At 31.0% G+C, this 69,774-nt stretch overlaps 8 protein-coding genes across 8 annotated transcripts; 4 read left to right on the plus strand and 4 right to left on the minus strand.

Annotated features, from left to right (window-relative positions):
• The first annotated feature begins 13,753 nt into the window (after positions 1-13,753).
• Positions 13,754-14,681, plus strand: LOC119612528 (lectin subunit alpha-like). Its single transcript, XM_037968335.1, has 3 exons — positions 13,754-13,982; positions 14,045-14,157; positions 14,216-14,681. Exons 1-3 carry the CDS (start codon positions 13,854-13,856, stop codon positions 14,511-14,513), a joined length of 540 nt encoding a protein of 179 aa, XP_037824263.1. The 5' UTR covers positions 13,754-13,853; the 3' UTR covers positions 14,514-14,681.
• A 1,467-nt stretch (positions 14,682-16,148) lies between these two features.
• LOC119612527 (lectin subunit alpha-like) lies at positions 16,149-16,836 on the plus strand. The gene is made up of 3 exons (XM_037968334.1): positions 16,149-16,263; positions 16,326-16,437; positions 16,502-16,836. The coding sequence occupies exons 1-3, from the start codon at positions 16,150-16,152 to the stop codon at positions 16,819-16,821; spliced, it is 546 nt and encodes a 181-aa protein (XP_037824262.1). The 5' UTR covers position 16,149; the 3' UTR covers positions 16,822-16,836.
• Positions 16,837-18,287: 1,451 nt separating this feature from the next.
• Positions 18,288-19,126, plus strand: LOC119612523 (E-selectin-like). The gene is made up of 3 exons (XM_037968331.1): positions 18,288-18,452; positions 18,519-18,631; positions 18,688-19,126. The coding sequence occupies exons 1-3, from the start codon at positions 18,333-18,335 to the stop codon at positions 18,974-18,976; spliced, it is 522 nt and encodes a 173-aa protein (XP_037824259.1). The 5' UTR covers positions 18,288-18,332; the 3' UTR covers positions 18,977-19,126.
• LOC119612522 (lectin subunit alpha-like) lies at positions 19,113-20,275 on the minus strand. Its single transcript, XM_037968330.1, has 3 exons — positions 19,701-20,275; positions 19,539-19,650; positions 19,113-19,473 (listed from the first exon to the last, which is right to left on the minus strand). The coding sequence occupies exons 1-3, from the start codon at positions 19,845-19,847 to the stop codon at positions 19,142-19,144; spliced, it is 591 nt and encodes a 196-aa protein (XP_037824258.1). The 5' UTR covers positions 19,848-20,275; the 3' UTR covers positions 19,113-19,141.
• A 2,711-nt stretch (positions 20,276-22,986) lies between these two features.
• On the minus strand, positions 22,987-23,912 carry LOC119612524 (lectin subunit alpha-like). The gene is made up of 3 exons (XM_037968332.1): positions 23,724-23,912; positions 23,540-23,652; positions 22,987-23,475 (listed from the first exon to the last, which is right to left on the minus strand). The coding sequence occupies exons 1-3, from the start codon at positions 23,838-23,840 to the stop codon at positions 23,178-23,180; spliced, it is 528 nt and encodes a 175-aa protein (XP_037824260.1). The 5' UTR covers positions 23,841-23,912; the 3' UTR covers positions 22,987-23,177.
• A 2,528-nt stretch (positions 23,913-26,440) lies between these two features.
• Positions 26,441-27,190, minus strand: LOC119612526 (lectin subunit alpha-like). The gene is made up of 3 exons (XM_037968333.1): positions 27,021-27,190; positions 26,848-26,960; positions 26,441-26,781 (listed from the first exon to the last, which is right to left on the minus strand). The coding sequence occupies exons 1-3, from the start codon at positions 27,135-27,137 to the stop codon at positions 26,499-26,501; spliced, it is 513 nt and encodes a 170-aa protein (XP_037824261.1). The 5' UTR covers positions 27,138-27,190; the 3' UTR covers positions 26,441-26,498.
• Positions 27,191-30,588: 3,398 nt separating this feature from the next.
• On the plus strand, positions 30,589-31,334 carry LOC119612520. Its single transcript, XM_037968328.1, has 3 exons — positions 30,589-30,736; positions 30,795-30,906; positions 30,970-31,334. Exons 1-3 carry the CDS (start codon positions 30,608-30,610, stop codon positions 31,251-31,253), a joined length of 525 nt encoding a protein of 174 aa, XP_037824256.1. The 5' UTR covers positions 30,589-30,607; the 3' UTR covers positions 31,254-31,334.
• A 28,302-nt stretch (positions 31,335-59,636) lies between these two features.
• On the minus strand, positions 59,637-63,029 carry LOC119612521 (protein sly1 homolog). Its single transcript, XM_037968329.1, has 5 exons — positions 62,823-63,029; positions 62,530-62,689; positions 61,771-62,459; positions 61,000-61,709; positions 59,637-60,098 (listed from the first exon to the last, which is right to left on the minus strand). The coding sequence occupies exons 1-5, from the start codon at positions 62,848-62,850 to the stop codon at positions 59,769-59,771; spliced, it is 1,917 nt and encodes a 638-aa protein (XP_037824257.1). The 5' UTR covers positions 62,851-63,029; the 3' UTR covers positions 59,637-59,768.
• Positions 63,030-69,774: the final 6,745 nt, after the last annotated feature.

The raw sequence follows: 69,774 nt of genomic DNA on the forward strand, positions 1-69,774 counted from the left end.
CAAGGCTAGTATAGAACTTGGTTTTGCAGCTTTTTGTCGAGATACGAGTATATTAAACATAATTATAAACTTAAAATTCCTATTCGTCGTTTTCAGTTGTATGAGGTCTAGGTGAAATGATGGACCGATGTTAACCATTTTCAATAAGCTTCGTCTCCGATACCATAGAAGATCATCTGCCAAATTTCATTGAATTATCTTCAAAAATGCGACCTGTAGTTTGATTAAAAGGTTTACAAGCCCTATTCGAGGGTTCAGTTGTATGGGGGCTAGATGAGAAAATGGACCGATGTTAACCATTTCAATAGGCTTCGTCTCTGGGACAATAGAAGATTATGTGCCAAATTTCATTGAATTATCTTCAAAATTGCAACCTGTAGTTTGATTAAAAGTTTACAAGCCCTATTCGGGGGGGTTCAGTTGTATGGGGGCTAGATGAGAAAATGGACCGATGTTAACCATTTTCAATAGGCTTTGTCTCCGGTACCATAGAAGATCATGTGCCAAATTTCATTGAATTATCTTCAAAATTGCGACCTGTAGTTTGATTACAAGGTTTACAAGCCCTATTCGGGGGCTCAGTTGTATGGGGGCTAGGTGAAATAATGGACCGATATTAACCATTTTCAATAGGCTTCGTCCCTGGGCCAATAGAAGATCATGTGCCAAATTTCATTGAATTATCTTCAAAATTGCGACCTGTAGTTTGATTACAAGGTTTACATGGACGGACAGACGGACGGACGGACAGACGGACGGACATAGCTAAATCGACTCAGAAAATGATTCTAAGCCGATTGGTATACTTTAAGGTGGGTATAGGACCAATATTATTGTGCGTTACAAACATCAGCACAAATCCAATATACCCTCCCCACTAAAGTGGTGTAGGGTATAAAAATCATAAAAACAAAACGCAAACATACTCCCTTTTCATCATTGCTATCTGTTTAAATCACTACAAATATGTGTTTAAGCCCTACAAACATTAACATTCTCAACCAGAACAAAACCTTAGTCGATATAGTTAATCATAATATTTGGGTGGCCCAGAGAAACAATAAGAATTGTTTTTCAACTTCAAGCGATCACTGCTCTTTCCTCTACCAACAGAATCACCGCCAAAAAAAAACCTTAAACCAAAGAAGTTTTCACAAAATTGCAATACAAAAGCAGAAACTAAAAAAAACTTTTAAAATTGTTATACTCTTTCCAAAAAAAAGAAGCTGAAAAAAGGGTTACAGGTAACTACAAAATAATAATAAACCAATGAATTGAGAAAAAAGAAAACAACATAATATTGTATCATTGTTAGCATATCAACAAAGTCACCACAATCTTCTTCATCGTCATTGTTGTACCATCATCAGCAGTTCCAGCATTTGAATCATCGTCATCATCTTCATCAGCAGCATCAGCTTCATTATTGTGTAGCTGCTTTATAAACTCCTTATAGTCGTATACCTTTTGGTGTTGGTACAATACACACAATAATGATACAAGAATCAAAATCAGTGTGTGGTAGGCGCAGGGCAATAAAGATTCAGATCAACTGCAGCATCAGTTATAAACAGCTACAGCAATATTTGGATCTTTTCAATTTTTTGTAGGTGTATTTACAATAAACACAAAATGAATTTGGTTTCTTGGGTGAAATAAAACCCAGAAAAACATGATAAACTGTGTGTTGAGCAACAGAAATCTCAAGAAACTTCTTAAACTTAAGGTTGTAGAAGGTTATAAAATCGGTAGTAGTAGTTGTGGTAGAAGTATTGTTTAAAGACCGCGTCTGGTGTTCTTCTATGTTAATTTTAAGTTTCTGTAATAGGTTGGTAGCCCTGTTACAAAGCTTCGAAGGACCATTTTTAAACTGTAAAGTACTCATACTGTTTTGAAACAGATATTTTGTAGATTTAAAGATAAAAAGAAAAGTAATGGACTTAAAGATCATAGATATCCACTTGAACTTAAAGATCCTTTTTAACAATGAAAAGTACTAATTACATACTTTGATATTCCAAAGTCTAAAATCAACGATCTAAACAAGTTCAAGAGCCAATTTTTCTGCTCTCCCGACAAACGCTATAACAAACTTAGTATACCTTCTTGATTTAATTCTTTAACCATGAAGAGTGTATTCGAACAGCAAAGTAAGAACAAGATTTTTAGTTGGTGGTCATTATTAACATAAGCGTGCAAAGTTAATGATTGCGTAGCCTAAGTTTTATGTCTTTATTTAGTGGCCCACCAAAAGATTTAAACAAAATCAACAACAAAAATAAAAGTATTAAGTATAAAGAAAAAAAGCAACATAAAAGAAACCACAAATTCTTAGAAACTTATTTAAGAATATAAAATGGAAAAAATCTACAGAAAATTATTCTATGAAATACCGCTCTAATTTGGCAGTTTTTTTTGGCTAATTAAGTGTTGATACAGATTATTAAACAGAACCATGTATATTCATTACAGGTAATGGAGGTTAAAACATCCAATAAATAGTTCGGATTTTCAACATATCAGGTGCGAACTTATTGTTCCTTCCGCATAAAGTTTTTTTACAAATTTTATTTCATTTCTAGTTCAGTTTCTAGTTCTAGTTCAGTTCTAGTTCAGTTTATGTTCAGTTCTAGATCAGTTCTAGTTCAGTTCTAGTTCAGTTCTTAGTTCAGTTCTAGTTCAGTTCTAGTTCAGTTCTAGTTCAGTTCTAGTTCAGTTCTAGTTCAGTTCTAGTTCAGTTCTAGTAAGTTTCTAGTTCAGTTCTAGGTCGTTCTAGTTCAGTTCTAGTTCAGTTCTAGTTCAGTTCTAGTTCAGTTCTAGTTCAGTCTAGTCAGTCTAGTTCAGTTCTAGGTTCAGTTCTAGTTCAGTTCTAGTTCAGTTCTAGTTCAGTTCTCAGTTCAGTTCTAGTTCAGTTCTAGTTCAGTTCTAGTTCAGTTCTAGTTCAGTTCTAGTTCAGTTCTAGTTCAGTTCTAGTTCAGTTCTAGTTCAGTTCTAGTCAGTTCTAGTTCAGGTTCTAGTTCAGTTCTAGTTCAGTTCTAGTTCAGTTCTAGTTCAGTTCTAGTTCAGTTCTAGTTCAGTTCTAGTTCAGTTCTAGTTCAGTTCTAGTTCAGTTCTAGTTCAGTTCTAGTTCAGATCTAGTTCAGTTCTAGTTCAGTTCTAGTTCAGTTCTAGTTCAGTTCTAGTTCAGTTCTAGTTCAGTTCTAGTTCATTCTAGTTCAGTTCTAGTTCAGTTCTAGTTCAGTTCTAGTTCAGTTCTAGTTCAGTTCTAGTTCAGTTCTAGTTCAGTTCTAGTTCAGTTCTAGTTAAGTTCTAGTTCAGTTCTAGTTCAGTTCTAGTTCAGTTCTAGTTCAGTTCTAGTTCAGTTCTAGTTCAGTTCTAGTTCAGTTCTAGTTCAGTTCTAGTTCAGTTCTAGTTCAGTTCTAGTTCAGTTCTAGTTAAGTTCTAGTTCAGTTCTAGTTCAGTTCTAGATCAGTTCTAGTTCAGTTCTAGTTCAGTTCTAGTTCAGTTCTGGTTCAGTTCTAGTTCAGTTCTAGTTCAGTTCTAGTTCAGTTCTAGTTCAGTTCTAGTTCAGTTCTAGTTCAGTTCTAGTTCAGTTCCAGTTCAGTTCTAGTTCAGTTCTAGTTCAGTTCTAGTTCAGTTCTAGTTCAGTTCTAGTTCAGTTCTAGTTCAGTTCTAGTTCAGTTCTAGTTCTAGTTCTGTTCTAGTTCAGTTCTAGTTCAGTTCTAGTTCAGTTCTAGTTCAGTTCTCGTTCAGTTCTAGTTCAGTTCTAGTTCAGTTCTAGTTCAGTTCTAGTTCAGTTCTAGTTCAGTTCTAGTTCAGTTCTAGTTCAGTTCTAGTTCAGTTCTAGTTCAGTTCTAGTTCAGTTCTAGTTAAGTTCTAGTTAAGTTCTAGTTCAGTTCTAGTTCAGTTCTAGTTCAGTTCTAGTTCAGTTCTAGTTCAGTTCTAGTTCAGTTCTAGTTCAGTTCTAGTGCAGTTCTAGTGCAGTTCTAGTTCATTTCTAGTTCAGTTCTAGTTCAGTTCTAGTTCAGTTCTAGTTCAGTTCTAGTTCAGTTCTAGTTCAGTTCTAGTTCAGTTCTAGTTCAGTTCTAGTTCAGTTCTAGTTCAGTTCTAGTTCAGTTCTAGTTCAGTTCTAGTTCAGTTCTAGTTCAGTTCTAGTTCAGTTCTAGTTCAGTTCTAGTTCAGTTCTAGTTCAGTTCTAGTTCAGTTCTAGTTCAGTTCTAGTTCAGTTCTAGTTCAGTTCTAGTTCAGTTCTAGTTCAGTTCTAGTTCAGTTCTAGTTCAGTTCTAGTTCAGTTCTAGTTCAGTTCTAGTTTAGTTCTAGTTCAGTTCTAGTTCAGTTCTAGATCAGTTCTAGTTCAGTTCTAGTTCAGTTCTAGTTCAGTTCTAGTTCAGTTCTAGTTCAGTTCTAGTTCAGTTCTAGTTCTAGTTCAGTTCTAGTTCAGTTCTAGTTCAGTTCTAGTTTAGTTCTAGTTAGTTCTAGTTTAGTTCTAGTTTAGTTCTAGTTCAGTTCTAGTTCTGTTCTAGTTCAGTTAGTTCAGTTCTAGTTCAGTTCTAGTTCAGTTCTAGTTCAGTTCTAGTTCAGTTCTAGTTCAGTTCTAGTTCAGTTCTAGTTCATATCTAGTTCAGTTCTAGTTCAGATCTAGTTCAGTTCTAGTTCAGTTCTAGTTCAGTTCTAGTTCAGTTCTAGTTCAGTTCTAGTTCAGTTCTAGTTCAGTTCTAGTTCAGTTCTAGTTCAGTTCCAGTTCAGTTCTAGTTCAGTTCTAGTTCAGTTCTAGTTAAATGGAATATATAGGGTATTAATTTTTCCAAGGATGCATCGATTTCCTAAAAAAGTATGTATATAGAATAGAATTTCACACATTAATAGCTACACACAGCCACACTCATTATTTAGATCATATAATCTCACAATTTTAAAGCTTAAAAATTAAATCGCTTAATTTTATGCATCACGCCATAGAACAAATGCGATGAAATTGCGAAAAATCCAACAAATATAAGACTGTAATCGTTCTGTAAAACTGAACCAACATGTGCTAAGCCACAACATGAATGTATCCAAATAGTCTGGCAATTTTAGGCCAAAGTCAATTTCACACACAACTCAATTTACGTTGGAAAGCACAAAGCACACATTTGCAAAAAATGTACACTGTATTTCCAAAGACTCATAATAAACCTTTATAAACTTTTCATCAGTTGACTTGTGCTGTTGAAGCCCAAAAACCAAAAAACTCGCATACATACAAGAGTCACTGAGAAAGAGCAGCGTAATTTTGGTTCACTTTTATTTTATACTAGCTATACCCAGTGTGCTTCGCTACCCTCATCGTAATGGAATAAAATAAATATTATTGTAAATGTATATATATCTGCAATATCAAAAAGTCCCCTATTTAAATTTATGTTTATATATTCAATATTTTAGAAAACTCAAAAAGTACCAATGAAGTACGAAAAAGTAACAAAAGACCTCTTTTATTTAATTTCATGTTCCTAAGTTCAATATTATAGAAAATTAAAAAAGTACCAGTTGAAGAACGAAAAATTACCAAAGGGTCCCCTTTTATAGATTCTCATTAACTCCGGGCTCCACATGGTTAATTTCATGTTATAAAAAACACAAAAAGTACCTTTTGAAGAACGAAAAATTACCAAAAAGTCCTCTTTTATATGTTCTCACTTACACCGGGCTCTACGTACTTAATTTCATGTTTCTAGGTTCAATATTATAGAAAATTCAAAAAGTACCTTTTGAAGAACGAAAAAGTGCTGAAAAGTCCCCTTTTATAGGTTATCACTTAATCTTGGCTGTACTTGCTTGTTTCTAGGTTCAATATTATAGAAAATTCAAAAAGTACATTTTGAAGAACGAAAAAGTACTAAAAAGTCCCCTCTTATAGATTCTCATTTACTCCAGGCTCTTTATGCTTAATTTCATGCTTCTAGGATCAATATTATAGAAAATTCAAAAAGTACATTTTGAAGAACGAAAAAGTACCAAAAAGTCCCCTCTTATAGATTCTCATTTACTCCAGGCTCTACATGCTTAATTTCATGCTTCTAGGATCAATATTATAGAAAATTCAAAAAGTACCTTTTGAAGAACGAAAAAAGTACCAAAAAGTTCCATTTTATAGATTCTCATTTACTCCAGGCTCTACATGCTTAATTTCATGCTTCTAGGATCAATATTATAGAAAATTCAAAAAGTACCAGTCGAAAGACGAAAAAGTACCAAAAAGTCCCCTTTTATAGATTCTCATTTACTAAGGGCTCTACATGCTTAATTTCATGTTTCTAGGTTAAATTTTATAGAAAACTCAAAAAGTACCAGTCGAAAGACGAAAAAGTACCAAATAGTCCCCTTTTATAGATTCTCATTTAATAAGGGCTCTACATGCTTAATTTTATGTTTCTAGGTTAAATTTTATAGAAAACTCAAAAAGTACCAGTCAAAGGACGAAAAAGTACCAAAAAGTCCCCTTTTATAGATTCTCATTAACTAAGGCCTTAATTTCATGTTTCTAGGTTAAATTTTATAGAAAACTCAAAAAGTACCAGTCGAAGGACGAAAAAGTACCAAAAAGTCCCCTATTATAGATTCTCATTTACTCTGGGCTCTACATGCTTAATTTCATGTTTCTAGGTTAAATTTTATAGAAAACTCACAAAGTACCAGTCGAAGGACGAAAAAGTACCAAAAAGTCCCCTATTATAGATTCTCATTTACTCTGGGCTCTACATGCTTAAATTCATGTTTCTAGGTTAAATTTTATAGAAAACTCAAAAAGTACCAGTCGAAAGACGAAAAAGTTCCAAAAAGTCCCCTTTTATAGATTCTCATTTACTCCGGGCTCTACATGCTTAATTTCATGTTTCTAGGTTAAATTTTATAGAAAACTCAAAAAGTATCAGTCGAAAGACGAAAAAGTACCAAAAAGTCCCCTTTTATAGATTCTTATTTACTAAGGGCTCTACATGCTTAATTTCATGTTTCTAGGTTAAATTTTATAGAAAACTCAAAAAGTACCAGTCGAAGGACGAAAAAGTACCAAAAAGTCCCCTTTTATAGATTCTCATTTACTAAGGGCTCTACATGCTTAATTTCATGTTTCTAGGTTAAATTTTATAGAAAACTCAAAAAGTACCAGTCGAAAGAGGAAAAAGTACCAAATAAAGACGAAAAAGTACCAAAAAGTCCCCTTTTATAGATTCTCATTTACTAAGGGCTCTACATGCTTAATTTCATGTTTCTAGGTTAAATTTTATAGAAAACTCAAAAAGTACCAGTCGAAAGAGGAAAAAGTACCAAATAGTCCCCTTTTATAGATTCTCATTTAATAAGGGCTCTACATGCTTAATTTTATGTTTCTAGGTTAAATTTTATAGAAAACTCAAAAAGTATCAGTCGAAAGACGAAAAAGTACCAAAAAGTCCCCTTTTATAGATTCTCATTTACTAAGGGCTCTACATGCTTAATTTCATGTTTCTAGGTTAAATTTTATAGAAAACTCAAAAAGTACCAGTCGAAAGACGAAAAAGTACCAAATAGTCCCCTTTTATAGATTCTCATTTACTCTGGGCTCTACATGCTTAATTTCATGTTTCTAGGTTAAATTTTATTGAAAACTCAAAAAGTACCAGTCGAAGGACGAAAAAGTACCAAAAAGTCCCCTTTTATAGATTCTCATTTACTCCGGTCTCTACATGTTTAATTTCATGTTTCTAGGTTCAATATTATAGAAAATTCAAAAAGTACCTTTTGAAGAACGAAAAAGTACCAAAAAGTCCCATTTTATAGATTCTCATTTACTCCGAGCTCTACATGCTTAATTTCATGTTTCTAGGTTTAATTTTAAAGAAAACTCAAAAAAGTACCTGTGTAGAACGAAAAAGTAGCGAAAAGTCCCTTTATTATTAATTTCATGTTTCTATTTCAATATCATAGAAAACTCAAAAAGGACCAGTTGGAGAATGAAATGTACCAAAAAATATCACTTGATACCGGGGTTCAAAATAACACCCTATTAGGATATTTAGTGTTTCTAAATTTAAAAATTTTATCTAAATTGGATCATTGTGGTTGAATAAAATCAAATTTCCCTTTTTTTACCCCTTTTGGTACTTTTTTCCTCCCCATTAACGAAATAAAAATTCTATTCCAAAAAGTTGCAACATCGTAGTGGGAGCCCGTTATTATGTATTCATATGTATAAGTTAATAAACCAAAAACAATGTTTTATGAAAAAAAGTACCAAAAATAGGTACAATTTTAACCCCTTAAACGTCCGAATATCCAAAAAGTACTAAATTCATATTTTTATTTTTTCGTTAAGTTATGAAGGAGTCAAAAATATTTTTTGAATGTGCACTGGTTTAAAAGATACATGGGGTGCGAAAAAAGTACCAAAATACAGTTTTTACCCGTTTATTCCCTAAAGGGGCCGAATTTTAAAAAAGTACCAGACACCTGTCCGTTTATTTTTTAAATGAACGGCGATAAGCTTTAAACTGTTTTTGTATCTTTTCTAGTTTAGGAGATATAAGGTTACCGAATTTACCCGTTTTTACCCTTTTTTACCCCCTAAACATTCGAATTTCCAAAAATCCCGTCTTAGTGGATCTATTTTGCGGGAGACCAACCTCCTGTCCAAATTTCAGCTCTTTAGCTTCAACCGTTTAGGCTGTGCGATGATGAATCAGTCAGTGAATCAGTCAGTCAGTCAGTCAGTAACGTTAGAATTTTATATATATAGATTTCGTGTATTATAAGAAAAAAATTTAAAGCAAAAAAAGGTTTATTTCGCAAATGCAACCAAATTTAAACATGCAACGTTCAACATTTTAGAGGCCCTTGGGGGCGAAATGCCAATAAAATGTTTAGACCTACCAGAAGCACAGATAGACAGACACGCTGTACAGAAGACAGACGGTCAGGCAGGGATGTAAGTTCTTAAAGAAAAATTCATCTGTATTCCTGCACAACACATTCACTTTTTTTGGAGGCTTAAATGCTCCATTGAATCAAAAGGATGTACTGCAAACGTATGTTCATAAATAAGTCGTCCATGCCACATGATGTGTGTGTTTAATTCAATGTTATGGGATGCATTTACTTTATTTATTTATGTATACTGCACTTTTGTAAAATTGGAAAAGTATTTTGCTTTCATTTTAAAACCAAGCAAAGTTTTAATAACTTCCTCTATATTATAACGAATTGAAACAAATGTGGCTTTGAATTTTAAACTCAACTATAACTGAACTAGAACTGAACTAGATCTGAACTAGAACTGAACTAGAACTGAACTAGAACTGAACTAGAACTGAACTAGAACTGAACTAGAACTGAACTAGAACTGAACTAGAACTGAACTAGAACTGAACTAGAACTGAACTAGAACTGAACTAGAACTGAACTAGAACTGAACTAGAACTGAACTAGAACTGAACTAGAACTGAACTAGAACTGAACTAGAACTGAACTAGAACTGAACTAGAACTGAACTAGAACTGAACTAGAACTGAACTAGAACTGAACTAGAACTGAACTAGAATTGAACTAACTGAACTAGAACTGAACTAGAACTGAACTAGAACTGAACTAGAACTGAACTAGAACTGAACTAGAACTGAACTAGAACTGAACTAGAACTGAACTAGAACTGAACTAGAACTGAACTAGAACTGAACTAGAACTGAACTAGAACTGAACTAGAACTGAACTAGAACTGAACTAGAACTGAACTAGAACTGAACTAGAACTGAACTAGAACTGAACTAGAACTGAACTAGAACTGAACTAGAACTGAACTAAAACTGAACTAGAACTGAACTAGAACTGAACTAGAACTGAACTAGAACTGAACTAGAACTGAACTAGAACTGAACTAGAACTGAATTATAACTGAACTAAAACTGAATTATAACTGAACTAAAACTGAACTAGAACTGAACTAAAACTGAACTAGAACTGAACTAATTCCTTTTTAGTTTACTTAGTTCTAGGTGCAATCAATTAAATCAATACAAAATAACACAATCTTGTGCTAATCACAATGTCATCTTAATAAATAAAGGATTCAAATTGTGTTGCTCTACATTTCAAAAGGCACTATTTCATCATATTTTCCTATTGACTTGAGGCGTTCCCATTCTGAAGTGATAAGTAAGAATGTGTGTCAATATTTAATAACACTGAATGTATATTTTTTTGGCCAAACAAAGCCGACAATATTAGGACCACCATCAAACATTTAGCTCTAATTTGTTAAAATAACACAATTTTTAACAAACAAGCAAAAGGATCAATTCAAATACCAAACAGAAGCAACAATTGAAAAAAGCAAATAGGGTTTAAATTTAAGGAAATTTTTTGAACGAATTGTGTTTATATAGAAAAAATTTAGAAGATATTTGTAAAGTGGTTATTTTTGATTTGAAGTTATTTAATATGAACGTGGAAAGAGATATTTCGATCTATGTAATTTTTCCAGCTGAAAATAATTTCTCGGAAAATGTTAATCACATTAAATAGATGTATTTAAATTGAAAACTGTAAATATTCAAATTAAGTTTAATAAAAATTTTCCACTAATTTAATACTCTACATGATAGTTTTAATTTAGGGAGGGACTTTTTTTATGATTATTATTTTCTTATTTAGAAAATAAACAATTTTCGGTTGTACAACCCGTGGCGAAAACAGAAGGACTGCCTTTTTTTGAACACAGTGACACAGTGTGAGCTCCAAACAAAAATACACAAAATGTTTATAATTTAAATGTTACGATTAACAAGACCATTTTTTTGATAGACAGAACCCCTTTAAAAAAAGAAGCAATCATAAAAAAATGCCAAATTTTTTTAATAAAATCAAATTACCAACAAAACAAGAAACAATATAAATGTTAAATAAACAAGGCAACCTGGTTAACAAGCTACATTTACTCGACCTGCAACAAAGCGTTGTACAAATAAACGGACACACAAACACTTAGGAGTGTGAGTCCAAATAAAACACGTTGGTGGTCTCAGGGCAAACAAATCATAAACGAAATATAACATCTTTAAGAAAACAAAAATCGACAAAGAAAATAACTCTAACAAAAAAAATTCTTAAGTTTGTATGTTTGTATAAAATAAATCGATTATAGAGTAGTAGTTATGTACAAATTTTTAAGCAAATTCGACCAACATTTTAAGACCAATAAGAACAAAAAATGCCCTATTTTTAGTTTGATATAAGATTCTTTAAAAAAGTTTGTAGATCCCAATAACTCCTCTTGGTATTGGTAAAGATACATGATTGATTTTATTTTCGAACAAAATTGAATATTATAAAAATATGTTACAAACACCATCAGAAACATATTATAATTATTCTCCACCGATAGCAGTGTAGGGTACAATATGTAGCTGATATTGTAGCAGTTTAACACAATTACAATATGAAATAAAAATTCTATTGACTCATACCAAATTTTGTTCAACTACCATTCATTGACTCTACTATATACAGATACATAACTTAAGTGATCATAATAATCATTATGAACCAAACTGAACAGCCAGAACAAAACTCCCATGAAAAAGTAAATATTAATTATGTACACATACATACATATGTATACATTGTTAATGTATGTATCTGTTAACTTCTACATGTATTGGAATTTTGGTTATATCTCGGTTTCCATTGGTATTTTTTTTTTGTAAGTTGATGTTCTTTTCGTTTTTGTGTGAAACCCAAAATGAAGGAAAAGAAATCTTAAACACAGATTCCCACATTCCTGCTGTGTTCATAATGGCCGCCTCTCGTGTGGTTATATATCATAACAACTCTTAACAAGCCAAAACAAATTCCATAAAAAAAAGAAAAAAAAAAATTCACTCTACATTCTGACTTGTTGTTTTGGGCTCTTTTTGTATTTCAAATTTCTCAAATTATGGCTTAAAGTAAATTTGTATATAAGAAAAAAGCTCAAATGTATGTATAACACAAATTATTGCAAGGACTGATATCAGCAAAACTAGTAAAACGCTATTAACCAGTTCAGTTCTAGTTCAGTTATAGTTCAGTTCTAGTTCTAGTTCAGTTCTAGTTCAGTTCTAGTTCAGTTCTAGTTCAGTTCTAGTTCAGTTCTAGTTCAGTTCTAGTTCAGTTCTAGTTCAGTTCTAGTTCAGTTCTAGTTCAGTTCTAGTTCAGTTCTAGTTCAGTTCTAGTTCAGTTCTAGTTCAGTTCTAGTTCAGTTCTAGTTCAGTTCTAGTTCAGTTCTAGTTCAGTTCTAGTTCAGTTCTAGTTCAGTTCTAGTTCAGTTCTAGTTCAGTTCTAGTTCAGTTCTAGTTCAGTTCTAGTTCAGTTCTAGTTCAGTTCTAGTTCAGTTCTAGTTCAGTTTTAGTTCAGTTCTAGTTCAGTTCTAGTTCTAGTTCAGTTCTAGTTCAGTTCTAGTTCAGTTCTAGTTCAGTTCTAGTTCAGTTCTAATTCAGTTCTAGTTCTAGTTCAGTTCTAGTTCATTTCTAGTTCAGTTTTACTTCAGTTCTAGTTCAGTTCTAGTTCAGTTCTAGTTCAGTTCTAGTTCAGTTCTAGTTCAGTTCTAGTTCAGTTCTAGTTCAGTTCTAGTTCAGTTCTAGTTCAGTTCTAGTTCAGTTCTAGTTCAGTTCTAGTTCAGTTCTAGTTCAGTTCTAGTTCAGTTCTAGTTCAGTTCTAGTTCAGTTCTAGTTCAGTTCTAGTTCAGTTCTAGTTCAGTTCTAGTTCAGTTCTAGTTCAGTTCTAGTTCAGTTCTAGTTCAGTTCTAGTTCAGTTCTAGTTCAGTTCTAGTTCAGTTCTAGTTCAGTTCTAGTTCAGTTCTAGTTCAGTTCTAGTTCAGTTCTAGTTCAGTTCTAGTTCAGTTCTAGTTCAGTTCTAGTTCAGTTCTAGTTCAGTTCTAGTTCAGTTCTAGTTCAGTTCTAGTTCAGTTCTAGTTCAGTTCTAGTTCAGTTCTAGTTCAGTTCTAGTTAGTTCTAGTTCAGTTCTAGTTCAGTTCTAGTTCAGTTCTAGTTCAGTTCTAGTTCAGTTCTAGTTCAGTTCTAGTTCAGTTCTAGTTCAGTTTAGTTCAGTTCTAGTTCAGTTCTAGTTCAGTTCTAGTTCAGTTCTAGTTCAGTTCTAGTTCAGTTCTAGTTCAGTTCTAGTTCAGTTCTAGTTCAGTTCTAGTTCAGTTCTAGTTCAGTTCTAGTTCAGTTCTAGTTCAGTTCTAGTTCAGTTCTAGTTCAGTTCTAGTTCAGTTCTAGTTCAGTTCTAGTTCAGTTCTAGTTCAGTTCTAGTTCAGTTCTAGTTCAGTTCTAGTTCAGTTCTAGTTCAGTTCTAGTGCAGTTCTAGTTCAGTCCTAGTTCAGTTCTAGTTCAGTTCTAGTTCAGTTCTAGTTCAGTTCAAGTTTTTAGTTATAATACAAATTTTATCACTAAAAATCCAAAATTCGTAAAAGTATTGAGTTAAGGCAATATTTTTGCAAATGCGAGCAGAATTTCTAATAACAATAAAATTTCTTATCAATCACACACATGCATACATAAGAATATGCATATGTATATGTATGTATTTCATACGTTTCATACAATTTAAAAATTATTACGTTCTCTTTTTAATGACGTATTGATAAAAAAGCACATGAGTCCAATATCTACACCATTTCAAATCTTAGAACTAAACTGAATCAAAAATGATAAGAAATTGTAAAATAAAAAACTATTTTCTAAATTTAATTGGAAATAGTGTTTTGGGGTAATTTACATTTTTTTATATGCTGCAGATTAAATCCTAAAAAGTACAATAAACAAATCTACATTTAATTTAGTATAAACCTTAACATTAAAATGAAAAGACTCGTCATAAATCTGGCATTAATATGCTTCCTAATGGAAACTATTTCCACAAAATTGGTGGGAGAAAAATTGTACAAAACGGAAAATAATAAAATGTATTATATTGAAGAAAATTATAAGGTTAAACACAAAATTTTAATTAAAACATAATATAAACTACATAATAAATTAAAACTATTTAGTATTCCTGGTATGAGGCTTTACTGCAATGTTCTTTGAAGAAAATGTCTTTAGTAACATTAGAAACTCTGGAGGAGCACGATGCTATAGCGAAAATTTTAAAAGAAGACAATTTGTGAGTAAATGTTTCTATTAAATAAAAATGTATTTTAATGTTAATAATTATTATTTAGTGGCCACCAAGGTCCTCATTTGTGGATTGGTGCAGTGGGTGGCAATCGTCTGTTTTCTTGGGTCTCAAATAGCCAACCAGTCTTCACTAACAAATGGATCCCCGGTAATCCAGATAATTATCTCCAAGAAGAGAATTGTTTACATTTTTGGGAAAATACAACGGAATTAAATGATCGTAAATGTGATTATAAATATGGTTTTATATGTGAAGAAACCGTAAGTAGGGAGGAGGTGGCGATTAATCACGAAAAATATAAGAGTGTTGCATTAAGTATTGTTATTAATAATGATAAGTAAAAGTATTTGGGTTCAAGTTTGATCATTCGAAAGAGATCGAAATCTCAATAGAATTTATATGGAAATGGAAATTTCTTTCGAATGCTTTCGACTGTCCCTTCATTTCTATCCTAAAATCAAGAAGACGGAATCGCTTAATAAAGTTAGTTTCTTAAGAATTTTATAAAATTTTCTGTATGAAAGAAGTTAGATCAATGGATTCACAATAGATGTCTTACATTTGTCAACTCTGTTCAATTTTTTATCTGCCATTATCATTGGGATATTGAATGTTATAGTTGAAAAAAAAAACATTTTTTAATTGAGTTGCTTCGATTTCAACGTAGGAGACACGGTTTTTAGAAGTGGTCATGCTGACACCGAAAAAAAATCGCTCAGGTCACCAAAATAAAAGTTTAAAGTAGAAGAACTTAAGCATGAAAATTATTGTCAAACTCAACAAGATTTTTAAAATCTACTCAAGCCAAAATTTCATGAGCTTTGCGATGAATTGAAGTCGAGAGATCTTGAAAAACGAAGATCTGGTCCGAAGTTGTGCTTGCTATGAAAGAAGTTAGTTAGTTAGTTAGTTAGTTAGTTAGTTAGTTAGTTAGTTAGTTAGTTAGTTAGTTAGTTAGTTAGTTAGTTAGTTAGTTAGTTAGTTAGTTAGTTAGTTAGTTAGTTAGTTAGTTAGTTAGTTAGTTAGTTAGTTAGTTAGTTAGTTAGTTAGTTAGTTAGTTAGTTAGTTAGTTAGTAGTTAGTTAGTTAGTTAGTTAGTTAGTTAGTTAGTTAGTTAGTTAGTTAGTTAGTTAGTTAGTTAGTTAGTTAGTTAGTTAGTTAGTAGTTAGTTAGTTAGTTAGTTAGTTAGTTAGTTAGTTAGTTAGTTAGTTAGTTAGTTAGTTAGTTAGTTAGTTAGTTAGTTAGTTAGTTAGTTAGTTAGTTAGTAGTTAGTTAGTTAGTTAGTTAGTTAGTTAGTTAGTTAGTTAGTTAGTTAGTTAGTTAGTTAGTTAGTTAGTTAGTTAGTTAGTTAGTTAGTTAGTTAGTTAGTTAGTTAGTTAGTTAGTTAGTTAGTTAGTTAGTAGTTAGTTAGTTAGTTAGTTAGTTAGTTAGTTAGTAGTTAGTTAGTTAGTTAGTTAGTTAGTTAGTTAGTTAGTTAGTTAGTTAGTTAGTTAGTTAGTTAGTAGTTAGTTAGTTAGTTAGTTAGTTAGTTAGTTAGTTAGTTAGTTAGTTAGTTAGTTAGTAGTTAGTTAGTTAATACTTTTAGTCGTAAGGAAGAAGTTAAGTTCTCTGTAAAAGTGGGGTGTAAAACATTGTTGATACTCTGCGATCACCTATTGTAACAATATTTCAAGCGATCTTTCGATTTGTTGATGTTGCCATCATTGATATATTATGCAATGTTAAGGAAATATTTGGATTCATTTAAAACAGATGTTAATTTCTGTTTAAACATTGCCATTATGTTAACTTATTTCTGTATTTAAGACAATTTATTGATTATTTATTTAAGAAATAAGTTTTTCTTTTATTTAATTTTGCAGTAAAGAGGAAATTAAGTGATTTTGATAAATAACAAATAGACAATTTCAATTGTTCAAAATGCATATAAATAAAAGAAAATTACTTTATTTAATTTAAATTCATTTAGTTATTAATTATGAAATATTTCGTAAGTATTTTACTGATCATCAGTATAGCAAGCAGTGTGCCAGTTCGTAAATGGCACAGAAGTAATAACGGCAGTTTATATTTCATAGAAGCAGAAGAAAAGGTAATTTAATTTTAAATAATGCAATTACCAAAAAAAACTTTAAATGATGCTATTATTCTTAGTACAATTGGTATGAGGCTTGGAATGAATGTGCCCGTAAAAATATGTCCTTAATGGCTATAGATACCTTATACAAACACACACAAATTGATACTTTATTAAGAAGAATATTTCGTAAGTATTGGGGGATTTAATCCTTGTTTAAATTGCTTCACATTTTTTTCTAATTATTTAAAAGCTTCGAGTCCCTCTTTATGGATATCGGGTCATGATAATGCAGTCGATAGACGTTATGAATGGGCTACTAGCGGTAAAGTTTTTACCTTTACAAATTGGGGCGCTGGTCAACCGGATCGTTTGAATAATAACGAACATTGTATATTGATTTGGCACAACACCTGGCAGTGGTACGATCTACCGTGTTCACGTAAAATCGGTTTTGTATGTGAGGAAAATGTGTTTCTAAAAGAAAAGAATCGAGAGTTGGCAATGTTGAGGGCATCCTGTCGTAACTTATTATGTTCGGGTTGTAGATCTAGTGATGTTCTATTGAATTGAAAGGGAAGTTGAAAAATAAAAGGAATTTTCGAAAAAGTGTTTATAAATTATAATGAAAAATTTCTTTAAACCGGATTTTTAACCCAAGTTAAAGAGTTTTAAACTGAAAGCGTTACGATTCCCAAATAGTTAATGAGAATTTTTAAATATAGGATACGTAAGGAATTACGAACTATTGACTAGACTATAGATTAGACTATAGACTAGACTATAGACTAGACTGTAGACTAGACTATAGACTAGACTATTGACTAGACTATAGACTAGACTATAGACTAGACTATAGACTAAACTATAGACTAGACTATAGACTAGACTATAGACTAGACTATAGACTAGACTATAGACTAGACTAGACTAGACTATAGACTAGACTATAGACTAGACTATAGACTAGACTATAGACTAGACTATAGACTAGACTATAGACTAGACTATAGACTAGACTATAGACTAGACTATAGACTAGACTATAGACTAGACTATAGACTAGACTAGACTAGACTAGACTATAGACTAGACTATAGACTAGACTAGACTATAGACTAGACTATAGACTAGACTATAGACTAGACTATAGACTAGACTATAGACTAGACTATAGACTAGACTATAGACTAGACTATAGACTAGACTATAGACTAGACTATAGACTAGACTATAGACAAGACTATAGGCTAGACTATAGACTAGACTATAGTCTAGTCTATAGATTAGACTATAGACCACACTAGACTATAGACTAGACTATAGACTAGACTATAGACTAGACTATTGACTAGACTATAGACTAGACTATAGACTAGACTATTGACTAGACTATAGACTAGACTATAGACTAGACTATAGACTAGACTATAGACTAGACTATAGACTAGACTAGACTATAGACTAGACTATAGACTAGACTATAGACTAGACTATAGACTAGACTATAGACTAGACTAGACTATAGACTAGACTAGACTAGACTAGACTAGACTATAGACTAGACTATAGACTAGACTATAGACTAGACTAGACTATAGACTAGACTATAGACTAGACTATAGACTAAACTATAGACTAGACTATAGACTAAACTATAGACTAGACTATAGACTATAGACTATAGACTAGACTATAGACTTAAATCAAACCGTGTAAATTAGATTTTTCTTACTTATCGGACTTGTACCTGAATCAATTATTTTGTACTTGGTTTAAAGAAAACCGTACTTCTTAAATCGCTCCTGATTGATTTGAGTACGAATTACTTAATTTATTTTATGAATGTACACTGTACAGTTATTCCGTAGACGTTGAGAAATTCTTTGTAATTTACCCTAAATAATAAAAAATTTTTACAAAAAATCCACTTTACTATTATGTTGACTTTTGCAAACAACGATAATAAAACGATAATATGAATTTTAACCTCAACTTCCCACCACAAATTTTATCCAAATATATAACTATAAATAATTTTAAATACTCGCAGTTTTCAGCAGTCATAAATTGTAGTTCACAAAATGAATACTTCATTAATACTGCTATCGATAGTAATTGTTTTAAGCTGCTCCACAGCGAAAGCAGGAAATTTTTATACTTCTGCCAGTAATAAGGTATATTATGTGGAACCAGCCTATAATGTAAGTTTTGTTTAATTGATTTAAACAGTAATAAAATGTTAACAGTTTCAATAATTTTGTTTTTAGTACAAATGGTTTGAGGCCCATATCGAGTGTTATAATCGTAATATGACCCTATTTACCATAGAAAATGAAGATTCATTTTATGATCTCTATAATGTTTTAATAAGTGGAAAATTGTAAGGAATGTTTGTAATTATTTTTTAGTTCTACTAATGAAACTTTTTTCATACAGCAATCGCAAACCACCACATCTTTGGATAGGTGCTATTGGGGCTCAACGTAAATTTACTTGGATTTTAAATGGCAAACCTGTCATCTGGAAATATAGCAGTTTTGATAATGCTAGAAATTCAGAAAATTGTTTGCAGATGTATGAAAACACTAAAGATCTTAATGATCGAAATTGTGTGGATCAATTGGGTTTTGTGTGTGAAGAGAATCGTTATCAAAATAACAAGTGTGATCAAATGAAAATGCCGGAAAAACATATAGTCTTAAATATACATCAGCATAAGAACTAGTGTTAATTAGTGGACTTTGTATATTCAAAATTTGTATAAAATAGTTATGGTCTAAGATTTTCTTAGTATATTTAAGAAATAAAAACTCATGTGCTAGATCATGTGGGTTCCATGTCCACTTGATCTAGCTCTGATCTGTTTTAATACTAATTAAATTCTTTCCTTTTAATTTTTATTAATGTTTAACACAATATTATTAGATTTACAGCCATTACCAAAAAGATGTAAATAACTTTCTTTCAATATTGACAATTCCTTATTCTTTTCTTTTAAAAAAGTATTTTCTTCACATAAAAACCCCAGTTTATGAGAGCAGGGTAAATCATACCATTGCCAGGTATTTTGCCAAATCAATATACAATGTTCATTATTATTTAAACGATCCGGTTGTCCGGGACCCCAATTAGTAAAACTGAAAACTTCTCCGCTAGTAGCCCATTCGTAACGTTTATCAACAGCATTATCATTACCAGACAACCAAAATGAGGGAGATGTTGCTAAAGAACGAAATTATACATGTTTTAACTTAAAAACTTGTTATTTATTTTTATCACCAACTTACGAAATAGTCTTCGGATTAAAGTATCGATTTGTGTGTGTTTGTAAAAAGTATCTATGGCCATTAAGGACATATTTTTACGGGCACATTCATTCCAAGCTTCAAACCAATTGTGCTAGAATATAAATTACTATTAACTATATTATCACTTTCGTAAGTTCCTACTTTTGGATCCGTTTCAATGTAGTATAAACTCTTATCATTGCTTCTATGCCATTTTTCCACGGGCACACTGCCGCTTAGTGTGGCAATTAATAAAATACTTATGAAATGTTTCATATCCAACAAATAAATGACATTTAATTTTAACATTTGTTTAATTTTGTAAAACTTTTCTTAAACTATTTCATTTTGAGAATTTTTTTCTTTATCATCACAAACTTCCCCAGAAATATGAACTGTTTTTAAAAAGAAGAAAAAAATTCTTGACCTTGATAATTAGTTTCTGAGTAATTTTTAACGATAAGTTTCAACTTATTTTGCATTTAATATTTTGTATCAGTTACTAAACTGTACAAACTGTTTATGAATTAGAATCAAAACTCTTTCAGAAAATTTTCTTAAAAAAACAAAAATTAGAATGGAATGAATAATTACGAGGAAAAGCAAAACAATAGAAAGATAAATAGTTTAGCTCTCGTCAGCTACTAGGGAGGTACCAGAATTTTTGTTATCGAAAAAACCCGCGGTACACCCACGACTCTTTCGGTACTTTGTCTAAATTATAAGCTGTTGATAAGTAGTTCACATAGCTGGCATTCTGTAGTCTAGTCTATAGTCTAGTCTATAGTGTAGTCTACAGTCTAGTCTATAGTCTAGTCTACAGTCTAGTCTATAGTCTAGTCTATAGTCTAGTCTATAGTCTAGTCTATAGTCTAGTCTATAGTCTAGTCTATAGTCTAGTCTATAGTCTAGTCTATAGTCTAGTCTATAGTCTAGTCTATAGTCTAGTCTATAGTCTAGTCTATAGTCTAGTCTATAGTCTAGTCTATAGTCTAGTCTATAGTCTAGTCTATAGTCTAGTCTATAGTCTAGTCTATAGTCTAGTCTATAGTCTAGTCTGGTCTATAGTCTAGTCTATAGTCTAGTCTATAGTCTAGGTCTATAGTCTAGTCTATAGTCTAGTCTATAGTCTAGTTCTATAGTCTAGTCTATAGTCTAGTCTATAGTCTAGTCTATAGTCTAGTCTATAGTACTAGTTCTATAGTGTAGTCTATAGTCTAGTCTATAGTACTAGTCTATAGTGTAGTCTATAGTGTAGTCTATAGTCTAGTTATAGTTGTTAGTTCTAGTAGTGTTAGTCTAGTTAGTTAGTTAGTTAGTTAGTTAGTTAGTTAGTTAGTTAGTTAGTTAGTTAGTTAGTTAGTTAGTTAGTTAGTTAGTTAGTTAGTTAGTTAGTTAGTTAGTTAGTTAGTTAGTTAGTTAGTAGTTAGTTAGTTAGTTAGTAGTTAGTTAGTTAGTTAGTTAGTTAGTTAGTTAGTTAGTTAGTTAGTTAGTTAGTTAGTTAGTTAGTTAGTTAGTTAGTTAGTTAGTTAGTTAGTTAGTTAGTTAGTTAGTTAGTTAGTTAGTTAGTTAGTTAGTAGTTAGTTAGTTAGTTAGTTAGTTAGTTAGTTAGTTAGTTAGTAGTTAGTTAGTTAGTTAGTTAGTTAGTTAGTTAGTTAGTTAGTTAGTTAGTTAGTAGTTAGTTAGTTAGTAGTTAGTTAGTTAGTTAGTTAGTTAGTTAGTTAGTTAGTTAGTTAGTTAGTTAGTTAGTTAGTTAGTTAGTTAGTTAGTTAGTTAGTTAGTTAGTTAGTTAGTTAGTAGTTAGTTAGTTAGTTAGTTAGTTAGTTAGTAGTTAGTTAGTTAGTTAGTTAGTTAGTTAGTTAGTTAGTTAGTTAGTTAGTTAGTTAGTTAGTTAGTTAGTTAGTTAGTTAGTTAGTTAGTTAGTTAGTTAGTTAGTTAGTTAGAAGTAACCTTAATTTTAAACATTTACCCCCTTATTCACAAACAAAATTTTCATTTTATAAACAGTTTATAAATTAGATTTTGTATGGAAATTTCGTTGCTTAGAGTTGATATAATTCTTTGCTTAGAGTTTATATAATTAAACATTCTGACTTTATGTTTTTGCTCTATAAAGTAGGCATTATTTTTTAAAGTCCTATACCATTCACTTTGTATTCCATGTATAGGAAAAATCACCAATATAATGGCGTACAATTTTAAAGAATTCATCTCGACTGCTGATATACGACTAATGAGATTCGAATGCCAGAGCTGATTTTTATTTAATGCAAAATTTAGGGTTTCCAATATGAAGAATTTTGGTTATTCATTAGCATCCATTAAAAGGATTCTCTTGTAAAAAATATACTTAGTATTCAGATTTAACCTATTTCGAATTACTATATATCAAAACTTTATCTGTGATTATAGCACCTAATTCAGTCTGAAAACAATTCTAAACTTAGCTGCACTGACATTCGGAACAATGAGATCTTAGTATGCACTAGGGTTTCAAAAACAGTTACGATCACTGAATCTAGAACTGTCTAGCAAAATGATATCCATATATACATAGATATCCTCAACGATATAGAGGGAAAAAACAAGTAAGAGTGGTATGCCGAATCTTATATACCCACCATCAAACCGCTTGCCATAAAATGATTGCTCCCCTATAAACATCAGGATGATATTCGGAATATGTCAATTATAGACCGATTGTCGTAAAATTTGCTAGATAGATTTCGGGTCGTATAATTGCCACATTTAATCTCAGCAATCGAATTTATTGCCAGTAATTAGCGTTAAAGTAATTTTCCGAAGGGGCCTTATGTGGGAGGTAGTGTGAGTTACCGACCCATTCCGCATGAAATTCGGTAGGAAGATTAACGCTCTTATTAAAGTTGCTTATGTCGAATTTCATAACTGTACTCGTATATTTAAACCAGCAATGAACGTTAAAGCAATTTTCTATCGGTCAATTATGGACCGATCCTTATAAAATTTTCTAGAGTGATTTTTGCTCATATGGAACTTATTTGTCCTTTAATCGTATTTTTAAAGCAGTTATGACTATTAACTTGTAACCACTTCTATGGGGGCTATGCGAAAACATGGAACGACAACAAGCCTTACCTATAGGAAATTTTTGTTTGTAAAATTTCAACTCTCTAGCTCTTTCCATTCGGACTCTATCGTTCTTTTATCAGACAGATAGACAGACGGACGGACATAGCTAGATCGTCTTAAAATTTAATAAGGACCCAGAATATATATACTTTTGAGGATCTATGACCAATATCTCGATGTTTTGCAAACGGGATGACAAAAACAATATACCCGCATCTATTTTGATCGTAGGTATAATAGCAAATGGAGCCAAAATAAAACAATTAATTATCGGGATGCTGTTGTTTATGTTGAAACGTATTACTACAATTATCACAAATATATACGAATGTAAATATTATAGTTCATACATTAGGCTAGTAATCCCTTATTTTTGTATTTCAGATTAAAATGTTTATATTTTATGAAATTTAAAGTAGATAAAAAAGATAGTAAATTTGAATAACTCAAAATAAATTACTGTTTCCAACATTTAAAGTTAAATATTTTGGTATAATTTTCTTAAAACTAAACTCTCTTATTAAAAGTTTAGTTTTTTTGTTTCTTTTCACAATTAATAATAACTTCCGCAATTTCGAAAATAGGTCTCTCGCAATCTTTTTGTATAACACGATCCTCACAAACGAAACCAATTTTAGAACCACAATTTAAATCATTTAAACCACGCTCATCGCCCCAGAATTCTACACAATTTTCATTATTGGGATAATTATTTGGGCAAATATTGCACCAAAATGAGGGAATTATAGGTTTACCCGTTAAAATCCAGGCAAATTTCTTATTAATACCAATAGCTCCAATCCAAAGATGGGGAGGTTTATGGTAACTAAATAAAAATAAAGTTTTAATTAATGCTAACACAATCTGCCAGTGGATAGGTTTAAACTTACAATGTTCCACCGATCAATAGCTCATAAATATCATCATATTTTTCCTTACTATCAATGGTTAAAAGAGCCATATCTCTGCTGCTACATTCTAGATGGGCATCGTACCAGGTAAACTATATAGAATTATAAAAGTTTAATTTGCTAGCAAATTATCAAAAAAAAAGAGCTATAATATGAAACTTACCGCATATTGATCCTCTATATAATATGTAATATTATTTGAAGTTGTATAAACTTTACCTTGAACTTGAAAAATTGAAAAAATTACCAAGATAATGGTAGAAAATCTTAAAGAATTCATGACGATTGTTACTTTTGAACTGATCAATTACAAATCATATTTTTGATACTTAAATAAAGTATTCAATTCAATTTGGTTGGAGTTTTAAGATAAGATAAGCGTTTTTTGTCAACAAAATGTCTATAAACCAATTAATTTCATTAATATCGTATAATATTTTTCGGACACTGAAAAAAAAACTAATCCGGAGCGGTTGAATTAAATACATTTCAGTTAAGTACGAAAAATCTAATTTAAACCATTTTTGGTGGGTCAAAGTGTATTGTAAGATGACTTATTTATGCATACTTGATTAGAGATAAAAATAAGATTGATTTAAGTATTTAAAATATTGAATTGATACCAAAAGGGCTTGAATTGAGTACGATTCGTACTTGATTGCAGAAGGTTAATTACAAAAATATATAGTTAAATAACTGATACTAAAACTATAATTAGCATTTAAACACACATACATTCATATTAAATATGATATCATTTGTATAAAACTCAACTATTTATTGCAAAAATATTCTTAACTAAATGAGAATTATATTGAATTATATTGAGAATGAATGAAGTATGAAATTAAGTAAGAAATGAGATTGGAAAAGATTCAGTTAAAACTCGCTTAAAAATTGATTTTCATATTCAGTAAAATAACTTTTGCTATAGATTTGTTTAATCAATCCCGATGTGTAATTATTTTAAGAATGAGCAATGGTTTTAAGTAATAGAATTATTGTCAAATTTTTAATTACGTTTTAGTCTAAAGTTGAGAAAAATGAAGTTAAATTTAGTATACGATTTTTCTTTGTGTAGCAATCCGTTCATTCTAGAAATTTTATTTATATAAGTATATTTAATATATTTTTGTTTGCAATCTAATTAAAAATAAATTAAAAGCTGTACAAATAAAGAATACAAATGAAAACAAACCTAAATATTAATTAAGTCCATAGACTAGACAATAGGATAGTACATATAATATTCAATATATTGGTAGCTAGACAATAGTCTAGTCCATAGAATAGCCAATAGACTAGGCCATAGACTTGTTAATAGACATATCAAAAACTAGTTCCAATACTAATCCAAAGAAAATAGTACATAGACTTTACATTAGACTAGTACATAAACATATTAATAGATTAGTACATAGACTAATCAGTAGTCTAGTGTATAGAATAGTCCATTAAGTAGTCCACAGAATTGGTTAAGTTTTTACATAACCCATATTCTATTGACCCATGTATGAACTGGATCATTTAATACACTAGATTATGGGGTATTCATTAGACTAGTACATACATTAGACTAGTCCATAAACTAATCAATAGACTAGTCAGTAGTCTGGTACATAGAATAGTCTATTAAGTAGTCCATAGATATAGCCAATAGACTAGTCCATAGCCTAGCCAAGAGACTGGTCCATAAACCTATTAATAGACATATCTAAACTAGTCATAATACATTGAACATAGTCCATAAATTATACGTTAGATTAGTCCATGAACTAGTCAACATATTAGTACATATTAGTACACATAATTGCCAATAGACTAGTCCATAGATTTGTCAATAGGCATGTCTAAAAACTACTCCAAATACTAATGCCTAGTTATTATGCAATAGACTAGTCCATATATAAACGACTAATCAATAAATTTAAAACACTAGATTAGCCCATAGTCAATAGACTAGTCAGTAGTCTAGTCCATAGAATATCCAATAGACTAGTTCATTGACTTGTGAATAGACGTGTCTAAAAAGTAGTCCAAATACTAATCCATATACTCAATAGCTTAGTTATTATGCAATAGACTAGACAGGTATTTATAAAAGACTAATCAATAGACTCTTGACCCATCTATAAACTGGATCATACGGGCTAGTCAGTAGACTAGTCCATAGACTAGATTATGAACTCTTCCATAAACTAATCAATGGATTAATACATATACTAGTCAGTAGTCTAGTATATACTTAGAATAGTTCCATAAAATAATAGACTTAGACTAGATTTTATGTAGTTCATAGACTATTGACCCGTCTATGAACTGGATCACTCAACATACAAGATTATGGACTAGTCAATATACTAGTAACTAGTCAATATACTACACATTACACTACTCCATAAACTAATCAATATACTAGTACCTAGACTAGTCAGTAGTATAGTAGATAGAATAGTCCATTAAGTAGCCAATATAATAACCTATAGCCTAGTCCATATAATATTCTATAGCCTAGTCGACGTGCTATACATTATAGTCCATAAACTAGTCATTCGATTAGTTTATATACTAGACTAAAGTATTGTCATACACTGCTCAATACATATGTATAACAGTCAATAATAAAGTCCGAATAATAGTCCATAGGCAAGTGAATTGACTTATCCAAAGAACACTCCATATACTAGTTCATGTATTAGTCCATAGAATAGTCTATATACCAGTACATATACTTACCTATACACTAGTCTAAAGACTAAAGACTAGTGTTATAGTTAAATCGCAAACGTTTCAAGAACCATTAGTTTACTCGGAGACTATATTATTATTGCCCTTCACACTCTTTAAAATTTATATAAAACCATTACATTTTTATAAATTCATTTCCTATAAATATCTTTTATTATTAACATTTCAATTTTCACACTTCATAATAACTTCAATAATGTTGCATAATATTTATTATACAATTCGATTTTATTTCCTTGCAATTTTCTTGCTTTTTACGATCCTCACAAACAAAACCAATTTTTGAATCACAATTTAAATCATTCAAACCATGTTCATTGCCCCAGAATTGAACACAATTTTCATTGTGGGGATGATTATTAGGACAAATGTTGCACCATAATGAGGGGATTATAGGTTTACCCGTTAAAGTCCAGGCAAATTTCCTATTAATACCAATAGCACCAATCCAAAGATGAGGAGGTTTATCGGCACTTATTTAGAATAAAGTTTAACTTATATGCTTTTACAATCTAAATAATGGCTAGAGTTAAACTTACAATGTTCCACCGATCAATAGCTCATAAATATCATCATATTTTTCCCTGCTATCAATTGTCAAAAGAGCCATATCTCTGGTGCTACATTCTAGATGAGCATCATACCAGGTAAACTGAAATTATAACATCAATTACTGTACTTTTATAACTTTTATATCAAAAAATGAACTCACCGCATATCTATCCTCTATATAATAAGTAATATTGTTTGTGGTTGTATAAACTTTACTTTGAACATGGAATATGGGAAAAATTAGCAATAAAATGGCACAAAATCTTAAAGAATTCATATCGATTGTTACTTTTAAACTATTCAAATACAAATGCCAGTATAGAATCTTAAATACTTTTAAAATACCAAGCAAAGATGTTCAATATATTGAGATTCATTAGAATTGTTTTGAATTTTAAGAATACAATAATTTTTGTTAAAAGCTACAGATAAGAGCTTTTTTCTCTAGAACAGTGCATATGTTTAATATTTTTTTATATTAACCCGTTTATACAAAAATAAATACATATTCTGAGATTTATTTATGTGTATTTATATTTAATTTCCCTTAGATATATGTACATATATATACTAATCTTATTCAAATTATATTAAAAGCTGTACAAATATACAATTACTTAATACAAATAAATTGTTTTCAAATAACAATAGATCAACAATAATATTGAATGCGTGACATCATTCAAACCTCCAGAATTTTTAATGGTGACCAGGATCGGAGAGTTTCTATGGCATAAATCTGTATTTATTTGAATATTGTCTTAGATCTTAGTGATAATAAGGTCATCGATCACTTGTTCATAGACTAGTCAATAAATTACAAAATAGAGTAGTCAATAGACTTATCCATGGAATAGTCCGCAGACTAGATAATCGACGAGTTCATAGACCTGGCAATTGGCTAGCCAATAGAATAGTCCACTGACAAGTCAATAAACTAGTCCATAGTCTAATACACAGATTAGTCAATAGACAAGACTATACACTAGTCAACAGTCCTCAAAGTAGTGAATAGACAAACCCATAGAAGAGTCCACAAGCATGTAAATAAATTAGTCATTAAACTAGTCCACAGACTAATGAATAGACTAGCTCTTAGATTAATCAATAGAGCAGTAAATTTTGAATATTCTAGTCCGCTGACTAGTCCATATACTAGTATATGGACTAATCTAAACACTAGTCTACTGACTAGTACAGACTAGTCTATTGACTAGGTTATATACTAGTCGACATATTTGTCAGTAGACTAGTCCACAGAATAGACAATCAGAATCTAGTCTATAGTCTAGTCTATAGTCTAGTCTAAGTCTGAGGTCTATGTCTAGTCTATAGTCTAGTCTATAGTTCTAGTCTATAGTCTAGTCTATAGTCTAGTCTCTAGTCTAGTCTATAGTCTAGTCTATAGTCTTAGTCTATAGTCTAGTCTATAGTCTAGTCTATAGTCTAGTCTATAGTCTAGTCTATAGTCTAGTCTACAGTCTAGTCTTAGTCTAGTCTATAGTCTAGTCTATAGTCTAGTCTATAGTCTAGTCTATAGTCTAGTCTTAGTTCTAGTCTATAGTCTAGTCTATAGTCTAGTCTATAGTCTAGTCTATAGTCTAGTCTATAGTCTAGTCTATAGTCTAGTCTATAGTCTAGTCTATAGTCTTAGTCTATAGTCTAGTCTATAGTTAGTCTATAGTTCTAGTCTATAGTCTAGTCTATAGTATAGTATAGTCTAGTCTATAGTCTAGTCTATAGTCTAGTCTATAGTCTAGTCTATAGTCTAGTCTATAGTCTCTAGTCTTATAGTCTAGTCTATAGTCTAGTCTATAGTCTAGTCTAATAGCTAGTCTTAGTCCTATAGTCTAGTCTATAGTCTAGTCTATAGTCTAGTCTATAGTCTAGTCTATAGTCTAGTCTATAGTCTAGTCTATAGTCTAGTCTATAGTCTAGTCTATAGTCTAGTCTATAGTCTAGTCTATAGTCTAGTCTATAGTCTAGTCTATAGTCTAGTCTATAGTCTAGTCTATAGTCTAGTCTATAGTCTAGTCTATAGTCTAGTCCTATAGTCTAGTCTATAGTCTAGTCTATAGTCCTAGTCTATAGTCTAGTCTATAGTCTAGTCTATAGTCTAGTCTATAGTCTAGTCTATAGTCTAGTCTATAGTCTAGTCTATAGTCTAGTCTATAGTCTAGTCTAAGTCTAGTCTATAGTCTAGTCTATGTCGAGTCTATAGTCTAGTCTATAGTCTAGTCTATAGTCTAGTCTATAGTCTAGTCTATAGTCTAGTCTATAGTCTAGTCTATAGTCTAGTCTATAGTCTAGTCTATAGTCTAGTCTATAGTCTAGTCTATAGTCTAGTCTATAGTCTAGTCTATAGTCTAGTCTATAGTCTAGTCTATAGTCTAGTCTATAGTCTAGTCTATAGTCTAGTCTATAGTCTAGTCTATAGTCTAGTCTATAGTCTAGTCTATAGTCTAGTCTATAGTCTAGTCTATAGTCTAGTCTATAGTCTAGTCTATAGTCTAGTCTATAGTCTAGTCTATAGTCTAGTCTATAGTCTAGTCTATAGTCTAGTCTATAGTCTAGTCTATAGTCTAGTCTATAGTCTAGTCTATAGTCTAGTCTATAGTCTAGTCTATAGTCTAGTCTATAGTCTAGTCTATAGTCTAGTCTATAGTCTAGTCTATAGTCTAGTCTATAGTCTAGTCTATAGTCTAGTCTATAGTCTAGTCTATAGTCTAGTCTATAGTCTAGTCTATAGTCTAGTCTATAGTCTAGTCTATAGTCTAGTCTATAGTCTAGTCTATAGTCTAGTCTATAGTCTAGTCTATAGTCTAGTCTATAGTCTAGTCTATAGTCTAGTCTATAGTCTAGTCTATAGTCTAGTCTATAGTCTAGTCTATAGTCTATTCTATAGTCTAGTCTATAGTCTAGTCTATAGTCTAGTCTATAGTCTAGTCTATAGTCTAGTCTATAGTCTAGTCTATAGTCTAGTCTATAGTCTAGTCTATAGTCTAGTCTATAGTCTAGTCTATAGTCTAGTCTATAGTCTAGTCTATAGTCTAGTCTATAGTCTAGTCTATAGTCTAGTCTATAGTCTAGTCTATAGTCTAGTCTATAGTCTAGTCTATAGTCTAGTCTAGTCTATAGTCTATAGTCTAATCTATAGTCTAGTCTATAGTCTAGTCTATAGTCTAGTCTATAGTCTAGTCTATAGTCTAGTCTATAGTCTAGTCTATAGTCTAGTCTATAGTCTAGTCTATAGTCTAGTCTATAGTCTAGTCTATGGTCTAGTCTATAGTCTAGTCTGGCCTCAAATGCCTTGATTTGAAATAAAAATAAAATTGATTTAAGTATGTAAAAGATATAATTAATCCCAGAATGGGCTTAATTAAAGCTAATTTCATAGTCGATTTAGAATTCAGGGCAATTGGTCTTTTTATATATGTAGTTATAATTTTGTTCAAACTAAAACATTCTAATTTGTTTTTTCCAAATTATAAACATTGTAATGTTTTTATTCGAAAACCATGAGTAGTGTAGGTTTTACAATAAATAACTTGTGATAAACTAAACCCGTGTGTGTGTGTATAGTTACTGCCCTTTTATCGCCTTAAAGTTTGTTGGGATTTTTTTTTTTTTTTTTTTTTTTTGGATAAAACCACATAATTTTGATAAGAAACATTAAAACACTTTTCAAAATACTCATATTAAATGCATGGTAAATAATTTTTAAATATCATTAATGAAACAATCAGCATGAAAGTAATATGGATCTTTGTACTTGTGGCCCTAGTTGGTCTGGAATATACTGCCATTTTGGGAGCACCTCTAACGAAATGGTTTAAAACCGATAATAATACCTACTATATAGAAGAGCAGATAAATGTAAGTCTAAGCAATAAAAAAATTACAATTTCCCTTAAAAATCTATTCTTTCCTTTAGTACACCTTTCAACAATCCTATGATGAATGCCAAAAGAAAAATATGGGTTTAATAACTTTGAAAACCTATAAAGAGGATGAATTACTGTTGAAATATTTGGCTCAAACATTTGGTAAGTAAGAAAAGAGGAATTTTGGAAAATTAGTAAATATTTCCTGATTTTTTTGTTTTCTAGATCCTCAACCAGAATTTTGGCTTAATGCTGTCGAAAAAGTTGATATGCAGGATATTAATAAATTATTGGATTCTTTTAAGCTGGCCACCCTTTTAAATATCAAATTAGATGGTGTTAATGAACCACAAATTATACAATCTAATAATCCTAATAATTGTGCCGTTAACGTCGAGGGTGCTACTAAGGACTGTGATATATTACGTGGTTTTATATGTCACGAAAATAATACCAAAACTAGTGGTGGTGGTCAGAATATACAAAATATTGTGTTGAAATTTAATTGAAATAATTATATTGTATGTGGAAAATGGTTAATATTTTAAAACTACAATAAAAGTAAACAAGTGAGAAGGGGACTTACTAAATATTTCCTAAATTCCTTAAACCCTAAAACAAACAATTCGCCACTTAATTTCACAAATCTCATTGTTAAGTGATTTCAGATATTTGTGCACAATTCACATTATCATCGAGTGTATAGTTGAGACTCATGAGTCCTTAATAGCTGGTGGTATGCTTTACTAATGCTACTAATTGTTTCACTGTAATTTCCTAAAATAGTTTAAACATTGACATTGTTCGTTTTTTTTATGAAATTTTTTATTTAATTTTCCTGTCCAACAAGAAAAACATCATGTCATTACATGTTGTGACATGCTAGTGGAAACGGTGTGTTAAATAAGAAAACTAAAAAAAGTTAAACATTTTTAACACCTCATACCAATGTGTTTAAATTGTCAGTGATTATGTTTAACTCCATAAAATGAGCTGTGTACGAGTGTAGTTTTTTTTTTTTTTTTGAGATACATACTTCAAATATACACAGCGTAAAACTGAAGTGTAGATAGATAGAACCTTAAAAGGAACAATATCAAAATAGTCATTTTGCCAAGTCTACTACAGCAAATCATAGGGGACCAATGATCAGAGTGTTAAAAGAAGGAAGTGATTATGGCACCAATCTGAAAGTACTCACGGAGTTTTTATTTTAATTACATATCTTCAACACTATAGTCTATAGTCTAGTCTATAGTCTAGTCTATAGTCTAGTCTATAGTCTACTCTATAGTCTAGTCTATAGTCTAGTCTATAGTCTAGTCTATAGTCTAGTCTATAGTCTAGTCTATAGTCTAGTCTATAGTCTAGTCTATAGTCTAGTCTATAGTCTAGTCTATAGCCTAGTCTATAGTCTAGTCTATAGTCTAGTCTATAGTCTAGTCTATAGTCTAGTCTATAGTCTAGTCTATAGTCTAGTCTATAGTCTAGTCTATAGTCTAGTCTATAGTCTAGTCTATAATCTAGTCTATAGTCTAGTCTATAGTCTAGTCTATAGTCTAGTCTATAGTCTAGTCTATAGTCTAGTCTATAGTCTAGTCCTATAGTCTAGTCTAGTAGTCTAGTCATAGTCTAGTCTTAGTCTAGGCTATGTCTGTCTATAGTCTAGTCTATAATCTAGTCTATAATCTAGTCTATAGTCTAGTCTATAGTCTAGTCCTATAGTCTAGTCTATAGTCTAGTCTATAGTCTAGTCTATAGGTCTAGTCTATAGTCTAGTCTATAGTCTAGTCTATAGTCTAGTCTATAGTCTAGTCTATAGTCTAGTCTATAGTCTAGTCTATAGTCTAGTCTATAGTCTAGTCTATAGTCCTAGTCTATAGTCTAGTCTATAGTCTAGTCTATAGTCTAGTCCTATAGTCTAGTCTATAGTCTAGTCCTATAGTCTAGTCTATAGTCTAGTCTATAGTCCTAGTCTATAGTCTAGTCTATAGTCTAGTCTATAGTCTAGTCTATAGTCTAGTCTATAGTCTAGTCTATAGTCTAGTCTAGTCTTAGTCTATAGTCTAGTCCTAGTCTATAGTCTAGTCTATAGTCTAGTCTATAGTCTAGTCTATAGTCTAGTCTATAGTCTAGTCTATAGTCTAGTCTATAGTCTAGTCTATAGTCTAGTCTATAGTCTAGTCTATAGTCTAGTCTATAGTCTAGTCCTATAGTCTAGTCTATAGTCTAGTCTATAGTCTAGTCTATAGTCTAGTCTATAGTCTAGTCCTATAGTCTAGTCTATAGTCTAGTCTATATCTAGTCTATAGTCTAGTCTATAGTCTAGTCTATAGTCTAGTCCTATATTCTAGCTATAGTCTAGTCTATAGTCCTAGTCTATAGTCTATCTATAGTCTAGTCTATAGTCTAGTCTATAGTCTAGTCTATAGTCTAGTCGATAGTCTAGTCTATAGTCTAGTCTATAGTCTAGTCTATAGTCCTAGTCTATAGTCTAGTCTATAGTCTAGTCTATAGTCTAGTCTATAGTCTAGTCTTAGTCTAGTCTATAGTCTAGTCTAAGTCTAGTCTAGGTCCTAGTCTATAGTCTAGTCTATAGTCTAGTCTATAGTCTAGTCTATAGTCAGTCTAGTCTAGCTAGTCTAGTCTATAGTCTAGTCTATAGTCTAGTCTATAGTCTAGTCTATAGTCTAGTCTATAGTCTAGTCTATAGTCTAGTCTATAGTCTAGTCTATAGTCTAGTCTATAGTCTAGTCTATAGTCTAGTCTATAGTCTAGTCTATAGTCTAGTCTATAGTCTAGTCTATAGTCTAGTCTATAGTCTAGTCTATAGTCTAGTCTATAGTCTAGTCTATAGTCTAGTCTATAGTCTAGTCTATAGTCTAGTCTATAGTCTAGTCTATAGTCTAGTCTATAGTCTAGTCTATAGTCTAGTCTATATCTAGTCTATAGTCTAGTCTATAGTCTAGTCTATAGTCTAGTCTATAGTCTAGTCTATAGTCTAGTCTATAGTCTAGTCTATAGTCTAGTCTATAGTCTAGTCTATAGTCTAGTCTATAGTCTAGTCTATAGTCTAGTCTATAGTCTAGTCTATAGTCTAGTCTATAGTCTAGTCTATAGTCTAGTCTATAGTCTAGTCTATAGTCTAGTCTATAGTCTAGTCTATAGTCTAGTCTATAGTCTAGTCTATAGTCTAGTCTATAGTGCTAGTTCTATAGTCTAGTCTATAGTCCTAGTCTATAGTCTAGTCTATAGTCTAGTCCTACAGTCTAGGTCTATAGAGTCTAGTCTATAGTCCTAGTCCTATAGTCCTAGTCTATAGTCCTAGTCTATAGTCTAGTCATAAGTCTAAGTCTATAGTCTAGTCCTATAGTCTAGTCCTATAGTCTTCTATAGTCTAGTCTATAGTCTAGTCTATAGTCTAGTCTATAGTCTAGTCTATAGTCCTAGTCTATAGTCTAGTCTATAGTCTAGTCTATAGTCTAGTCTATCGTCTAGTCTATAGTCTAGTCTATAGTCTAGTCTATAGTCTAGTCTATAGTCTAGTCTATAGTCTAGTCTATAGTCTAGTCTATAGTTATCTATAGTCTAGTCTATAGTCTAGTCTATAGTCTAGTCTATATCTAGTCTAAGTCTAGTCTATAGTCTAGTCTATAGTCTAGCTAGTCTATAGTCTAGTCTAGTCTAGTCTATAGTCTTCTATAGTCTAGTCTATAGTCCTAGTCTATAGTCTAGTCTATAGTCTAGTCTATAGTCTAGTCTAGTCTAGTCTAGTCTAGTCTATAGTCTAGTCTATAGTCTAGTCTATAGTCTAGTCTATAGTCTAGTCTATAGTCTAGTCTATAGTCTAGTCTATAGTCTAGTCTATAGTCTAGTCTATAGTCTAGTCTATAGTCTAGTCCTATAGTCTAGTCTATAGTCTAGTCCTATAGTCTAGTCTATAGTCTAGTCTATAGTCTAGTCTATAGTCTAGTCTATAGTCTAGTCTATAGTCTAGTCTATAGTCTAGTCTATAGTCTAGTCTATAGTCTAGTCTATAGTCTAGTCTATAGTCTAGTCTATAGTCTAGTCTATAGTCTAGTCTATAGTCTAGTCTATAGTCTAGTCTATAGTCTAGTCTATAGTCTAGTCTATAGTCTAGTCTATAGTCTAGTCTATAGTCTAGTCTATAGTCTAGTCTATAGTCTAGTCTATAGTCTAGTCTATAGTCCTAGTCTATAGTCTAGTCTATAGTCTAGTCTATAGTCTAGTCTATAGTCTAGTCTATAGTCTAGTCTATAGTCTAGTCTATAGTCTAGTCTATAGTCTAGTCTATAGTCTAGTCTATAGTCTAGTCTATAGTATCAGTCTATAGTCTAGTCTATAGTCTAGTCTATAGTCTAGTCTATAGTCTAGTCTATAGTCTAGTCTATAGTCTAGTCTATAGTCTAGTCTAGTAGTCTATAGTCTAGTCTATAGTCTAGTCTATAGTCTAGTCTATAGTCTAGTCTATAGTCTAGATATAGTCTAGTCTATAGTCTAGTCTATAGTATAGTCTATAGTCTAGTCTATAGTCTAGTCTATAGTCTAGTCTATAGTCTAGTCTATAGTCTAGTCTATAGTCTAGTCTATAGTAGTCTATAGTCTAGTCTATAGTCTAGTCTATAGTCTAGTCTATAGTCTAGTCTATAGTCTAGTCTATAGTCTAGTCTATAGTCTAGTCTATAGTCTAGTCTATAGTATAGTCTATAGTCTAGTCTATAGTCTAGTTCTATAGTCTAGTCATAGTCTAGTCTATAGTCTAGTCTTAGTCTAGTCTATAGTCTAGTCTATAGTCTAGTCTATAGTCTAGTCTATAGTCTAGTCTATAGTCTAGTCTATAGTCTAGTCTATAGTCTAGTCTATAGTCTAGTCTATAGTCTAGTCTATAGTCTAGTCTATAGTCTAGTCTATAGTCTAGTCTATAGTCTAGTCTATAGTCTAGTCTATAGTCTAGTCTATAGTCTAGTCTATAGTCTAGTCTATAGTCTAGTCTATAGTCTAGTCTATAGTCTAGTCTATAGTCTAGTCTATAGTCTAGTCTATAGTCTAGTCTATAGTCTAGTCTATAGTCTAGTCTATAGTCTAGTCTATAGTCTAGTCTATAGTCTAGTCTATAGTCTAGTCTATAGTCTAGTCTATAGTCTAGTCTATAGTCTAGTCTTAGTCTAGTCTATAGTCTAGTCTATAGTCTAGTCTATAGTCTAGTCTATAGTCTAGTCTATAGTCTAGTCTATAGTCTAGTCTATAGTCTAGTCTATAGTCTAGTCTATAGTCTAGTCTATAGTCTAGTCTATAGTCTAGTCTATAGTCTAGTCTATAGTCTAGTCTATAGTCTAGTCTATAGTCTAGTCTATAGTCTAGTCTATAGTCTAGTCTATAGTCTAGTCTATAGTCTAGTCTATAGTCTAGTCTATAGTCTAGTCTATAGTCTAGTCTATAGTCTAGTCTATAGTCTAGTCTATAGTCTAGTCTATAGTCTAGTCTATAGTCTAGTATATAGTCTAGTCTATAGTCTAGTCTATAGTCTAGTCTATAGTCTAGTCTATAGTCTAGTCTATAGTCTAGTCTATAGTCTAGTCTATAGTCTAGTTATAGTCTAGTCTATAGTCTAGTCTATAGTCTAGTCTATAGTCTAGTCTATAGTCTAGTCTATAGTCTAGTCTATAGTCTAGTCTAGTAGTCTAGTCTAGTAGTCTAGTCTAGTAGTCTAGTCTAGTAGTCTAGTCTAGTAGTCTAGTCTATAGTCTAGTCTATAGTCTAGTCTATAGTCTAGTCTATAGTCTAGTCTATAGTCTAGTCTATAGTCTAGTCTAGTAGTCTAGTCTATAGTCTAGTCTAGTAGTCTAGTCTATAGTCTAGTCTAGTAGTCTAGTCTATAGTCTAGTCTAGTAGTCTAGTCTATAGTCTAGTCTAGTAGTCTAGTCTATAGTCTAGTCTAGTAGTCTAGTCTATAGTCTAGTCTAGTAGTCTAGTCTAGTAGTCTAGTCTATAGTCTAGTCTAGTAGTCTAGTCTATAGTCTAGTCTAGTAGTCTAGTCTATAGTCTAGTCTAGTAGTCTAGTCTATAGTCTAGTCTAGTCTATAGTCTAGTCTAGTAGTCTAGTCTATAGTCTAGTCTAGTAGTCTAGTCTATAGTCTAGTCTAGTAGTCTAGTCTATAGTCTAGTCTAGTAGTCTAGTCTATAGTCTAGTCTAGTAGTCTAGTTTATGTTGTTCACTAGGATTCATTGTCTATAAACTGCCAGACTTTCGTGATATTTGAAAGAACAAATTCATTTAAACTTAATCACGTAATAGTTTTTAATACCATTTAGTAATTTTATATTTTTTTCCCCAAATCAAAATCATTAATCCATAAATTTTTATAGTATTTTTTTGCTGTATTGAAAAAGAAATCCAACATTGTAAAACATCATTTACTTTAGTTTTAAAGTTTATTTTTAACGTGTCACCATTATTGTCAATCAAACTGTCAGCCATAAACTTGAACTTAAGCTGCTTGTGGTATGTTTTGAAAAAGAGGATCTACATCACAAAAATGTAGGAGAACTTTACTAAAAGTATGACTAAAAAAAGAAAGAATATTTAAACTAAAGGTGCAAAACAATGCATAGATATAATTCATTATAGACTAAGTTAAATGTGACATGCATGCATGTGAGTGATGTTGACTCTTTAGGAGATTGAGTATTCGTTTAGTCACATTGCAACACGTAACATGGCAGCCATGACAGTGTACTATAGTAAAGTTGAAACTAAATACTTTTAATAAAAATAAATTTTACAGAAAAAAATATATATATAGTTTATACTTTATGTAGTTACAAACAAATATTACACGGACATTTTTCTTTTTTGCTGCTGTGTTAAGTAAAGTTGTCGCAATTATGCCCTATTTTAGCACCTTGTCACTTATTCAGTCAGCCAGTCAGTCACTCCTGCCGTCAGTTATTCAATCATTTAAATGGTGGTTTACATGTGTATGCAAGAACTATTTTAAATGCTGTTTACTTTTTACTTTTTTTGTCTGGTAAATTTATGTTTGTGCCAGGTGTTAATATCGGTCTAAACTATTAAATCAAATTAAGGCGTGATAAAACATGATTATACTTTCAATTGCGACCAGCAGAAGTTGTGGGTTTTATAAAGATTCTATATTTGAAAATTTCTTGGCCAAGTATGAAAACAGAGATTTATGACTAATTAATAGTGTATTTTAACTAACTAAAAGTTGCCAAAAGTGCCACTAAACTAAATACTTTCGAAAAAGCCTAATATTGCCATGATCACTTCCATATAATAATGAAAATCGGCGATCACTCCTATTTCCCATCAAAAATCGACTTTATATAAGAAATCTTAAATCGGCTGTAGTTTCTTAAATAACGCTCCAATTAAGAAAATAATGAAAATCTGTGATCACTCAAAAATCGATTTTTATATAAGAAATCTTAAATAGGCTGTAGTTTCTTAAATAACGCTCTAAATGACAAAAGAATGAAAATCTGTGATCACTCTGTGATTTCCCATTAAAAATCGATTTTTATATGAGAAACCTTAAATCGGCTGTAGTTTCTTAAATAACGCTCCAATTAAGAAAATAATGAAAATCTGTGATCACTCATATTTCCCACTAAAAATCGATTTTTATATCTTAAATCGGCTGTAGTTTCTTAAATAACGCTCTAAATGACAAAAGAATGAAAATCTGTGATCACTCATACTTCCCACTAAAAATCGATTTTTATATGAGAAACCTTAAATCGGCTGTAGTTTCTTAAATAACGCTCCAATCGAGAAAATAATGAAAATCTGTGATCACTCATATTTCCCACAAAAAATCGATTTTTATATAAGAAAACTTAAATCGGCTGTAGTTTCTTAAATAACGCTCCAATCGAGAAAAGAATGAAAATCTGTGATCACTCATATTTTCCACTAAAAATCGATTTTTATATAAGAAATCTTAAATCGGCTGTAGTTTCTTAAATAACGCTCTAAATGAGAAAATAATGAAAATCTGTGATCACTCATACTTCCCACTAAAAATCGATTTTTGTATAAGAAATCTTAAATCGGCTGTAGTTTCATAAATAACGCTCCAATCAAAAAAATAATGAAAATCTGTGATCACTCATATATCCCACTAAAAATCGATTTTTATATAAGAAAACTTAAATTGGCTGTAGTTTCTTAAATAACGCTCCAATCGAGAAAATAATGAAAATCTGTGATCACTCATATTTCCCACAAAAAATCGATTTTTATATAAGAAAACTTAAATCGGCTGTAGTTTCTTAAATAACGATCCAATCGAGAAAATAATTAAAATCTGTGATCACTCGTATTTCCCACTAAAAATCGATTTTTATATAAGAAAACTTAAATCGGCTGTAGTTTCTTAATTAACGCCCTAAATGAGAAAACAGTGAAAATCTGTGATCACTCATATTTCGCACTAAAAATCGATTTTTATATAAGAAACTTTAAATCGGCTGTAGTTTCTTAATTAACGCTCCAATCGAGAATATAATGAAAATCTGTGATCACTCATATTTTCCACTAAAAATCGATTTTTATATAAGAAATCTTAAATCGGCTGTAGTTTCTTAAATTACGCTCTGTGATCACTCATATTTCCCACTAAAAGTCGATTTTTATATAAGAAAACTTAAATCGGCTGTAGTTTCTTAAATAACGCTCCAAATGAGAAAACAATGAAAGTCTGTGATCACTCATATTTCCCACTAAAAATCGATTTTTATATAAGAAATCTTAAATCGGCTGTAGTTTCTTAAATAACGCTCCAATCGAGAAAATAATGAAAATCTGTGATCACTCATATTTCCCACAAAAAATCGATTTTTATATAAGAAAACTTAAATCGGCTGTAGTTTCTTAAATAACGCTCTAAATGAGAAAATAATGAAAATCTGTGATCACTCATACTTCCCACTAAAAATCGATTTTTATATAAGAAATCTTAAATCGGCTGTAGTTTCTTAAATAACGTTCTAAATGAGAAAATAATGAAAATCTGTGATCACTCATATTTCCCACTAAAAATCAATTTTTATATAAGAAAATTTAAATCGGCTATAGTTTCTTAAATAACGCTCTAAATGAGAAAATAATGAAAATCTGTGATCACTCATATTTCCCACTAAAAATCGATTTTTATATAAGAAAACTTAAATCGGCTGTAGTTTCTTAATTAACGCTCTAAATGAGAAAACAATAAAAATCTGTGATCACTCATATTTCCCACTAAAAATCGATTTTTATATAAGAAAACTTAAATCGGCTGTAGTTTCTTAAATAACGCTCCAATCAAGAAAATAATGAAAATCTGTGATCACTCATATTTCCCACTAAAAATCGATTTTTATATGAGAAATCTTAAATCGGCTGTAGTTTCTTAAATAACGCTCCAATCGAGAAAATAATGAAAATCTGTGATCACTCATACTTCCCACTAAAAATCGATTTTTATATGAGAAACCTTAAATCGGCTGTAGTTTCCTAATTTACGCTCTAAATGAGAAAACAATGAAAATCTGTGATCACTCATATTTCCCACTAAAAATCGATTTTTGTATAAGAAATCTTAAATCGGCTGTAGTTTCTTAAATAACGCTCCAATTGAGAAAATAATGAAAATCTGTGATCACTCATATTTCCCACTAAAAATCGATTTTTATATAAGAAAACTTAAATCGGCTGTAGTTTCTTAAATAACGCTCCAATCGAGAAAATAATGAAAATCTGTGATCACTCATACTTCCCACTAAAAATCGATTTTTATATGAGAAACTTTAAATCGGCTGTAGTTTCTTAATTAACGCTCCAATTGAGAAAATAATGAAAATCTGTGATCACTCATATTTCCCACAAAAAATCGATTTTTATATAAGAAAACTTAAATCGGCTGTAGTTTCTTAAATAACGCTCCAATCGAGAAAATAATGAAAATCTGTGATCACTCATACTTCCCACTAAAAATCGATTTTTATATGAGAAACTTTAAATCGGCTGTAGTTTCTTAATTAACGCTCCAATTGAGAAAATAATGAAAATCTGTGATCACTCATATTTCCCACTAAAAATCGATTTTTATATAAGAAAACTTTAAATCGGCTGTAGTTTCTTAAATAAGAGAGAATAATGAAAATAATGAAAATCTGTGATCACTCATATTTCCCACAAAAAATCTATTTTTATATAAGAAAACTTAAATCGGCTGTAGTTTCTTAAATAACGCTCCAATCGAGAAAATAATGAAAATCTGTGATCACTCATACTTCCCACTAAAAATCGATTTTTATATGAGAAACTTTAAATCGGCTGTAGTTTCTTAATTAACGCTCCAATCAAGAAAATAATGAAAATCTGTGATCACTCATATTTCCCACTAAAAATCGATTTTTGTATAAGAAATCTTAAATCGGCTGTAGTTTCTTAAATAACGCTCCAATTGAGAAAATAATGAAAATCTGTGATCACTCATATTTCCCACTAAAAATCGATTTTTATATAAGAAAACTTAAATCGGCTGTAGTTTCTTAAATAACGCTCCAATCGAGAAAATAATGAAAATCTGTGATCACTCATACTTCCCACTAAAAATCGATTTTTATATGAGAAACTTTAAATCGGCTGTAGTTTCTTAATTAACGCTCCAATTGAGAAAATAATGAAAATCTGTGATCACTCATATTTCCCACAAAAAATCGATTTTTATATAAGAAAACTTAAATCGGCTGTAGTTTCTTAAATAACGCTCCAATCGAGAAAATAATGAAAATCTGTGATCACTCATACTTCCCACTAAAAATCGATTTTTATATGAGAAACTTTAAATCGGCTGTAGTTTCTTAATTAACGCTCCAATTGAGAAAATAATGAAAATCTGTGATCACTCATACTTTCCACTAAAAATCGATTTTTATATAAGAAAACTTAAATCGGCTGTAGTTTCTTAAATAACGCTCCAATCGAGAAAATAATGAAAATCTGTGATCACTCATATTTCCCACTAAAAATCGATTTTTATATAAGAAAACTTAAATCGGCTGTAGTTTCTTAAATAACGCTCCAATCGAGAAAATAATGAAAATCTGTGATCACTCATATTTCCCACAAAAAATCGATTTTTATATAAGAAAACTTAAATCGGCTGTAGTTTCGTAAATAACGCTCCAATCGAGAAAATAATGAAAATCTGTGATCACTCATATTTCCCACTAAAAATCGATTTTTGTATAAGAAATCTTAAATCGGCTGTAGTTTCTTAAATAACGCTCCAATCAAGAAAATAATGAAAATCTGTGATCACTCATATTTCCCACTAAAAATCGATTTTTATATAAGAAAACTTAAATCGGCTGTAGTTTCTTAAATAACGCTCCAATCGAGAAAATAATGAAAATCTGTGATCACTCATATTTCCCACAAAAAATCGATTTTTATATAAGAAAACTTAAATCGGCTGTAGTTTCGTAAATAACGCTCCAATCGAGAAAATAATGAAAATCTGTGATCACTCATATTTCCCACTAAAAGTCGACTTTTATATAAGAAAACTTAAATCGGCTGTAGTTTCTTAAATAACGCTCCAATCGAGAAAATAATGAAAATCTGTGATCACTCATACTTCCCACTAAAAATCGATTTTTATATGAGAAACTTTAAATCGGCTGTAGTTTCTTAATTAACGCTCTAAATGAGAAAACAGTGAAAGTCTGTGATATTTCCCACTAAAAATCGATTTTTATATAAGAAACTTTAAATCGGCTGTAGTTTCTTAATTAACGCTCCAATAACGAAAATAATGAAAATCTGTGATCACTCATATTTCCCAATAAAAATCGATTTTTATATAAGAAAACTTAAATCGGATGTATTTTCTTAATTAACGCTCTAAATGAGAAAACAGTGAAAATCTGTGATCACTCATATTTGCCACTAAAAATCGATTTTTATATGAGAAACTTTAAATCGGCTGTAGTTTCTTTAATAACGCTCCAATAAAGAAAATAATGAAAATCTGTGATCACTCATATTTCCCACAAAAAATCGATTTTTATATAAGAAAACTTAAATCGAGAAAATAATGAAAATCTGTGATCACTCATATTTCCCACTAAAAGTCGACTTTTATATAAGAAAACTTAAATCGGCTGTAGTTTCTTAAATAACGCTCCAATCGAGAAAATAATGAAAATCTGTGATCACTCATATTTCCCACTAAAAATCGATTTTTATATAAGAAATCTTAAATCGGCTGTAGTTTCTTAAATAACGCTCTAATTAAGAAAATAATGAAAATCTGTGATCACTCATATTTCCCACTAAAAATCGATTTTTATATGAGAAATCTTAAATCGGCTGTAGTTTCTTAAATAACGCTCCAATTAAGAAAATAATGAAAATCTGTGATCACTCATATTTCCCACTAAAAATCGATTTTTATATGAGAAATCTTAAATCGGCTGTAGTTTCTTAAATAACGCTCCAATTAAGAAAATAATGAAAATCTGTGATCACTCATATTTCCCACTAAAAATCGTTTTTTATGTAAGAAATCTTAAATCGGCTGTAGTTTCTTAAATAACGCTCCAATTAAGAAAATAATGAAAATCTGTGATCACTCATATATCCCACTAAAAATCGATTTTTATAGGAGAAATCTTAAATCGGCTGTTGTTTCTTAAATAACGCTCTAAATGAGAAAACAATGAAAATATGTGATCCCTCATATTTCCCACTAATAATCGATTTTTATATAAAAAATCTTAAATCAGCTGTAGTTTCTTAAATAACGCTCCAATTAAGAAAATAATGAAAATCTGTGATCACTTATATTTCCCACTAAAAATCGATTTTTATATAAGAAAACTTAAATCGGCTGTAGTTTCTTAAATAACGCTCCAATTAAGAAAATATTGAAAATCTGTGATCACTCATATTTCCCACTAAAAATCGATTTTTATATGAGAAATCTTAAATCGGCTGTAGTTTCTTAAATAACGCTCCAATTAAGAAAATAATAAAAATCTGTGATCACTCATATATCCCACTAAAAATCGATTTTTATATGAAAAATCTTAAATCGGCTGTAGTTTCTTAAATAACGCTCCAATTAAGAAAATAATGAAAATCTGTGATCACTCATATTTCCCACTAAAATCGATTTTTAAATGAGAAATCTTAAATCGGCTGTAGTTTCTTAAATAACGCTCCAATTAAGAAAATAATGAAAATCTGTGATCACTCATATTTTCCACTAAAAATCAATTTTTATATAAGAAACCTTAAGTCGGCTGTAGTTTCTTAAATAACGCTCCAATTAAGAAAATAATGAAAATCTGTGATCACTCATATTTCCCACTAAAATCGATTTTTAAATGAGAAATCTTAAATCGGCTGTAGTTTCTTAATTAACGCTCCAATCAAGAAAATAATGAAAATCTGTGATCACTCATATTTCCCACTAAAAGTCGACTTTTATATAAGAAAACTTAAATCGGCTGTAGTTTCCTAAATAACGCTCCAATCGAGAAAATAATGAAAATCTGTGATCACTCATATTTCCCACTAAAAATCGATTTTTATATAAGAAATCTTAAATCGGCTGTAGTTTCTTAAATAACGCTCTAATTAAGAAAATAATGAAAATCTGTGATCACTCATATTTCCCACTAAAAATCGATTTTTATATGAGAAATCTTAAATCGGCTGTAGTTTCTTAAATAACGCTCCAATTAAGAAAATAATGAAAATCTGTGATCACTCATATTTCCCACTAAAAATCGATTTTTATAGGAGAAATCTTAAATCGGCTGTAGTTTCTTAAATAACGCTCCAATTAAGAAAGTAATGAAAATCTGTGATCACTCATATTTCCCACTAAAAATCGTTTTTTATGTAAGAAATCTTAAATCGGCTGTAGTTTCTTAAATAACGCTCCAATTAAGAAAATAATGAAAATCTGTGATCACTCATATTTCCCACTAAAAATCGTTTTTTATGTAAGAAATCTTAAATCGGCTGTAGTTTCTTAAATAACGCTCCAATTAAGAAAATAATGAAAATCTGTGATCAGTCATATATCCCACTAAAAATCGATTTTTATAGGAGAAATCTTAAATCGGCTGTTGTTTCTTAAAAAACGCTCTAAATGAGAAAACAATGAAAATATGTGATCCCTCATATTTCCCACTAATAATCGATTTTTATATAAAAAATCTTAAATCAGCTGTAGTTTCTTAAATAACGCTCCAATTAAGAAAATAATGAAAATCTGTGATCACTTATATTTCCCACTAAAAATCGATTTTTATATAAGAAAACTTAAATCGGCTGTAGTTTCTTAAATAACGCTCCAATTAAGAAAATATTGAAAATCTGTGATCACTCATATTTCCCACTAAAAATCGATTTTTATATGAGAAATCTTAAATCGGCTGTAGTTTCTTAAATAACGCTCCAATTAAGAAAATAATAAAAATCTGTGATCACTCATATATCCCACTAAAAATCGATTTTTATATGAGAAATCTTAAATCGGCTGTAGTTTCTTAATTAACGCTCCAATCAAGAAAATAATGAAAATCTGTGATCACTCATATTTCCCACTAAAAATCGATTTTTGTATAAGAAATCTTAAATCGGCTGTAGTTTCTTAAATAACGCTCCAATTGAGAAAATAATGAAAATCTGTGATCACTCATATTTCCCACTAAAAATCGATTTTTATATAAGAAAACTTAAATCGGCTGTAGTTTCTTAAATAACGCTCCAATCGAGAAAATAATGAAAATCTGTGATCACTCATACTTCCCACTAAAAATCGATTTTTATATGAGAAACTTTAAATCGGCTGTAGTTTCTTAATTAACGCTCCAATTGAGAAAATAATGAAAATCTGTGATCACTCATATTTCCCACTAAAAATCGATTTTTATATAAGAAAACTTAAATCGGCTGTAGTTTCTTAAATAACGCTCTAAATGAGAAAATAATGAAAATCTGTGATCACTCATATTTCCCACAAAAAATCTATTTTTATATAAGAAAACTTAAATCGGCTGTAGTTTCTTAAATAACGCTCCAATCGAGAAAATAATGAAAATCTGTGATCACTCATACTTCCCACTAAAAATCGATTTTTATATGAGAAACTTTAAATCGGCTGTAGTTTCTTAATTAACGCTCCAATCAAGAAAATAATGAAAATCTGTGATCACTCATATTTCCCACTAAAAATCGATTTTTGTATAAGAAATCTTAAATCGGCTGTAGTTTCTTAAATAACGCTCCAATCAAGAAGATAATGAAAATCTGTGATCACTCATATTTCCCACTAAAAATCGATTTTTATATAAGAAAACTTAAATCGGCTGTAGTTTCTTAAATAACGCTCCAATCGAGAAAATAATGAAAATCTGTGATCACTCATATTTCCCACAAAACATCGATTTTTATATAAGAAAACTTAAATCGGCTGTAGTTTCGTAAATAACGCTCCAATCAAGAAAATAATGAAAATCTGTGATCACTCATATTTCCCACTAAAAGTCGACTTTTATATAAGAAAACTTAAATCGGCTGTAGTTTCTTAAATAACGCTCCAATCGAGAAAATAATGAAAATCTGTGATCACTCATACTTCCCACTAAAAATCGATTTTTATATGAGAAACTTTAAATCGGCTGTAGTTTCTTAATTAACGCTCTAAATGAGAAAACAGTGAAAGTCTGTGATCACTCATATTTCCCACTAAAAATCGATTTTTATATAAGAAACTTTAAATCGGCTGTAGTTTCTTAATTAACGCTCCAATAACGAAAATAATGAAAATCTGTGATCACTCATATTTCCCAATAAAAATCGATTTTTATATAAGAAAACTTAAATCGGATGTAGTTTCTTAATTAACGCTCTAAATGAGAAAACAGTGAAAATCTGTGATCACTCATATTTGCCACTAAAAATCGATTTTTATATAAGAAACTTTAAATCGGCTGTAGTTTCTTTAATAACGCTCCAATAAAGAAAATAATGAAAATCTGTGATCACTCATATTTCCCACAAAAAATCGATTTTTATATAAGAAAACTTAAATCGGCTGTAGTTTCGTAAATAACGAAAATCTGTGATCACTCATATTTCCCACTAAAAGTCGACTTTTATATAAGAAAACTTAAATCGGCTGTAGTTTCTTAAATAACGCTCCAATCGAGAAAATAATGAAAATCTGTGATCACTCATATTTCCCACTAAAAATCGATTTTTATATAAGAAAACTTAAATCGGCTGTAGTCTCTTAAATAACGCTCTAAATGACAAAAGAATGAAAATCTGTGATCACTCATATTTCCCACTAAAAACCGATTTTTATATAAGAAAACTTAAATCGGCTGTAGTTTCTTAAATAACGCTCCAATTAAGAAAATAATAAAAATCTGTGATCACTCATATATCCCACTAAAAATCGATTTTTATATGAAAAATCTTAAATCGGCTGTAGTTTCTTAAATAACGCTCCAATTAAGAAAATAATGAAAATCTGTGATCACTCATATTTCCCACTAAAAATCGATTTTTAAATGAGAAATCTTAAATCGGCTGTAGTTTCTTAAATAACGCTCCAATTAAGAAAATAATGAAAATCTGTGATCACTCATATTTCCCACTAAAAATCAATTTTTATATAAGAAACCTTAAGTCGGCTGTAGTTTCTTAAATAACGCTACAATTAAGAAAATAATGAAAATCTGTGATCACTCATATTTTCCACTAAAAATCGATTTTTGTATAAGAAACTTTAAATCGGCTGTAGTTTCTTAAATAGCGCTCCAATCAAGAAAAATAAAAATCTGTGATCACTCATATATCCCACTAAAAATCGATTTGTATATGAGAAATCTTAAATCGGCTGTAGTTTCTTAAATAATTCTCTAAATGACAAAATAATGAAAATCTGTGATCACTCATATTTCCCACTAAAAATCGATTTTTATATAAGAAAACTTAAATCGGCTGTAGTTTCTTAAATAACGCTCCAATCAAGAAAATAATGAAAATCTGTGATCACTCATATTTCCCACTAAAAATAGATTTTTATATAAGAAACCTTAAGTCGGCTGTAGTTTCTTAAATAACGCTTCAATCAAGAATATAATGGAAATCTGTGATTACTCATATTTCCCACTAAAAATCGATTTTTATTTGAGAAATCTTATTAGCTGTAACGTTAAAATTTCCTATTATTGAGTGATGCTCACTTGAAAATTAAAAACTACTGCTATCTATTAGATTGTGGAAATAGTGATGGTAAAACTTTGGATTTGTAGAGGAAATTGTAAGGTCTCGATTTACATCCTGTATACAATTCTAAGGTTCTTGAATTAGATAAAATGGTAAATGGCAATAATAATTGCAGTGTTTAAGCATTTCGAAATTTAATCGGAATTAAAATCGATAGATTATTCATACATGCTGAAATGAAAATGCGATAAGTTCGTTTGATTTAGAACAAGCGACCTTTTTATAAAAAAGATAATTTAAATTAAAAAAATCGAAATTAGACCTAAACAATCGTTATTGTAAATATATTATTCTAGTTAGACTTTGAATAAACTGATAAGATTCTTTCAAACTAAAACTAAAATATAATTAAGATTTTATTAATGTAACTTACATTGAGGCTGGAACTATTTATGCCGATCTTCAAAAATGTTTGTATTCCATTTGAGTACCTTAAGTTTCTTTTTGTTTAAAATCTAAAGTCAATATAATAATATTTTCACTTGTTCCTCATATTTTTTTATTAAATACTTCTTACAAATTTTATATTTATTACACTTAGGTAAAATTTTTAACTTTCTAAAATAATTGCCTATTTTAAATTAAATAGCATTTTGTTTTTTTTTTTTTTAATTAAAAAAATAACGTTTTTATTCGTTTACAACGATTATTTTCACTTGCACATCACTTACAACAAAATACAATTTACACATCACTAAATTGAACAAGGAGGGCGGCCATCTTAACTACAATGAAATAACATTTTTTACTCGGCAATTTGTTGCAAACTTTACATTAGATTTTCTTTGCCAATTTTATTTCTCGGAAGAAACTAATTGGATATTTTAAAACTTTACATATTGGTTAAATTATTTAAGTACTTTTATTTACAAACTTTAAACTTTTTAACATTTTTTTATTAAAAAAATACGAGAGCATTTTTAATACCGACCACGAACTGCAACGAATAGTAATAAACTAAAGAAAAGATGAGAAGAAACACAGTTGCATTAAGTGGATTCATGGAGAAGGTTGCTTAATCGATTTTTCGATACTAATCAACTAGGTCTAAATCATAACTAATCTAGAACTGAACTAGAACTAAATCATAACTAAACTAGAACTGAACTAGAACTGAACTAGAACTGAACTAGAACTGAACTAGAACTGAACTAGAACTGAACTAGAACTGAACTAACTGAACTAGAACTGAACTAGAACTGAACTAGAACTGAACTAGAACTGAACTAGAACTGAACTAGAACTGAACTAGAATGAACTAGAACTGAACTAGAACTGAACTAGAACTGAACTAGAACTGAACTAGAACTGAACTAGAACTGACTAGAACTGAACTAGAACTGAACTAGAACTGAACTAGAACTGAACTAGAACTGAAACCGAACTGAACTAGAACTGAACTAGAACTGAACTAGAACTGAACTAGAACTGAACCAGAACTGAACTAGAACTGAACTAGAACTGAACTAGAACTGAACTAGAACTGAACTAGAACTGAACTAGAACTGAACTAGAACTGAACTAGAACTGAACTAGAACTGAACAGAACTGAACTAGAACTGAACTAGAAGAACTGAACTAAACTGAACTAGAACTGAACTAGAACTGAACTAGAACTGAACTAGAACTGAACTGAACTGAACTAGAACTGAACTAGAACTGAACTAGAACTGAACTAGAACTGAACTAGAACTGAACTAGAACTGAACTAGAACTGAACTAGAACTGAACTAGAACTGAACTAGAACTGAACTAGAACTGAACTAGAACTGAACTAGAACTGAACTAGAACTGAACTAGAACTGAACTAAACTGAACTAGAACTGAACTAGAACTGAACTAGAACTGAACTAGAACTGAACTAGAACTGAACTAGAACTGAACTAGAACTGGAACTGAACTAGAACTGAACTAGAACTGAACTAGAACTGAACTAGAACTGAACTAGAACTGAACTAGAACTGAACTAGAACTGAACTAGAACTGAACTAGAACTGAACTAGAACTGAACTAGAACTGAACTAGAACTGAACTAGAACTGAACTAGAACTGAACTAGAACTGAACTAGAACTGAACTAGAACTGAACTAGAACTGAACTAGAACTGAACTAGAACTGAACTAGAACTGAACTAGAACTGAACTAGAACTGAACTAGAACTGAACTAGAACTGAACTAGAACTGAACTAGAACTGAACTAGAACTGAACTAGACTGAACTAGAACTGAACTAGAACTGAACTAGAACTGAACTAGAACTGAACTAGAACTGAACTAGAACTGCACTAGAACGGAACTAGAACTGAACTAGAACTGAACTAGAACTGAACTATAACTGAACTAGACTGAACTAGAACTGAACTAGAACTGAACTAGAACGATAAGAACTGAACTAGAACTGAACTAGAACTGAACTAGAACTGAACTAGAACTGAACTAGAACTGAACTAGAACTGAACTAGAACTGAAACTAGAACTGAACTAGAACTGACTAGAACTGAACTAGAACTGAACTAGAACTGAACTAGAACTGAACTAGAACTGAACTAGAACTTGAACTAGAACTGAACTAGAACTGACTAGACAACTGAACTAGAATTGAACTAGATTGAACTAGAAACTGAACTAGAACTGGAACTAGAACTGAACTAGAACTGAACTAGAACTGAACTAGAACTGAACTAGAACTGAACTAGAGCTGACAGCTAGCAACTGACTAAACTGACTAGAACTGAACTAGAACTGAACTACTGAACTAGAACTGAACTAGAACTGAACTAGAACTGAACTAGAACTGAACTAGAACTGAACTAGAACTGAACTAGAACTGAACTAGAACTGAACTAGAACTGAACTAGAACTGAACTAGAACTGAACTAGAACTGAACTAGAACTGAACTAGAACTGAACTAGAACTGAACTAGAACTGAACTAGAACTGAACTAGAACTGAACTAGAACTGAACTAAAACTGAACTAGAACTGAACTAGAACTGAACTAGAACTGAACTAGAACTGAACTAGAACTGAACTAGAACTGAACTAGAACTGAACTAGAACTGAACTAGAACTGAACTAGAACTGAACTAGAACTGAACTAGAACTGAACTAGAACTGAACCAGAACTGAACTAGAACTGAACTAGAACTGAACTAGAACTGAACTAGAATTGAACTAGAATTGAACTAGAACTGAACTAGAACTGAACTAGAACTGAACTAGAACTGAACTAGAACTGAACTAGAAGTGAACTAGAACTGAACTAGAATTGAACTAGAACTGAACTAGAACTGAACTAGAACTGAACTAGAACTGAACTAGAACTGAACTAGAACTGAACTAGAACTGAACTAGAACTGAACTAGAACTGAACTAGAACTGAACTAGAACTGAACTAGAACTGAACTAGAACTGAACTAGAACTGAACTAGAACTGAACTAGAACTGAACTAGAACTGAACTAGAACTGAACCAGAACTGAACTAGAACTGAACTAGAACTGAACTAGAACTGAACTAGAACTGAACTAGAACTGAACTAGAACTGAACTAGAACTGAACTAGAACTGAACTAGAACTGAACTAGAACTGAACTAGAAGTGAACTAGAACTGAACTAGAATTGAACTAGAATTGAACTAGAACTGAACTAGAACTGAACTAGAACTGAACTAGAACTGAACTAGAACTGAACTAGAACTGAACTAGAACTGAACTAGAACTGAACTAGAACTGAACTAGAACTGAACTAGAACTGAACTAGAACTGAACTAGAACTGAACTAGAACTGAACTAGAACTGAACTAGAACTGAACTAGAACTGAACTAGAACTAGAACTGAACTAGAACTGAACTAGAACTGAACTAGAACTGAACTAGAACTGAACTGAACTAGAACTGAACTGAACTGAACTGAACTGAACTAGAACTGAACTAGAACTGAACTAGAACTGAACTAGAACTGAACTAGAACTGAACTGAACTAGAACTGAACTAGAACTGAACTAGAACTGAACTAGAACTGAACTAGAACTGAACTAGAACTGAACTAGAACTAAACTAGAACTGAACTAGAACTGAACTAGAACTGAACTAGAACTGAACTAGAACTGAACTAGAACTAAACTAGAACTGAACTAGAACTGAACTAGAACTGAACTAGAACTGAACTAGAACTGAACTAGAACTGAACTAGAACTGAACTAGAACTGAACTAGAACTGAACTAGAACTGAACTAGAACTGAACTAGAACTGAACTAGAACTGAACTAGAACTGAACTAGAACTGAACTAGAACTGAACTAGAACTGAACCAGAACTGAACTAGAACTGAACTAGAACTGAACTAGAACTGAACTAGAACTGAACTAGAACTGAACTAGAACTGAACTAGAACTGAACTAGAACTGAACTAGAACTGAACTAGAAGTGAACTAGAACTGAACTAGAATTGAACTAGAACTGAACTAGAACTGAACTAGAACTGAACTAGAACTGAACTAGAACTGAACTAGAACTGAACTAGAACTGAACTAGAACTGAACTAGAACTGAACTAGAACTGAACTAGAACTGAACTAGAACTGAACTAGAACTGAACTAGAACTGAACTAGAACTGAACTAGAACTGAACTAGAACTGAACTAGAACTGAACTAGAACTGAACTAGAACTGAACTAGAACTGAACTAGAACTGAACTAGAACTGAACTAGAACTGAACTAGAACTGAACTAGAACTGAACTAGAACTGAACTAGAACTGAACTAGAACTGAACTAGAACTGAACTAGAACTAGAACTGAACTAGAACTGAACTAGAACTGAACTGAACTGAACTGAACTAGAACTGAACTAGAACTGAACTAGAACTGAACTAGAACTGAACTAGAACTGAACTAGAACTGAACTGAACTAGAACTGAACTAGAACTGAACTGAACTAGAACTGAACTAGAACTGAACTAGAACTGAACTAGAACTGAACTAGAACTGAACTAGAACTAAACTAGAACTGAACTAGAACTGAACTAGAACTGAACTAGAACTGAACTAGAACTGAACTAGAACTAAACTAGAACTGAACTAGAACTGAACTAGAACTGAACTAGAACTGAACTAGAACTGACTAGAACTGAACTAGAACTGAACTAGAACTGAACTAGAACTGAACTAGAACTGAACTAGAACTGAACTAGAACTGAACTAGAACTGAACTAGAACTGAACTAGAACTGAACTAGAACTGAACTAGAACTGAACTAGAACTGAACTAGAACTGACTAAACTGACTAGAACTGGACTAAGAACTGAACTGACTGGAACTCGAAACTGAACTAGAACTAGAACGAACTAGAATTGAAATAGAAATGTTGGAAATTCCTTTTTGGAGATCTTCCTTTTAATCATCATTCCTCAATAAATAAAAACTAACTTTCCCCATCTCCTAGGACTGGGTCGCTAAATGCAACCATGTTTTGACTATCCTATTAGTGTTTCTTCTCATTTCTTCGGCCCTCGGTGCCGGTAGTAAAAACGTACACGCGTCTTGCCGTTGTATAATTTCGTGGTAAAAAGTTGTTAATCTACTATATAATAAAATTCTAAAAAACGTTACTGACTGACTGACTGACTGACTGACTGACTGACTGATTCACTGACTGATTCATCATCGCACAAGCCTAAACGGTTGAAGCTAAAGAGCTGAAATTTGGACAGAGGTTGGTCTCCCCGCCAAATAGATCCACTAAGACGGGATTTTTGGAAATTCGAATGTTTAGGGGGTAAAAAAGGGTAAAAACGGGTAAATTCGGTAACCTTATATCTCCTAAACTAGAAAAGATACAAAAACAGTTTAAAGCTTATCGCCGTTCATTTAAAAAATAAACGGACAGGTGTCTGGTACTTTTTTAAAATTCGGCCCCTTTAGGGAATAAACGGGTAAAAACTGTATTTTGGTACTTTTTTCGCACCCCATGTATCTTTTAAACCAGTGCACATTCAAAAAATATTTTTGACTCCTTCATAACTTAACGAAAAAATAAAAATATGAATTTAGTACTTTTTGGATATTCGGACGTTTAAGGGGTTAAAATTGTACCTATTTTTGGTACTTTTTTCATAAAACATTGTTTTTGGTTTATTAACTTATACATATGAATACATAATAACAGGCTCCCACTACGATGTTGCAACTTTTTGGAATAGAATTTTTATTTCGTTAATGGGGAGGAAAAAAGTACCAAAAGGGGTAAAAACGGGAAATTTGATTTTATTCAACCACAATGATCCAATTTAGATAAAATTTTTAAATTTAGAAACACTAAATATCCTAATGGGGTGTTATTTGGAACCCCGGTACCAAGTGATATTTTTTGGTACTTTTCATTCTCCAACTGGTCCTTTTTGAGTTTTCTATGATATTGAAATAGAAACATGAAATTAATAATAAAGGGACTTTTCGCTACTTTTTCGTTCTACACAGGTACTTTTTTGAGTTTTCTTTAAAATTAAACCTAGAAACATGAAATTAAGCATGTAGAGCTCGGAGTAAATGAGAATCTATAAAATGGGACTTTTTGGTACTTTTTCGTCTTTCGACTGGTACTTTTTGAGTTTTCTATAAAATTTAACCTAGAAACATGAAATTAAGCATGTAGAGCCCAGAGTAAATGACAATCTATAATAGGGGACTTTTTGGTACTTTTTCGTCCTTCGACTGGTACTTTTTGAGTTTTCTATAAAATTTAACCTAGAAACATGAAATTAAGCATGTAGAGCCCGGAGTAAATGAGAATCTATAAAAGGGGACTTTTTGGTACTTTTTCGTCCTTCGACTGGTACTTTTTGAGTTTTCTATAAAATTTAACCTAGAAACATGAAATTAAGCATGCGGAGGCCTTAGTTAATGAGAATCTATAAAAGGGGACTTTTTGGAACTTTTTCGTCCTTCGACTGGTACATTTTGAGTTTTCTATAAAATTTAACCTAGAAACATAAAATTAAGCATGTAGAGCCCTTAGTAAATGAGAATCTATAAAAGGGGACTATTTGGTACTTTTTCGTCTTTCGACTGGTACTTTTTGAGTTTTCTATAAAATTTAACCTAGAAACATGAAATTAAGCATGTAGAGCCCTTAGTAAATGAGAATCTATAAAAGGGGACTTTTTGGTACTTTTTCGTCTTTCGACTGGTACTTTTTGAGTTTTCTATAAAATTTAACCTAGAAACATGAAATTAAGCATGTAGAGCCCTTAGTAAATGAGAATCTATAAAAGGGGACTTTTTGGTACTTTTTCGTCTTTCGACTGGTACTTTCTGAGTTTTCTATAAAATTTAACCTAGAAACATGAAATTAAGCATGCGGAGGTCTCAGTAAATGAGAATCTATAAAAGGGGACTTTTTGGTACTTTTTCGTCTTTCGACTGATACTTTTTGAGTTTTCTATAAAATTTAACCTAGAAACATGAAATTAAGCATGTAGAGCCCGGAGTAAATGAGAATCTATAAAAAGGGACTTTTTGGAACTTTTTCGTCTTTCGACTGATACTTTTTGAGTTTTCTATAAAATTTAACCTAGAAACATGAAATTAAGCATGTAGAGCCCGGAGTAAATGAGAATCTATAAAAGGGGACTTTTTGGAACTTTTTCGTCTTTCGACTGGTACGTTTTGAGTTTTCTATAAAATTTAACCTAGAAACATTAATTTAAGCATGTAGAGCCCAGAGTAAATGAGAATCTATAATAGGGGACTTTTTGGTACTTTTTCGTTCTACAAAAGGTACTTTTTGAGTTTTCTATAAAATTTAACCTAGAAAAATGAAATTAAGCATGTAGAGCCCGTAGTAAATGAGAATCTATAAAAGGGGACTTTTTGGAACTTTTTCGTCTTTCGACTGATACTTTTTGAGTTTTCTATAAAATTTAACCTAGAAACATAAAATTAAGCATGTAGAGCCCTTAGTAAATGAGAATCTATAAAAGGGGACTATTTGGTATTTTTTCGTCTTTCGACTGGTACTTTTTGAGTTTTCTATAAAATTTAACCTAGAAACATGAAATTAAGCATGTAGAGCCCTTAGTAAATGAGAATCTATAAAAGGGGACTTTTTGGAACTTTTTCGTCTTTCGACTGGTACTTTTTGAGTTTTCTATAAAATTTAACCTAGAAACATGAAATTAAGCATGTAGAGCCCTTAGTAAATGAGAATCTATAAAAGGGGACTTTTTGGTACTTTTTCGTCCTTCGAGTGGTACTTTTTGAGTTTTCTATAAAATTTAACCTAGAAACATGAAATTAAGCATGCGGAGGCCTTAGTAAATGAGAATCTATAAAAGGGGACTTTTTGGTACTTTTTCGTCTTTCGACTGATACTTTTTGAGTTTTCTATAAAATTTAACCTAGAAACATGAAATTAAGCATGTAGAGCCCGGAGTAAATGAGAATCTATAAAAGGGGACTTTTTGGAACTTTTTCGTCTTTCGACTGGTACTTTTTGAGTTTTCTATAAAATTTAACCTAGAAACATGAAATTAAGCATGTAGAGCCCGGAATAAATGAGAATCTATAAAAGGGGACTTTTGGAACTTTTTCGTCTTTCGACTGGTACTTTTTGAGTTTTCTATAAAATTTAACCTAGAAACATAAAATTAAGCATGTAGAGCCCTTAGTAAATGAGAATCTATAAAAGGGGACTTTTTGGTACTTTTTCGTCTTTCGACTGGTACTTTTTGAGTTTTCTATAAAATTTAACCTAGAAACATGAAATTAAGCATGTGGAGCCCTTAGTAAATGAGAATCTATAAAAGGGGACTATTTGGTACTTTTTCGTCTTTCGACTGGTACTTTTTGAGTTTTCTATAAAATTTAACCTAGAAACATGAAATTAAGCATGTAGAACCCGGAGTAAATAAGAATCTATAAAAGGGGACTTTTTGGAACTTTTTTGTCTTTCGACTGGTACTTTTTGAGTTTTCTATAAAATTTAACCTAGAAACATGAAATTAAGCATGTAGAGCCCAGAGTAAATGACAATCTATAATAGGGGACTTTTTGGTACTTTTTCGTCCTTCGACTGGTACTTTTTGAGTTTTCTATAAAATTTAACCTAGAAACATGAAATTAAGCATGTAGAGCCCGGAGTAAATGAGAATCTATAAAAGGGGACTTTTTGGTAATTTTTCGTCTTTCGACTGATACTTTTTGAGTTTTCTATAAAATTTAACCTAGAAACATGAAATTAAGCATGTAGAGCCCGGAGTAAATGAGAATCTATAAAAGGGGACTTTTTGGAACTTTTTCGTCTTTCGACTGGTACTTTTTGAGTTTTCTATAAAATTTCACCTAGAAACATGAAATTAAGCATGTAGAGCCCAGAGTAAATGACAATCTATAATAGGGGACTTTTTGGTACTTTTTCGTCCTTCGACTGGTACTTTTTGAGTTTTCTATAAAATTTAACCTAGAAACATGAAATTAAGCATGTAGAGCCCTTAGTAAATGAGAATCTATAAAAGGGGACTTTTTGGTACTTTTTCGTCCTTCGAGTCGTACTTTTTGAGTTTTCTATAAAATTTAACCTAGAAACATGAAATTAAGCATGTAGAGCCCTTAGTAAATGAGAGCCCTTAGTAAATGAGAATCTATAAAAGGGGACTTTTTGGTACTTTTTCGTCTTTCGACTGGTACTTTTTGAGTTTTCTTTAAAATTTAACCTAGAAACATGAAATTAAGCATGTAGAGCCCGGAGTAAATGAGAATCTATAAAAGGGGAATTTTTGGGAACTTTTTCGTCTTTCGACTGGTACTTTTTGAGTTTTCTATAAAATTTAACCTAGAAACATGAATTTAAGCATGTAGAGCCCTTAGTTAATGAGAATATATAAAAGGGGACTTTTTGGTACTTTTTCGTTCTTCGACTGGTACTTTTTGATTTTTCTATAAAATTCAACCTAAAAACATGAAATTAAGCATATAGAGCCCGGAGTAAATTGGAAACTATAAAAGAGGACCTTTTTGGTACTTTTTTGTTCTTCGATTGGTACTTTTTGATTTTTCTATAAAATTTAACATAGAAACATGAAATTAAGCATGTAGAGCCCGGAGCAAATAAGAATCTATAAAAGGAGACTTTTTGTACTTTTTCATTCTTCGACTGGTACTTTTTTCAGTTTTTTTTATAAAATTTAACCTAGAAACATAAAATTAAGCATGTAGAGCCTGGAGTAAATTAGAATCTATAAAAGGGGACTTTTTGGTACTTTATCGTACTTCGACTGGTACTTTTTGAGTTTTCTATAAAATTTAACCTAGAAACATGAAATTAAGCATGTAGAGCCCGGAGTAAATGAGAATCTATAAAAGTGAACTCTTTGGCACTTTTTCGTCCTTCGATTGGTACTTTTTGAGTTTTCTATAAAATTCAACCTAAAAACATGAAATTAAGCATATGGAGCCCGGAGTAAATGAGAATCTATAAAAATTGACTTTTAAGTACTTAAAATTGAGTACACATATACAATCATCATTTCTTCAAATTAGGGAATTACCAATATTTAAAAATTTGTAATCTTTGTAAAACATATTATTTTTTCCTTGCTAAATGAAGAGCCAACATATTTCTCATTCTATAAAAACCCTCGCTAACAAAGTAGCGGGTAATAAGCTAGTCAATTATAAAAGTTACAAAGATCTGCAAATAATAACATTTTCTTGCTGTGTATCTAATTAGTTTTTTCGAAAATATTAAATTTGTCAAGAAAATTTAATTTGAAATTTGCAGGTTTTTTCGTGTAAAAAAAATTATTTCATTTGCGTTAAGATGGCCGCCCTCCTTGTTAAAGTTAGTGATGTGTAATTTTTGTTTTGATTCGAAGTGATGTGTAATCAATCGTTTTTATAGGAACATTGTCTATGTTTAGCAATATTAAAAAAGAAACTGTAGTTTTTTGTTTAAAAACGATTGTGTTTTTGTCGGTTAGTAAGAAATTAAAAGAATAAAATTACTTAAAATGAATTAAAAAAATAATTGAAAAATAATAACTAAAAAATATTGTGAATAAAATATAGAAATTACTGTAAAATTTGCATTCTCGTGTCATACAAAATATTTGGTCAGGAACTAGTGCGGTTATATTGTTCTATAAACTTTAGCAAATGGCAAATTAATATAAAAAATTAAAATTGACAAGATAAAATCGTCTAAAATTTAGCAGCATTTAAAGCAACATTCATTGTGGAGGTTAACAGTCTTGACCAACAAATGCAGGTCTTTCCAGTAGCTTCAGTTTATTGCAATGTAAGTAAAATTATTTGCTTATTAAATCACTAGTCCTTATAAAATTAAAATTTCCCTCCCAATAAATTGAAAATCAACATGTTCATTTCCCTCTTAATAATTTCGTTTAATTTTATTTATTTAAAAAAGAAATTAATAGTTAATATATTTTGCCTTAACATCTACACATAAAACATAAATATGTTAACTTAAATCAAATTTTAACGGTGACATGCCAATTTAATTTCATTGTAAACAAGAAAACAAATTTAATTATTATGTAGAGTTAATATTACATCTTCATTACGTTGCAACGACGATGCTCTCTGTGTGTGTTTTTTATCGTAAATATTATACTGTTCAACAGCACTTGAAATGTGAACCTTTAGCTAAATATTCAGAATCCTAACTTAAGACAGGACCTTGTATTTCCTTACCCAATGCCGACAGTTCTTTAAGGAATTGTTTGGCATTTGTTAGAGTCGAAGAGCCATAGACAATGCGTTTCGTAACATTGGCAGTTTGTTTTTGACGTATAAAATCTACTAAATTTTGATATTCAATATAATTGCCACCGCCCACCACAAATACCACAGCATCCTGGAAGGGAGCACGATTTTTAGGCATAACATCTCCACCTTTTAAGAGTTTAGGATCTAAGTAGAGATAATCATCGGTTTCAGGATTACTGCGGCACTCCATGACTTGTTCAGTAATTTTGGTAACAGGAAGACTCTAAAAAATAAACGCAAACAAAATAAAATTAGCATTTTTATTGCTTGCCACCAAAGAAACAACAAAATCGGTAAGAATATTTCTAGTTCAGTTCTGGTTCAATTCTAGTTCCGTTTTAGTTCAGTTCTAGTTCATTTCTAGTTCATTTCTAGTTCAGTTCTAGTTCAGTTCTAGTTCAGTTCTAGTTCAGTTCTAGTTCAGTTCTAGTTCAGTTCTAGTTCATTTCTAGTTCATTTCTAGTTCAGTTCTAGTTCAGTTCTAGTTCAGTTCTAGTTCAGTTCTAATTCAGTTCTAGTTCAGTTCTAGTTCAGTTCTAGTTCAGTTCTAGTTCAGTTCTAGTTCAGTCCTAGTTCAGTTCTAGTTCAGTTCTAGTTCAGTTCTAGTTCAGTTCTAGTTCAGTTCTAGTTCAGTTCTAGTTCAGTTCTAGTTCAGTTCTAGTTCAGTTCTAGTTCAGTTCTAGTTCAGTTCTAGTTCAGTTCTAGTTCAGTTCTAGTTCAGTTCTAGTTCAGTTCTAGTTCAGTTCTAGTTCAGTTCTAGTTCAGTTCTAGTCAGTTCTAGTTCAGTTCTAGTTCAGTTCTAGTTCAGTTCTAGTTCAGTTCTAGTTCAGTTCTAGTTCAGTTCTAGTTCAGTTCTAGTTCAGTTCTAGTTCAGTTCTAGTTCAGTTCTAGTTCTAGTTCAGTTCTAGTTCTAGTTCAGTTCTAGTTCAGTTCTAGTTCAGTTCTAGTTCAGTTCTAGTTCAGTTCTAGTTCAGTTCTAGTTCAGTTCTAGTTCAGTTCTAGTTCAGTTCTAGTTCAGTCTAGTCAGTTCTAGTTCAGTTCTAGTTCCGTTCTAGTTCAGTTCTAGTTCAGTTCTACTTCAGTAAAAGTTCAGTAAAAGTTTCAAAGCACGATTTTACACTTACATGTTTTTTCACCACTAAATTCTTAACACCCTCCATGACGAACGACGAGCCCTGCGATACCAATTTCGAAAACATCGAAACAGTCTTAGTGCCGCCACCCTCATATTGAGTGGCCTGTTGCATATTGGGCGTACGATTCATAATGCCCTTCCATCGTTGTATATAAGCCAAGCAAGACAAATCACAACCAGCTTCTTGTAGAGACTCTTTTAGACGTTCGATTTCAAAATCGGGCACATTTTGTGAGCAAATATAGAATATAATGAAAAGTCTTAATTTATCTTCGGCTGTGCCAAATTCAGGATCTTTAAAAAGTTCCAATAAAGGTTTATCCAAAGTCTGTTTGGACATGATTTTCTCTTCCAGCTCAAAGAAGGAATCTAAACGTCTCTGTTTAATGCAATTCAAAATAGCAGTGGCAATTTTTGTATGCATATCAATTAAACGTTTCTTTTCCATGAGTTGAGGCAAAGAGTTGACAGCATTAGTTAGACGTGCTGTGGTATCATTGACCATAGAAAAGGCCACCTCATTTTCACAATCAATACCCATAGAAGTTTTAAGACGTTTAATTTCGTCCTCAGAATTACGATAGGATTCTAATTCTTCCTGTATAGCCTCGGCCACTGTGGGGAAAGGACTGCCTTTATGATTGCTCCAGAAACGATCATTGCGATCTAGATCACAAGGTTTGGGTTTTTTGCGAGTGCCTAAAAGAGGAATTGATAATAGGAATTTTATTTTTTTAATAATTTTAATTATGAGACTTACCTCCCGCTGGTGATTCATCTTCTACGTACACCAGATTCAAACCCAAATCTAAAACATCATGTACTAAAGCCTGATAAGACCAGGTGTGATGTAAAGGAGTAGCTAAATCCATATTACGATCTAGCAGTAAAAGAACAGGACGTTGAAAACTAAATACCCCACCACCAGCTTGAGTAGCATCCATATGGAATAGATTTGAACGAGCATCCCACAAATTTTCACGTAATTTCTTTTCCAACTTGCGTGCCACCATTTCTGCTGCAGTGTTACGGGGGCAACGTATAATAGGTACGTTTCCCAGGGTAACGAAAACAGCAAATAAGGAATCCACTATAGAATCCATAAGAGCTTCCATTTCATCGTCCCGCGTATTGGCACGATTTATGGAATAATAAGACAATTGATCACTTTTCTGATGTTTCAATATAAAGAAATCATCTTCCAAACTGACAAAATTCACATACTGATCATAGACCCGATGAATATTAGCCACACAACCGGCCTGCAAAGCGGCAGCAGCTAAATCTTCTATTTTCTGTCTCGAAATGGGAGCCAAGAAGTTCAAGTGATAGATGTCATAAAGGCCATTGGTAAAATCCTGTTGTATACGATCCAAATTTTCATCGGTAGGCATACAAAAGTAAATGGCAGGAACATCGGGTATAGAATCACGATCTGAATGCAGTTGTCTACAAATTTATGAAACATTTTAAAACGTTTTAGTTTTTTGCGCATTTGGTTTGTTAAAAGAAAACTTACACATGCAAAGTTACACCCAATTCCCTTAACTCTTTTATCGATATAATGGGCGATATGATATCTTGACCCACCCGGTCATAGATCAATATTTTCCAAACAGGTTCAGCGGCTAAAACTTTAGGCTGTTGAACATTTAGATTAAGCATTTGCTTAATAGCATCTAAAATTAATAAATACTCATTAATTATGTTAAAGAAAATAGTAAAACTTAAAAAAATTTCTTTATTTCAACATTTGATTTGTCACTTGTTTTTTTTTTTCTTTCTTTGGAAATTTTCACTTTTCTTTCTTACTTATTTGCCTTTCTCTTAGCGTCAGCATATTGTTTATTTACTTTTGCCACTTTCCAAACGTTTCTATTGTTATTAAACACTTGTTTTTTTATTGCAAATTTATCAAATTATTTTAATTAATTTACTGGAATGAAAACATTATTTTTTGGTGTTTTTCTATAGAAAATAATTATTGCCAACTGTCAAGTACACGTCATATGCATGTTCGAAAATCTAAACAGCTGTTGGCTGTCATTGCATAGAAAATTAAGTGCTGCCAGATGGTTATTTAGAAAAGAATGATGTGTTTAGTCGTCTTAGGAAAAAACCGTTAGAAAATTATGGATATGAGTTTAAATGAAAAGATTTTTTTATTATGAAAAAATAAAATACAAAATTTTCTTCAATAATTATTGAAAATATTAGAAAAATAGCGTAAATAAAAATAATTTAATGATTCTTATTAGATTAACGACTCAAATCGAATTTATATATGTAAATAACCATATGTTCGTATGTATAAGTCGAAGTGCTTTACGTGAACACCTGAACCTATGTATACACGGTTGTCAGATCTTACAATGTTGTTAGAAAAAGCATATTGTAAAACAATAATATTGTCAGATTTCTAATAATCGTGTAAACACATTAGGTTGCCATGGCCATAGTAATGTCTGACAATGTATATTGTCAAATATGCGAATTTTATACATGTAAAAAAATTTTAACAACCAATTTTTGTCTTACAATGTTAGAAATGCATTGTCAGTATAACAATCGTGTAAACACATTACGTTGCCATTGTCAGATAACTGTCTGACAAATTTTATTGTCAGATGTACGAATTTTATGCATCTGAAGCTATATATACGGTTATCAGATCTTACATCGTTGGCAATTTTTGTCTTACAACATTGTTAGAATATTGAAAAACAATAATATTGTCAGACATCTAACAATCGGGTAAACACATTACGTAGTCATTGCCAGATAGTTGTCTGACAATTTTTATTATCAGATGTGCAAATTTTATACGTCTGAAGCTATATATACGGTTGTCAGATCTTACAACGTTGGCAAATTTTTATCTTACAACGTTGTTAGAAAAAGCATTGTCTGTATATTGTAAAACAATAATATCGTCAAACACCTAAGATTCGTGTAAACACATTACTTTGACATTGCCAGATAATTGTCTGACAGTTGTGTCAGATGTGTGAACAGGGTGCATTAAAAGAACATATACAGCTAAAATAAGATGTGGCAACTTTTGTCATACAACAATCTGACAACGGTGTAAACTCCTGTTGCTAACAATTTTACTTTGTCAGAACATTACCAGATCTGCCAACATTGTATACATTGCTTGACAATGAAACTATTGTCAGATAAATGTTTTCTATTGCCAACACGGTGCATTAAAAGAACCTGCATATGTTCTTTTAATGCGGCAACTTTTGCCATTTAACAATCTGACAGCAGTGTGTGTACTGACATTTTTATTGGCAGATAAATTTATTGTCTGACAATTGTCTAGCAATGAAATTTTAAGATATTCTTAAAGCCGTCTGAACTGACAATTTTCCTGTTGCTAACAATTTTTCAGTATCAGTATAATGCCAAACCTGCCAACGTTGTAAGATCTGACAACCGTGTATACATAGCTTGACAATGGAACTATTGTCAGATAAATGTTTTCCATTGCCAACACGGTGCATTAACAAAAACATAGTATACAGCTAAAATAGGATGTTGCAACTTTTGCCATATAAAAATCTGACAACAGTGTGAACTGACAATTTTTGTTGGCAAATAAATTTATTGTCGGGCAGTGAAATTGTAAGGTTTTCTTAAAATCGTCTGAACAGACAATCAATATCAGTACATTACCAGATCTGCCAACATTGTAAGATTCGACAAACGTGTATATATAGCTTGACAATGGAACCATTGTCAGATAAATGTTTTTTATAGACAAAAAGTTGCATTAAAAGAACATATGCAGCTAAAAGAAGATGAGGCCACTTTTGTCATACAACCATTTGACAAGAGTATGAACTGACAATTTTTGTTGGCAGATAAATTTATTGTCTGACAATTGTCTGGCAATAAAATTGTAAGGTTTTCTTAAAACAGAACAGACTATTTACCTGTTGCTAGCAAATTTTGATTGTCAGTACATTGCCAAATCTGCCATTATTGTAAGATATGACAACCGTTTATACATAGCCATACCAGTACCTTAAGGTAGCACAAAATCATTTCAATATTATAGCTTTTATATACAAATTTTTGGAAATTCAAACGTAACTATTTTGGAACTTTTCTCATTAAACCCCTTTTCCCTATTATTCATTCTACCAGAACATAAATGTTTAAACAATAGTACATGATGCCACTGATTAGTTCTTTAAAAATTTTGGAAAACCCCACTAGCAAGCGATAATACCACCTTGTCTGTTTTATTATTGCAAGACTAAATAATAATTATACATTTTTGGTAAATTATCAATCAGTATTATTTATGTTTTTCTTTAAATAATCATATATGGTCCATTGTTTGTAATGATAAGAAATCTCACAAAAACAAAAATCCCCTATTACCAAAGTTTAGTATAAATACATTCTCCCTGAACCATTATACGAACAGTATTGTCAAAGTTTTATAACTAACAAAAGAATAAAATTAAAATTTTTTAAAATGAAATTTTTGGGAATTTTTGTACTCTGCTTTACCTGCCTAATGCTGAGCGCTATAAAATCTACAGAAGCTGATGAAAGTTTAAATCAGTTAAATGAAGGACTACGGGAAACATATAATGCTGATAATGGAGTCTTAATTTTAAATAGACAAAAACGTGGAACCTGTTCATTTAGTTCTGCATTATGTGTGGTACATTGTAGAGTTAGAGGATATCCTGACGGTTACTGTTCGAGAAAGGGAATTTGCACATGTCGCAGATAATATAAAATGAATGTTTAAATCATACAATCATATATTGTTAAATTAATTAATTTAGAATAAAACAAATATTATTTTAATAAAATAAGAGATATTATATAAATATAATCTGTTTTAGTTTTTTTATAATTTTTACTGCTAAAACCTTAATGTAAAAAAGTGGGGTCTAAGAAAAACTTTAAGATGTTTCTTTATTTATTTCGATTAGCCTAATACATGAGTCCTATTTCTGATCAGTTCTGACTCATTTTTTTATATTTTTTTGGGTCATTAATGAACCGACTTACTGGTTGTTTTACTGATATTTTTTTAATCATTTTATAGTCATTTTTGAGTCTTTTTTGAGTAATTTTTATGTTTGTTATAGACAAATACAATTCAACAGAAAACAGTTTTTTGATCTTCCGCCTGCGGGAAATGTAACTAGAAAATAAATGTATAAACAATCATATTTCTAACACCTGGAAGACACATTTGTGATTGCTGTACACTTTGTTATTGTTTTTCAAATAAATCAGATTTTAAACATTAATTGGAATTATTTAGACTTAGTTTAGTGATTATTCACCCAACTATCTTCCGTAGAAGATCATAAAACATATAAAATTATTATAGTTAAAGCACAATTCTTCGACCGAAATTCATCACACCTTTTCAAATCGCTCGAATTCCTTCACATACCGGATTATTTCACATTCCTTGACAGAACTTTATAAATATCACACAAATTGAAATACTTATACATTCAATTTTATAAACGAAATGAGAATTATATCAACCCATTTTAGGCCACACAAAATTTGTTGCCAACTCTTCTAAAAGGGTCTTTTCTGAGCCTCCTTTCTAATCAGTTTCGACTCATTTTTGAATCGTTTTTAACGAATTTTTAAGTGTAAGTGTTGCTGTTCCATTGTAAACAATAACAATTACACAAGAAACAGTTTTAGATCTTCCAACTGCTTGAAATATGATCACAAAATAAGTTTTTAAAACCATCATCACTTTTAAACACCAGGATGATCAATTTATGATTGCTATACATTTTGTTATTGTTTTTCAAATAGTCAGTTTTCAATCACACCGTATCGGGATAATTTTTGAATCATTTTTTAAGCGCTCAACTTATTAATCACTTTTAGGTCATCAAAAAGACAAAGGTCATCAGTTAAAAATTACTCAGTTTACTGATTAATCATCCAACAATCTTCCAAATGCTACGTGATTACGATCATGTGTTTCGACAAACATTTTCTTTGACAGGTGTTAAACTTGTTGTAAAACTAAATTTGAAACCAAGTGAAAACGGGAACATCACATTTATAATTTCGTGTGAAATCTTGATTTCATGTGAATTTGAAATGTTGTGAAAGTCAGAACATACATAATTATTTTTTTATTTACTACTTTCCTAATAAAAATTTGTTATTGTTGTTTTTTTTTTAAATAAGTCATTATTAAGTTTCGCAGAATTTTCCGCAGTAAAAAAATAATATTTAGACCCTTTTTTAAATAAAATATTAAGAAAAAAAATTCCCCCTATATTTCATAAACACCCAGCCAAATTTATATCTCCTACAAATTAAAATTTACTATAAATACACTGTCTGCGTTTCGGTTAACATCAGTATAGTAAACATTTTAAAAACCAACAAAAGAAAATTTAAAATTGTTACAATGAAATTGCTGGGAATTTTCCTAATCAGCTTTGCCTTGCTCTTGCTTGCCACTATAAATTCCTGCCGGGCTGCAGAAACTTTAAATCAATTGGATGAAGGACTATTGGAGGGATATGGTGTTGACAACGAAGGATTAACTTTGAATAGACAAAAACGTTTGACCTGCCAAATTAATCCTGCATTATGTGCCACACATTGTAGAATTAAGGGATATCGTCGTAGTTATTGTTCACGACAAAAAGTTTGCACATGTCGCAGATAAATTAATTATTTGATTCAAAATAAATAAAATAAAATAAGTTTTTCAAAACCAATTTAATCGAGATATTTACTTAAGGTGCCTACACACTATGGGAGAAGTCGTTAGATTTTTATTATTAAAAAAAAATCAAATTAAAAAAATATTTTTCTCAAATAAACGCATTTAAAAACTTTGGCGGCGGTTAACCTCAAAAGGCATTTACCCTCAAAATAATCGAATAATCCGGTATGTGATGGAATTCGAGCGATTTGAAAAGATGTGATGAATTTCGATCGAGAAATGGTTTATTATTTTCTTGCGAAATACTATTTTCGCAAGAGAATTACTTTCTATTTAAGAGAATTAATTAAAAATGTGACAAATTGTATGAAAACCTGCAGAAATTTAATGTTAACTAATACAAAAAATCGATTTTGTCGTTTTCAAATCGATTCGATTTTAAAAATGAATTTCATCTCACGAGCAGTCGAATAACTTATTTCGGTCTCTGAATGACGATAGCCAATTGACCCGTTTTTATGACACATTCGTAATTCGTTTTGACAGTTGTTTTTTTTTTTCATTCATTATTTTGCCATTTATTTGTCCCCAACTAATGAAAACAAACAGCTGATTATGATAAATACCCGATAAAAATTAGAGATGACACTTATTCATTTGTAATTCGTACGTAATTCAGTTTTAATTTGCAGCTGAAATTTTGTATGGCCAATCATGTTATTCAGTATGTAATTGGGTTTAGAATGAGAGCGTGAATGACGAATAATTGCATCATGTGAACCGGGTATTTTACGTTAAAATATTGTATTTTAACTTAATTTCGCTATATATAAGAAATTGATCCGATATCTCAAGCTTATTATTTATTATTTTCGATCAGAAAAGTTAGTTAATTAGTTAGTTAGTTAGTTAGTTAGTTGGGTAGTTAGTTAGTTAGTTAGTTAGTTAGTAGTTAGTTAGTTAGTTAGTAGTTAGTTAGTTAGTTAGTTAGTTAGTTAGTTAGTTAGTTAGTTAGTAGTTAGTTAGTTAGTTAGTTAGTTAGTTAGTTAGTTAGTTAGTTAGTTAGTTAGTTAGTTAGTTAGTTAGTTAGTTAGTTAGTTAGTTAGTTAGTTAGTTAGTTAGTTAGTTAGTAGTTAGTTAGTTAGTTAGTTAGTTAGTTAGTTAGTTAGTTAGTTAGTTAGTTAGTTAGTTAGTTAGTTAGTTAGTTAGTTAGTTAGTTAGTAGTTAGTTAGTTAGTTAGTTAGTTAGTTAGTTAGTTAGTTAGTAGTTAGTTAGTTAGTAGTTAGTTAGTTAGTTAGTTAGTTAGTTAGTTAGTTAGTTAGTTAGTTAGTTAGTTAGTTAGTTAGTTAGTTAGTTAGTAGTTAGTTAGTTAGTTAGTTAGTAGTAGTTAGTAGTTAGTTAGTTAGTTAGTTAGTTAGTTAGTTAGTTAGTTAGTTAGTTAGTTAGTTAGTTAGTTAGTTAGTTAGTTAGTAGTTAGTTAGTTAGTTAGTTAGTTAGTTAGTTAGTTAGTTAGTTAGTTAGTTAGTTAGTTAGTTAGTTAGTTAGTTAGTTAGTTAGTTAGTTAGTTAGTAGTTAGTTAGTTAGTAGTTAGTTAGTTAGTTAGTTAGTTAGTTAGTTAGTTAGTTAGTTAGTTAGTTAGTTAGTTAGTTAGTTAGTTAGTTAGTTAGTTAGTTAGTTAGTTAGTTAGTTAGTTAGTTAGTTAGTAGTTAGTTAGTTAGTTAGTTAGTTAGTTAGTTAGTTAGTTAGTTAGTTAGTTAGTTAGTTAGTTAGTTAGTTAGTTAGTTAGTTAGTTAGTTAGTTAGTAGTTAGTTAGTTAGTTAGTTAGTTAGTTAGTTAGTTAGTTAGTTAGTTAGTTAGTTAGTTAGTTAGTTAGTTAGTTAGTTAGTTAGTTAGTTAGTTAGTAGTTAGTTAGTTAGTTAGTTAGTTAGTTAGTTAGTTAGTTAGTTAGTAGTTAGTTAGTTAGTTAGTTAGTTAGTTAGTTAGTAGTTAGTTAGTTAGTTAGTTAGTTAGTTAGTTAGTTAGTTAGTTAGTTAGTTAGTTAGTTAGTTAGTTAGTTAGTTAGTTAGTTAGTTA

The sequence above is a fragment of the Lucilia sericata genome, unplaced genomic scaffold (genome assembly GCF_015586225.1).
Source record: "Lucilia sericata isolate MDLA Ls3-8-SP2 unplaced genomic scaffold, ASM1558622v1 Contig001724F_arrow, whole genome shotgun sequence".
Taxonomy (NCBI): domain Eukaryota; kingdom Metazoa; phylum Arthropoda; class Insecta; order Diptera; family Calliphoridae; genus Lucilia; species Lucilia sericata.

Excerpts from the sequence above, each read along its gene's own strand:
- LOC119612522 (XM_037968330.1), bottom strand. The coding sequence starts at position 19,847 with ATGTTAAAATTAAATGTCATTTATTTGTTGGATATGAAACATTTCATA. Across the intron at positions 19,651-19,700 it reads ACATTGAAACGGATCCAAAA|CACAATTGGTTTGAAGCTTG; the intron begins GTAGGAACTTAC and ends TTTATATTCTAG. Across the intron at positions 19,474-19,538 it reads TTTAATCCGAAGACTATTTC|CAACATCTCCCTCATTTTGG; the intron begins GTAAGTTGGTGA and ends TTCGTTCTTTAG.
- LOC119612523 (XM_037968331.1), top strand. The coding sequence starts at position 18,333 with ATGAATACTTCATTAATACTGCTATCGATAGTAATTGTTTTAAGCTGC. Across the intron at positions 18,453-18,518 it reads ATGTGGAACCAGCCTATAAT|TACAAATGGTTTGAGGCCCA; the intron begins GTAAGTTTTGTT and ends TTTTGTTTTTAG. Across the intron at positions 18,632-18,687 it reads GTTTTAATAAGTGGAAAATT|CAATCGCAAACCACCACATC; the intron begins GTAAGGAATGTT and ends TTTTTCATACAG.
- LOC119612521 (XM_037968329.1), bottom strand. The coding sequence starts at position 62,850 with ATGCTGACGCTAAGAGAAAGGCAAATAA. Across the intron at positions 62,690-62,822 it reads GCTAAGAGAAAGGCAAATAA|ATGCTATTAAGCAAATGCTT; the intron begins GTAAGAAAGAAA and ends TATTAATTTTAG. Across the intron at positions 62,460-62,529 it reads TTGGGTGTAACTTTGCATGT|ACAACTGCATTCAGATCGTG; the intron begins GTAAGTTTTCTT and ends ATAAATTTGTAG.
- LOC119612528 (XM_037968335.1), top strand. The coding sequence starts at position 13,854 with ATGAAAAGACTCGTCATAAATCTGGCATTAATATGCTTCCTAATGGAA. Across the intron at positions 13,983-14,044 it reads ATATTGAAGAAAATTATAAG|TATTCCTGGTATGAGGCTTT; the intron begins GTTAAACACAAA and ends AAAACTATTTAG. Across the intron at positions 14,158-14,215 it reads ATTTTAAAAGAAGACAATTT|TGGCCACCAAGGTCCTCATT; the intron begins GTGAGTAAATGT and ends ATTATTATTTAG.
- LOC119612520 (XM_037968328.1), top strand. The coding sequence starts at position 30,608 with ATGAAAGTAATATGGATCTTTGTACTTGTGGCCCTAGTTGGTCTGGAA. Across the intron at positions 30,737-30,794 it reads ATATAGAAGAGCAGATAAAT|TACACCTTTCAACAATCCTA; the intron begins GTAAGTCTAAGC and ends TCTTTCCTTTAG. Across the intron at positions 30,907-30,969 it reads ATATTTGGCTCAAACATTTG|ATCCTCAACCAGAATTTTGG; the intron begins GTAAGTAAGAAA and ends TTTGTTTTCTAG.
- LOC119612524 (XM_037968332.1), bottom strand. The coding sequence starts at position 23,840 with ATGAATTCTTTAAGATTTTCTACCATTATCTTGGTAATTTTTTCAATT. Across the intron at positions 23,653-23,723 it reads ATATAGAGGATCAATATGCG|TTTACCTGGTACGATGCCCA; the intron begins GTAAGTTTCATA and ends AATTCTATATAG. Across the intron at positions 23,476-23,539 it reads CTATTGATCGGTGGAACATT|TTACCATAAACCTCCCCATC; the intron begins GTAAGTTTAAAC and ends ATTTTTATTTAG.
- LOC119612526 (XM_037968333.1), bottom strand. The coding sequence starts at position 27,137 with ATGAATTCTTTAAGATTTTGTGCCATTTTATTGCTAATTTTTCCCATA. Across the intron at positions 26,961-27,020 it reads ATATAGAGGATAGATATGCG|TTTACCTGGTATGATGCTCA; the intron begins GTGAGTTCATTT and ends TTATAATTTCAG. Across the intron at positions 26,782-26,847 it reads CTATTGATCGGTGGAACATT|TGCCGATAAACCTCCTCATC; the intron begins GTAAGTTTAACT and ends ATTCTAAATAAG.
- LOC119612527 (XM_037968334.1), top strand. The coding sequence starts at position 16,150 with ATGAAATATTTCGTAAGTATTTTACTGATCATCAGTATAGCAAGCAGT. Across the intron at positions 16,264-16,325 it reads TCATAGAAGCAGAAGAAAAG|TACAATTGGTATGAGGCTTG; the intron begins GTAATTTAATTT and ends TATTATTCTTAG. Across the intron at positions 16,438-16,501 it reads TTTATTAAGAAGAATATTTC|CTTCGAGTCCCTCTTTATGG; the intron begins GTAAGTATTGGG and ends ATTATTTAAAAG.